The 56,953-nt window shown below is 26.1% G+C and overlaps 1 long non-coding RNA gene across 3 annotated transcripts; it reads left to right on the forward strand.

The window, feature by feature from the left end:
* Positions 1 to 24,574: 24,574 nt before the first annotated feature.
* On the forward strand, positions 24,575 to 49,721 carry LOC129960165 (uncharacterized). 3 transcript variants are annotated; one of them, XR_008783541.1, is made up of 11 exons: positions 24,575 to 24,710; positions 27,069 to 27,086; positions 27,620 to 27,652; positions 29,674 to 29,694; positions 31,570 to 31,956; positions 36,397 to 36,518; positions 45,358 to 45,375; positions 45,954 to 45,986; positions 47,099 to 47,110; positions 47,735 to 47,755; positions 49,591 to 49,721. It is a non-coding gene; the product is annotated as an uncharacterized LOC129960165 (long non-coding RNA). The 3 variants fall into 3 exon arrangements; XR_008783540.1 differs by lacking the exon at positions 47,099 to 47,110; XR_008783542.1 differs by lacking the exons at positions 24,575 to 24,710; positions 27,069 to 27,086; positions 27,620 to 27,652; positions 47,099 to 47,110 and adding an exon at positions 29,016 to 29,028 and having other exon boundaries at positions 29,544 to 29,694.
* Positions 49,722 to 56,953: the final 7,232 nt, after the last annotated feature.

The following is a 56,953-nucleotide window of genomic DNA, read 5'->3' on the forward strand; positions in this document are numbered from 1 at the left end:
AGCTTTATTCTATCGAAAAGCATATAAAGCATGAAAATGGAAGAGAAGAAGCGTCTCCGGTATATTCACATATGCTTAATATATGAATAGCAAAATGACAAATGGATATTCTATTTTATTAGAAAATAAAACCTGAATTCAAGACAAAAATGCATATCACATAAGAATATATATAGTAAACCAGTGCATCACAACACCAAATATAGATGTTTGTCCAAAGTAAATGAATATTCTAAACTTTATAAATTTTGTACTTAAAAAAAATTTGGTTCCAATTACTATTTAAAATACGGTTAATACCAAAAGAAAATAAATATGTTTGTAAACATGATTCTTAAAACTTTAATATTTTGCAATTTGACACATTTTTTAAATAAATTTAGAACCATAGTGGCAACTTTTTGCTCACATGAAATTTGGATTTCCAACTGAAGTATTTCGTGATATTGAGCATGATCTGTGTGTCATATCAAAATTACGTACTATTCATTTACATCTGAATTGGATTCTATGAATATAGACTATAAAGTGACTGTTTATTAGATAAAAAAAATTATCATTGCTAATTTGAAGAATCAATTTTCTCATTGTAACTTTAATGAAGAATAAATGGATTATTAAGTAGACTGTGTTTTGTTTCATCCTTAGTTTGATTGTTCAGGTATTGATGGTTATTTCATTTATTAAATGATTATTTCATTTCCTTCGCAATTAGAATAGAATATAATTTATCTTTTTTTATTTTTTTTTATTTATTTATTTTGGATATGTTAAATGAACATTTCTCACCGAGACATTGATACTTTTCGAACTGGAACTTGGTGGGAAACTAGCTTTAACAGAAATAGTAAATAAAAATACTTCAATTAAATGACAATTATATAGAATAGTTTAGATTTGAGTGCAATAATTTGCTATCAAAATCAGTTTTTCTTACAATGTAATTAAAAGGCTTCTGGCGCGTCACTCGAATGTCGGTGTTGAGATTTTGTTTAATTGGTGTTAGAATGAAGCTGAAATAGAAGATGTGTGGTGACCTTACTGTGCCTGTACAAATTGAAAATGTAATATTGCGATGATAGGTGTTTTTTCCTCGACATATTTACGACGCAAAATATGACAAATAAGATAAACGATATTATAAAAGTTCATATTTCATAATACAGTTGTATTTTTTTATTGATTTTCTTCTTTTTTATTTTCTTTCTTGAAAAGATTATAGACTTTATATATGAATTATATCAGTTTAAGTAGAATCTATATGCATGTACTTTTTATATCTGCATTCCAAACAGAAAGTTTGAATGGCAATTTCAGATGAAATATCCATATTTACATGAAATACACATGTGTATAGTCGTCCAAAAAATGGAACACCTCTGTATAACTTAAAAATAACTAAGTTAATTATCTATCTTATTTATAATGGTATCATTACGAATTTAGTGTAGATGGAAATGACTCAAAAGTACAGTTTTGTTGAGATAGACAAACTGATTTGCCGAATGAATCAATTAACTATAATCTCAAACTTTTCCCATTACTGGAAAAGGTTACAAATGGTTTACGGTTACAAACTTTTTGTACTGAGTCGATAAGTCGTAATAAAATTAAATTCCCGATCAAATTTTATAAAATTCTGATGATAATTTCGAAAGTTACAAGGTTTGAGCTTCCACTGTAAAATGAATTTTAAAAACTTTCTGCGATATCTCATACACTATTATATATTTCCCAAAAATAATTCAATAATTAACTAAAGAGAACCATTAGTATTCGTAAAGTCAGAAAATAAATGCATTAATAACACAAATTCAATATATTTTTATGATTTTTTTAAAATGCATGTTTGAAAAAAGACAATCGAAACATTGTAAAATTTTTGCATAAAAGCAAAGCTGACACGCGTAAAGGCCAATACGCAAAACAATTTGAAATTACTCCAAAAAATGTTCGTAACATTACTAAAAGAATGGAAAAATTTCAGCAAACAATTTGGAGGGATAGTGTATAAAATTAATTTATATTTGTGTATCTAATTTTCATGAAGAAAGAGCTTTAATGGTATTTATAATATCATAATTAGTTGAATGCTAACTTAATTTTAGATCAGACAATTTTAATTGACAAATTTTGCTTTCTTTTAAAAAAATGAATGATTTTTTTGGGGGTTTTTTTTGGTTTTTTGTTTTGCTTTTTTACTTAAACTACAAGAAATTAGAATGCAGAACATATTGATTGTTGGAAGGTTTAATTATTTTTTCTCTTTCCCAATAGTTTTCGTTTGCAAGTAAATGAATTAAGAGACCCAATGAATCCGTTCAATTTCTTATCATACATCGAACTAATTAACGCTAAAATAAGTAAATTAATTAGACCTATTACGTGTATGCACAATGGCTTAATGTTGAGCACTCACACATAAATTTCTTTAATCATGTGGAGAATACTTAAATGATTCGTTCTGATTTAAGAAGTAATTTCCTTCTTGCATTTACGTTTATGGAAAAAACATTGTTTTTTCAATTCTTCTAGTCCGAGATAATGTAGCATGCTAATATACTTACATCAATTCGTTTGTATTTGTTTTTATTACAACACGCTTTGCATAAAAAATAAAAATAATGATCGTCAATGTGTCTTATTTACAATAGCTTATCCTATTAACAGTGAACTTAATAAATCTTCTATCCGATTCACAAATGTTTCCGCCTTGAAATATAATTCAATCTTTTTGATAAATACTAATAATTACATTGGCTTAAAATTCATTAACATCTTCCTTACCCGCTACTAAAGAAAAAAATAGGTTAAATCCATAAATTTAAAAATTATGTTAATTTCTGATTACGAGATCAAATAAAAAAGACAAAAAAAAAGAATTAAATGATTTAAAAGCAATGGAAATGCTTCAATATTTAAATAAAAAGAAAAATCATTTAGATTTTGAAACATTTTACTCATATTAAGGATAAATCTGAGTCGTGCTTTTGGAATAAATGAACCAACAAATTATTTTTCTGCCATCGGCAAGCTAGATTTGCTTAATGTACAATCCCCGAAGGGTTGGTTCACTTCGAGAGGAATTTTCAGCAAACAAAATTCAGAGTATCTAACAAACTCACTGTGAATTTTGGAATGAAACTTGATGCGCAAACGTGAAAAGATATACTGGATCGAATTGTTAAAAAAATCGAGATTTCGAGAATGAAGTTAATTACCTTGGTTAATCATTCGGATAATATATATATTAACTGTAGAAATATAAATAAATATAGAAACCTCCAAATAATCTAGGGTTAATTGTACATCATATATATATATATATATATATATATATATATATATATATATATATATATATATATATATATATATATATATATATATATGTGTGAAGGAAAAATTTGAAAAAAGCAAGATTCTTATCAAAGAAACATTATATAGATCTGCCAAATATTATGTTGTTTTTCTATTCGGTGAAGTAATATCAACAGTCAAATAGATTACATTAAGGTTGCTTGAAAGCTATTTGCTGTTGTTTCAAAGCTATAATTTAATATTTTTTCAATAATATTTTTCTTTCATTTCATTTGATGTTAAATGCATCATTTATAATCCTTATTTTTTAGGAAAACTATGCATAATTTCATTTAAAGTTACTTACATATTATACACAGAATAGATTGTAATATATAAACATAATATATACAAAGATGGAAATAAGAGAATTTATACATAGTATAAATTATACATAGAATTATACATAAAATAAATTATAATGTATAAACATAATACATACAAAGATGGAAATAAAAGAATTTTTATTATATATTAATGTTTTTAACAAAGCGAAGAAGTCTTTTGAAGATTGCAAAGAGCTCTGGGACAATTACGTTTTTGAGGATTAATATTATTCAGATTTCAAAATGGCTTCACCAACCATTGGTAAATTGAATTTTTCTTTGTCATATATGAATAAGCCTTTTAATCATTAAAAAAATTCAAAATTGAAAACTTGGAAGTATCTCAAGATTTTAGAGATTCATAATTTCGAAAATTATGTTTTGGGATTTTGTCTGTGTGTGAAAAGGTAACTTATAACTACTCTCAGTCAGACAGATGAAACTTACTGCATGATTTTCCCACCAAATATATAGATATCTGTCAAATCTTCAACGCAATCGGTTCAAAGGAAATCTTCATTTCCGAATATAATTTAATATTTAAAAAGGGAAGAAACTAAACTTTTAACTAAATTTGATTTATAATGTAACAATTATTAAATTTTAACCAAGCCCGTTAAGAGATGCACCGACTTTTCGGTTTTTTTTTGTTTTTTTTTTATTTCGCTGCCATATAAATGGGATATTTCAAAAATGCAATGATTTAAATATGTCAATTGAAATATGAAGTGTCATGGATATGATTTTAATAATTTATCAAAATATGGTTTTAACCTATTTGGTAATGCGTCAGAAATACATTCAGACGTCGATTTTTTAGTGCTTCTGTATTATTGACATCCGAAGAGTCAATAGCCAAACATAGCTTAGACTCTTTGATACCAATTGTTAACCCATACTATGCATTTAATAATATAAGAAGGGGAGTCAAAAAGTAAAAGAACATTTGAGCGAAGGTGCATTTATTTAAATGATAGAAAACTGAAACAAATTAACAAGTTGAAAAATTTGGAAATTTCAGGGTTAAGAATGTTAAAAGAGATACGAATAGGGCGATGGCGTTTTTAACAGCACTTTGAGGTCATCACATTGGTCATCTTCATGTAGGCATTGAACAACATGTAAAATTTAGTATTCTTTTAATTGATATAAAATTGTTTCAATTAACACGGTTTTAATATCAATCAATTTAAAATCATCATGGGCAGAAAAATTACATCGATGTAATTTAAAAATTATATACATATTAGGCGGATTGTTATTAATATAGTATGCATTTTTCAATATAATCCATGGTTATGAATTTTATTTAAAAATGTTTGGTGATTATAATGAAGCTTACGTTTCAGAAACAAGCGATATTGAAAAATTAGAATTGTGTCCTTTTTAAACCCTGTTGCCCTTTACTGTGACATAATGGGACTTACACACAAAGATATAAGAAATTTTTAAAAAAATGTATAAAACATTGAAAAAAAAGACTAAGTCAAAAATAGTATGATGTAATAATAATATGATATGTATATCAACATTTCATGTTTAAAATAGTTTCGGAAGAGTCCATTGAATTTAGCACTGAAATAAACCTACATAGATTATTTAATTGTAGGTTTTAACATGTTTTGATATTGTTGAATGTTTTATATATTATCGGTGACTAGACTTAAACGTTAATATATTTTAAAAAGAACAATTAAGACTTATATACGCTTCTAAATAAATGTTAGCAATAAAAATCAATACAAATAATAACAATACCTATACAATATTATCTTTTTAAAGACATATTTGCTTTATACATTAAGAATGATCAAAATCCATAGACTTATATTTTTCTGAAATATCGGAAAGAAATTGTTATTTACTTGCTTATTAGTCTCTTATGAACATTTTGTTTTGTAAACGGTTAAATGATAATAACATTAAAAATTAATAAATAGTTGTTCAAATAGGAAACACTTTGAAAGAATCAAGAATGTATCTAAATGTTATCTAATAGCAAAATGTTATCCAAGAAATAACACATTCTTTAATTATTCTTGGTATAGCGATTGGTTGCAGTTTGTATCTTGAATGAAATATATAAAAAAATATGCAATTTTCTAAAAAACTGTAATGTATTATATAATAATCTTTTTTCATGATAAATTTTTTAAATACTATTTATAAAATATTTTATTAAATAATTAGTGAATTAATGGTCCATCGTAAATCAATGAAAATGAGTCCTTTTTTGAAATTTGATATTAACCAGCAAAACAAAGCTACATACTCCATCCACGCCTTAGTACAGACGAAAATATTTTATAAATAATTTTTATTGTCACATTTAATCTGTCAATTTGAAATTTATTGTACTTTCGAAATAAATGCAATGCATATTAAAAATTGCATTCCTTGTGATATTAATATTGGCTTTTTAGTGTTTAAATTTATTGCTATTGAGTAAACTACAGCTGCATTTACTTGTCTCAGAATTACTTAGCAATCAGATTCTGTAATTCCAGACAACACTATTTAAATGAAAAATTTCGTCAATACTTTTGATTTCAATACTTTGAAGCTTTACGATGAAAGCAATATTCGCTCTTCTCGTGATCGTCGCCATTATTCAAATGGGTAAGAAACATTCCTGAAATTTTCTTGATACAAATATTCTTAATATTTTACAACAAGAAATTTGGAAAATTAAAAATGTAAAATGTTAATTAGAAGAAAATAAGCAACATAAACTTTAAAGTCATTATAAGAATTGCAGCTTATCTTACGAATAAATTTTCAGATTTAAAAGTAAATTTTAGAATTACAGGAAAGAAGAAACTCAATAATTTCTTATTAATTATATGAATTATTCAATATGCGTTTTTGCAATTAATGAATAAAATCAATACATATTCTATCCATAACATTCTATGATATCCCTTAAAATTATTCCATTTTAATACTCTTAATTTACATTTTATAAAAATTATTATAGCATTTATGCCTCTCAGATTTTCATTCAATGGACTTTTTCAATCTTCTAAAATGTTTCATTTTATGCGTATATTAAGTAGAATTAGAAGTTTAGTTTAAACAAAGTGCAAAATATAATTTTTTTTCTATTCGTTATGGTCATGTGATCTGTTTAAAGTTAAAACGCATCTTAGAATATTGTGTTTATAATGATGTAATTGAAATAAACTAACTTCTTTCCGACGTGCTTTAATGAAGCAATAAAAATAATAAGGAAACATGATTAATACTTTATTCTACTCTATTATTACATCAACATTATATAATATCTATTATATATGACGGAACATTTAAGAAAGTGGCATCTAAGTCAAAAAATGAATATAAAAAGAAGAAACAATAAATAAAGCCCATAATTAATACTGGTTAAACGTATTTCGCTTTTTTCCGTTAAAAAATTTTAAATAATCAGAATGATGAAATTTCTTATCAGTTGAAATGCAAACCTCTGTGTAGCTATTAGTTCTATTTTCATCAAAACAGTAAGCCGCTATTCCCATTATTTATTCAAAATATTAGTTACAACGATACAGACCGAAATCTTACTAGCTGCTTATTCACAAGAAAATGTATCAACTTAGACAAAAATAACTTCTGTGAAAACAACATAGAGATTAAAAATTGAATCAAAGTAATAGTTTTGTTTCTTATTTCGATGTTCATTATTTAAGGAGGATATTTTTCTATTATTTTTGCAGATTTTCCATAGTGTATTTAGCCTAATTAGCCATTTCCACTTTTATACTGTTTTATTTAGAATAAAAGATCCATCGAAATTATTGCCGATTAAATCATTGTTATATTGTTATTTGTTTTTATTTCCACGGAGCGCCATTGTCACATTTATCCATAATTCAGAAACCCTTCCTGTGATTATATTTTCTATGGCTTATTCAATTCCTCACAGATGAGTTTTTGTAATCCTTCCAAAGCCTACTTTTCTCGTTATTTCTCGCATCTTTTCCCTAATCCTGAACCCAAATTGAAGTAACTGCTTGCATGAGGACAACTTCATTAGAATACCTGTTATTACGCATCATTAGGAATAAAATTGAAAGAAAAAAGCAATAAATGAAAACAGCATACGCAATGTTTTATAATTAATTTCAGAATAAATTTCCATCAAATATTTTTGCCATTAGACAGGATTTTCTGAATAACAGTCTTAAAATATATGAAATATTTATAATTTATTTTAATCCAATCATGTTTGGAATAATTGATATTTAGAATAACCAATAATATTTTCATTTTTTAAGAAGATGTTAAAAGAGCTTTATAATTATTTAGGTGATTACTAATTTCTTAATTGCCCGACTTTAACTCAATGGCAATAAGTAGAAACATATACGATTGTGATAAAAAAATATCCAATAGATGTATCCATCTATCAAGCAGTAATATATCGGGATATTACAAGATTACCGTCAAATTTCAAGATGAATAACTATCATCTCTTTATTTTCTTTTCTTTTTCATTCTAAGTAAAAAGCTAATTAGATATTTTTTACTTTCGATGAATTATTAGAATTAGCAAACTGTTTAAATTTACAAGAAACAAAACTATATATGCTTTTAAAATATCCGCCAAAAATTAAATATAATGTTTCCATAAGTTGTATATGCATGCTAATTTACTATTAGATAGTAAGTGAAGTAGTTATCGTGTGTCTTTTAATTATAAAGTATATAAAAGTGTTAAGATTTATAAAAAAGAATTATCTACGATAATAGCAAAAAAATTTAAGTGAAATTTTGGAAACCTTTGTAAATTCATTCAACAGAAGATGTTTATTCATTTCTGTGAACACAAAGATGTGATCCATAAAATGCATATATCAAGCTAACAATGAGATATTTGAAACATAATCTTCCACTCATTTACTGAGAATTGATTTTGGCAAATTCTTACCATATGAACCGATGTATTTAAAAGTAACAAAATAAAAATATTTATTGAGATTTAAAATCACATATTTTCTTTTTTCCTGCTATAGTATCAAGAAAAAAAAATTTTAGTATCAACCAAATATTTACACATTCAAAAAAGATTATGATACTTTTGTTGCAAGTGTTTTCGTTAAATAAAACAGACTTTCCCTTAATTTCCATTTTCACATCTAAAATTAATATCTGAAGAAACTTAACAGTATTTACAATGAAAAAGCAATTCTTGTAGTATTACCGCAAATTTTTAAAGCAGAGAAATTGCTTCATAATAACGTTTGTTGAGCATATTATCTTTTACGAAGAAATATAAAGTGAAAGTTAATAAAGAAATTAATATTGTTTCTTAGAATAGACATTTAGTTTTCGTAAAATGTTAAATCTTTCTCAAGATTGTCTACAATTGCACCTTTGCCACTATGATTAAAAAGGTATTATATATTTTGATAGCAAAACAATAAGAAATCAAAACTTCTGCGATTGTAAATAACGTAAAAGAAATTCTTTAAGAATATGTTTATGCATATTTAAATTTATTTTGATATAACTGATATTATATCTGTGATTTTGTTTTTCAGTAATGGTTGGAACTAATGGTTTCGTAATCGTTTCTGGTCGTAAGTTTGATGTTTTCATTAATCTTATTGGTTTTTTTCATAATTTTTTATTCATATTTTTGTTTTATTTCTATAAAAATAGGTCCTTTTACAACAATTACATGTTTACGTTGGTAAAAAGTTTAAACTCGGAAAGCATAATTCAAGAAAGTTACAACACTTTATAAAATCAAAAACATTTACATAAAAAAGTACATTTCGAAATGCTTTTTTCTAAATAAACCTTGAATTCTTTTTAAAACTGTAATTCCTGCCTTCAATAAATTTTAGAATTTATATCAAGATTTGATTTGCACGATTTAGTTAAATGATGAAATAGGAAAATAGATTTAACTGTTAATATTTAAAATTCAAAAATCTTATTTGGAAGAAATCTCGGCATTGAATATTGTTTTATATACCATAAATAACAGAACATAAGTAATCTAAAATTTATTAAAATATTCATGAGAAGTTTATATTTGTCTACTACATGTTTTAAAAGAAAAAATATTAATTTTATTATGAGTTTACTCTGATAATAATTGGTGAATATTTTTATCAAACAAGTGAACAAACAATGAATAAAGAACTATAGTTTTCGCGCATTTTGAAGTTTTAAATATAAAAATTACTTAATTCAAAATGTATAAAATGATACGGTTGACAGTTCAGATATTTTAGACTATATCCAATTAAAATGTACTATTAATAATTATTGTTTCTTTAATTCTTTAGTTTTGGAACGTGAGTACATTCATTATTATAATTCTCTTTATTTCAATTGAATATTTTTTGAAATAATATAAAATATTGAATATATATATTTTAAATAATATGATAAATAATTATTTTGCAGATTTGAAACCTGTAATTCGTCCAGTTGAAGGAATTGGTAAAATTTTTAAGAACATTTGAAGAATCTAAAAAAATTTACTAATTTAGCTAATAAACTGTATTTCGAAATACATAGTTTAATTTTAATATTTCGTTTTTAAAATATATATTCAGAATATATATATGTGAAATAAGATTCAATATATTATGGTACGAATTTTTAAAGAAATTTAACAGGAAAATAAATTTACTTAAATGAAAAAATAAATTTCTTGCAAAATAAGATTAAATTCATTGAAAGAATCAGATTTTAATTACATTAAATAATTGGATTAACTGCATACTGTAGTAAAAGGCATACACAGAAAAATTAATTATAAAATTTATACAAAATGTAATATCTTAAAATATTTGGCCTTCTCCCTTTAATTAAAAAATAAAATATTAACTACATGCTTTCAGCAATAAAATTATTCTGTATTTATATTGTATAAACATTTTTGAAATAATTTAAAATATTGAATAGTTCATATTGAAATAATTTAATATTTATGTTTTTAAAAAAACTAGAAAAACTAAATTCGGGAAAGTTAGGACAATTCATAAAATACAAAACATTTATATTAGAGTGTAGAATTCGAAATACTTTTTTCAAAGAAACCTTGATTTCTTTTTTTAACAATAATTTATATCTTAAATAAATTTTAGAGCCTCTATAAATAATTGATTTGCAAAATTTCGTTAAAGGATATAATAGGGAATTAGTCTTTACTGTTAATATATAAAATTCAATAATCCTACAATTGAAGATATGTAGTCATTGAATATTGTTTTTATATACCATGACTAACCGAACATATGTAATTGAGAATTTATTAAAATATTCATGAGAAATTTATATTTGTCTACTACTTATTTTGAAGGAAAAGAATTAGTTTCTCATGAATTTATTCTAATAATAACTGCTGAATATTTTTATCAAGCAAGTACACGAACAATGAATAAAAAACTATTGTTTTCGTGCATTTTGAAATTATAAATATGAAATTTGTTTTAATTGAAATTGTATAAAACGACACAATTTAAATTTCAGATATTTTATAATTTTTCCAATTAAAATTTATTAATAATTTTTAATATTTCTTTGAATTAGCTGTCGTCAGTTTCAATGTTGTGTGCATTCAATATTCTGATATAATTCTCTTTAATTCAATTGAATAATGTTTTTTAGAAATAATTTAAAATATTGAATACTTAAATTGAAAATAATATGATTAATAACGATTTTGGTGCTATCAAATTTCAAGATTCTCCACATGATCCTGGTAAAAAAATTTAAAGCATTTAAAGAATTTTGAAAAGTACTAATTTAGTTAATAATCTATATTTCGAAATATAGAGTTTAATTTCAATATTGTGTATTCAAAATATATATTCACAACTCACATATGTAAAATCAAATTGAATATATTATGATACGAATTATTAATGAAGTTTAAAATGCAAATAAGTCTACTTAAATGAAAAAGTTATTTCTAGCGAAATAAAATTAAATCTATTGATAGGTTCAGACTTTAATTACATTAACTGCATAATTTAGTAGAAGACATGCACAAAAATTTAATTATAAAATTTAGGCAAAAACACCATATTGTTACTCTGGTCTTTCCAACTTAAGTAAAAATTAAAATATTAATAACATACTTTCAGCAAAATAATTAATATTAATAATTATTGTAACCAAATAACAATAAATAATTATTATAACCAAATAATAATAAATAATTGTTATAACCAAAATAATTTTATAAACATATTAGAAAGAAATTGAAACAGAACTTTTACTTACAGAACGTACAAAAATTATCTATATTAACTGTGGGAAACAACTACAAGCGGGATTTGAGAGTGAAAATGCCACATTATACAAAAAAAAAAAACACCACTAAATCATAAATCGGAAAACCTTAAAATTATGGAACATAATTTTAAAATTCATGAAATTGCTTCATAAAATTAGAAAAATCTAAATATTTGTTAGACGAATTTAGAAATATTAGAATTTTAATAAATTTTCAAAATCAATAAGAACTTATTTTTCATGATTTAATAAAACTCTGATTTTTAAAAAATATGCAGCGAAATATAAAATGTCATTTAGTTGTCAAATGTTTCATTTGGCTAATATTTGAATTTTAAAATTATATTTTATTAATTTCATTTTTTATTGAAATTTTCAAGTTTATGATAAATAAAGATTATTGAATTAGTTTTTATTTGTATAAATTTTATTTTCATGAGTTCTAATATTGTCATTTTGAATTTATATTGTATTTTTCGCTATATTTATTACTTTTAACATTTCAGTCTCTGAAATAATAGATGAATAACAGCCTAAAAGTATGAACTTTGTATACTATCTTTTTTAATATTTTAAGTAGACTCTTGCATAATATTTACTTACTGAGTTAGAAATATAAGTAAATAATTCAGGTTACCATTATTCTAATAATAATATATTCCATATTGTTTTTTTGTTTGTTTGTTTTAATTTCTCATTATTTTTATCTCATTTGTACTTGTCGTACTAATGAGTTGAACAGGATTATGATGTTACTCATTTCAAGGCACATTATGTGAAGTTATAATTAAAAAATTATAAAATTATATAATTACTTAACTTAAAGAAGAAAAATACAGAATAAAATATTCAGAATCTTTAAATGATATTTTGAATATCCAGACGGAAAGAAAATTGTTATATACAAAATGTTAATTCTAAAATTAACTAACTGGAATTTTTAATTTTATATATCCACACCGATTTTTATTGCTAACAATGCACATAGTAATAGTAATTATGAGATTTCTTCAAAAATAATTTATGAAATTCTATCACTCGAAACAAGTATATTTAGTTCCAAGACATGTAGGAAGAAAAATTTTACTAAACAATGCAAAGTCCATAAATAGAGATTAGTGAAGTAGTGAACCGGAGATAAATTCAAAGTTTTACATCATTTTCGAAATAATTAAACCCATTAAACAAACATATTGTTTCCATTTATTACGTAAATATGTACACGATATTTTTTTCCTCTAACTAGTTTAAAATTATTAATTGAAAATGTAATAGGGATTTTGGATATTGCGAGTAAGCTATTTAAATTTGAAAACTGGAGAAACAAGACTGCATGCTTCAGTTACGTTTCATTTCATAATTATAAAAAATAATTAAAGAATATAAATGCAAATATTTTCCGTTATATTCCTTAATTGTAAAATACTGAATATAATTATTATAGAGTAATTTATCATATAAACATGCAGAAAGTTCTATGTTATATGTATTGCCCAGTGTATTGTTGTTAGGTATTATTAGAAATAATGTTTTATTTCTTTTCGATTCGTTCCACAAAAAAATTTCGGAAATTTTTCTCAAGGAAAAGAAAATAATCTTTTATACTTTTAGCTCCTCTTTAGAAAAGATATTTAAATATTTTTTTATTAAATTCATCACATTATTAGATTGTCGAATAATCTATAAAACTTGAATACTAAGAGTGCACTAGAAGAGATAACTTTGGCTGTATTTCTTTCTTGTATCTTTTATTTTTTAAGTATATTTGATGTTGTTACAAAAACTTTAAATGATTACTTAGTTTAAAGAAGAAAAAAATTTGAAACTACATGAGCGCAATGCTGTATAGCTATTTGAACATTTTAAAACCGTAACTTAATATTCAGCATCTTTTATTAATTTCTTAAATTAAGGAAATAAATGATAAAATATACTGCAAATTACCCGCAATATACTGCAATTTACATGCAATTACAAGTTTATTGAAAAATAGATTATAAATTATAGCAACCAATAAATTAATAATACTTTTAACTGTGTATAATTTCCTTGAAAACCCAATTATTTAATAATAATATTAATTAACATTTCTGGGTTAGGAACAAAATAAAAATACTTCAGAAAACTTAAATATCTTCACTATTTTCTACGTAATCTTAATCTTAATCTTAATCTTCGTAATCGTAAAATTTATAATGAAAAAAAAAGGTTTTTTTAAAAAAATACTTCAAAACGTTTTGATAGATCAATTGAATGATCTAATTGGAGCAAGATATCTACAAAAGTCATAACGAAATATATATTTTCAAGTAATATATTTTTTGTTTATTAAACAATTGCAAAAAATAAGTACTTTAAATTAATATATGTCATCCTATTATCTTTCTAACAAATGATAATGAGAAATATATAAGGCATATCATCAAACTTTAAAATTTAAGAAAAAAACATTTATAACATTTTTGAAACTATTTTTTTAAATTCCTTCAAAAAAATTTTTTATATTCATGTTTTTTATAGAATTTTTTTATTCATAACACAAATCATAAAAGGAATATTATGTTCTCATCTTTTAAATTTTTTTTTTCTTCTACAGGTGTACTTCGGGAATTTCTAAAGAAATCCGGTTCCATAAATGAATAATGTAAAAGGATTCTTGAAAGATGTACAATTTAAATTTTCCTAATTTGAAATAAAATATATAACTACATTTGAAATATCGAAATTTATTTAAAATTTTTCACAATTTATAAAATATTTGGAAAAAGATATTTGGTTTTCCAATATCATTTAATAGAACATAAAATATAATGTTAGTTGGAAGAATTTTTCCTTATAAATTCTAATACACGTTTGAGATAAATAGTTACCTTATAATTATAAACCTTTCATTTTTGCAAATGGTACCTATGGAAAAACGAATATGAGGATTAATAAATAAAAAGCTATTACTTTGATTTGCAAACTCAATAGCGTGACATAAAAAACACTTAATAGCTTTGGAATTATTATCAGAATTAACGATCCCTTAAATATTTGACGACTTATGGAACGTCTTTTAATTTTTTTTCTCGCAGGCGAAGTGTGCAAAAAGAAAATATTTTTATCATCAAAAAATTCGAATTCAAAATTTGTAAGAATCCCTACATTTTCATATTTCGTGAGTTCGAAGTTTGTAAAGAAGATAACTCGAAAAGACTTTGAACTAGGAAAAATCTTTTAACTCTAAATTTGTAGATAAATACTAAAAAATGATTAAAATACCTTTAGAGGAAATTTGTGTGCAGATGCAAGTAAACTGTATATCTACAAAAAAAAAATGATGTTCTAGCTAGAAAATATTTTGTAGCCAAGCATCATTTCTAAAATAAAGATTCTAATGAAACTTTGAACCAAATTTGTCATATGGTTGGCTGTGTGTTCAATCCATGCATGCACGTTTATATAACAGAGAAAATTCGAAAGCCCAAAGAATCGAATAAATGAAAGATGATACGTGATCTTTTGTCTACAGTCATAGTTTTATGTAAAATTTTTGTTCTCATCTGTTGGGAAAATGGCAACCAACTATATTTTCTGGTATTTGGTATACTACATTTTCTGGTATGCAATACAGAATTACAGTTTTCTTTTCTACACTACTTTCATGTAAAATATACAAATTTCTACACACTTGCGTCGCTCATTGACTTGCAAAGGTTCACAATTTTACTTGGTGAAGGGGGTGACATACTTCTTAAAGAGTATACAAAAAAATTATTATCGGGAATATTATTCTCGCTAATTAGTTTAGTTACTAGACGTGTCTTCGATCCGACTTATACATCATAATAATTCAATTATTAGAATATCTGAATTAGAATCTTTTATCTGAAAGTTAAATCCACTAATATAGCATATAACTGAAGCATTATTTAAATAGCGCATATTTAATCGAAACACACACACACACATATATATATATATATATATATATATATATATATATATATATATATATATGTGTGTGTGTGTGTGTGTGTGTGTGTGTGTGTGTGTGTGTGTGTGTGTGTGTGTGTGTGTGTGTGTGTGTGTGTGTGTGTGTGTGTGTGTGTGTGCGTGTGTGTGTGTGTGTGTTACGGCCAAAGCCCGAAATCGGCCAGTTCGCGATCTGGCCAACGTTGCTGTAAATTTACCGGCCAATGTCCGATCTTTTCTTGTTTTCGGGCTTTGGTCGGCCAATTCACGAAATGGCTTGAGACGATCGGCCAAAGTAGGAAGAAAGGAATCAAAAGCAAATTGTTTTACAGCCTGTTAAAAATGAAGTATTTCAAAATGAGTACTTCTGTGTGTTATTTTTTTAAGTACAATTGTTTCAGAAACGAGTTCAAATATAAGTAACACCTCTGAATTAAAAATAAGCTTATAATATATAAAAATATGATCTCGTGTTATTCTGTTCTCATATTAAAGCCATAATAGAAATTATTCAGTGAACGTATATACTGTAACAATGTGATAGCGTGAAGATTAGATTTTTGCCCTTCAAAATGAACGAATTATATCTTGAGCAAAGGCGTTGCGTATCGTGTATGAATACAAAGGCAAATTGAGTATTCAGCTTTCAATTATCTTTAAGGGTGATCCTTAGTCTTTTTGTGCTCCATGGACCTAATGTTAACGATCCCACATCACATTGTCTCCCGAAATATCGATTCAAAAAATATGAAATTTTTTGCAAAGGCAAATAGCAAAAATAAGGGCAAATTAAAACAAATATGAAGGACAAATAGTTTTGTTATTAATATCAGAATGTCATTATATTTATTTACCACTAGTCGTCTTTGGCGACCAACCTGTTCACCAGTATTAATAATCGCTAAAATTTTCAATTAATGTAACTTGTTCTGTTAGTAGCTTTTTCTGCAAAATATTTTTGAGCTTCATATTTAGGTAGTTATATGATTCAGTCGTACTTTTATGTAGGCCTTAAACAGTTCTGTTTCATTGTACTACTTTCCCTAATGTTTTGTCAGTATCCATAAAATTTCTACTTTAAATTAAAGTGAAAATGTTAAACTGCAGTCAATATAAAAGCTTTTTATATTTAAGCTAACCATGTCTTTTTTTAAATTTGAAAGTTGAAATCAGAGTCGTTCGAGAGTGAAATTCGAGAGTGAATGTGCACTGCAAAATAATTTATATAATATTTTAAAGATTTATTCAACAAAAATTTCTCTGATTCATCGTAAAATTGATTTTTTACTTTCAAAAGAACGATGCAAATAAAAATATTTTATTTTATTTCGGTCAATAAATTACGAATTTTAAATTTTACACAATCCTTTGGTCCCAAGGAATCATATTCTGCGAAACACTCTTGACACCAACTTTTAAATAAATAAATAAACGTCCTTAACTTCTGCGATGAATCTGACCGATTTATGAAGTTTTTATGCACCAGTTTTAAAACAATCAACATTTTTATAATCACAGGCCAATCTCTGTCGAGAAACTCTGCAGAGGATTAGCGTATCTTCATTGGGACAGTCGGTGAAAAAGTCTAAAATCGACAGTTTTTATAGAAGAGTGATATTGAAATTTTATAAATCAGTCAGTTTTAGTGATTGATTTAGTTGGTAGATTTTTATTAAAAATATTGGTGTCTCAAGAATATTTTGTTAAATATGATTCAAAGTGCAGAGGGCCTATGTAAAAATTTAAAATTCCTGATTCATCGGAGCATTTACTGACTAAAGTTATATTAAATATAATTATTTAGTTCCTTTAGACCATTTTGTTAGCAAATGTATGCCCCAAATTAGCTGATGGTCGCTGATAGGAATGATTATCCTAAGTATATTAAACTATGTTTGCCTTAAATTAAATTGTTTTATTGAATTAATAATATAGGTATTGTCAAAGCTCATAGAAAACGTTCCCTCCTTTTACTTTTCAGAAAATATCTTATTTTATTAATTTTTTTCATTTTATACAGACACCTGCCGAAAATTACAATTTTGTTTATTAAATTTGCAATAATAATTTATTTATTTTTTAATTTAAACTTCTATCAATGTGATGGCAACACGTTGATAAAAGTCATTTTTTTTTAACTTGACGTGCTCGTGCAGATTAAATTTTAGCATAATTTATAAATTAAATTTTAAGCTTTCATTAAAAAAAGCTTTAATTTGATTCAAAAATCGATTTTGTGCTGTAATATTTTCTGGTTATAGCGACAAAACGCCGAAATTACGCTTAATTTTTAATTAAAATTCTAATTAAAAAATTTTAAAAATTGCTCCATGGTGCACATTCCCGACCTCCAAGATATATATGCGAAATTTTATAACTGTATGTCAAACGGTTTGGACTGTAGAGCGCCAATGTATATACATTGAGCTTTATTTATATGTATAGATTATCACATCGGACTTTGGCCAAGGATTCCCGGCCACTTCGCGAAATGGCCAGCCAAAGTAGAAAATATAATATTAATTGCATTTCGGACTTTGGCCAAACCTCTTGGCCAGTTCGTGAATTGGCCAACCTATTCGCGAACTGGCCGTACTTTGGGCTTTGGCCGTAACATATATATTAAACATGTATAAATATTCCAATTGTGTATCTACATGAAATGCAGTAATCATTTTCAAGCTGAAATTGCATTATTCTTGATGGATTTTTTCGCAAGTTAGAGTACATATAATTCAGTTTCCCATAAATCACCTTCTTATTAGAGTAGACATAAACTTTTTAATAAATAACAAAAAAATTACGAATGATTTATTGATATCCTTCTATTTCAACTTTTCGAAATTAAAATTCTGTCGTATTATATATTTGAGAGTGAAAAAAAAAGGGGGGGGTGAATAATTTATATACATATAACAAATTTACTGAATGCCGTAAAATTCGCTTCTGACTACTTTAGTTTAATTTATTCTGCAAAATGCAGATACAAACATCTTCTCCTTTCATCCTTCCTATCACCCTTATCTTGGCGAATTAAACCCATCCTAACGCATGTGCAAAAGCACGGAGGCAAATGTTTTGAACTTTGTTCTAAAATTTTGGATTTCAGTTTCAATTTTATTGAATTAAATTAATCAAAAAAAGAACAATTGTTTTTGCTTGAAACAGCTTATTGAAAATATTAATTTTGTGCAATATTGCAAACCATGCAATTAAAATAAATGTATTTACTTTTATTGAATGTGATAGACTTTTAGCTTTAGCGTTTTCATAGTTATTTGTATCAATAAATTCTTTTAGGACATTTCAGGTTTGTTTAAACTATGTATACACTGTTTTAATCAAATATATTTTGGTTTCCTAACAAGTATCGCATAATAGTTGAATGTTTTTGTACAATTTACCATCTTTTTATAGATGAAGAATATAAGAAATATACAAGTTCCAATATACAAATTTGTTTTTACAATATATACTGTTGGAAGCGGCATCACAAATAAATAAATTAAAAGAGTATGAGAAGATCGCCTTTAATTTTGTTAAGGACTGCATTTCCTAACGCAGAAATAATGTGTTCTTGTATTGTAAGTGCTAAATGATGGACAATTATATTTTTCGATTTTCTTTTTAGAAAATGATTATATGATCTATTAGCACAGAGTCGAATTTACTTAACAATTCGATTAAAGGTAAAAATATTCCCATTATTAGGCGTTCCTATTATTTCAAGAGTTTTTCGTAGTGGATGATTATTACTTGCTATAATTAGAATCACATCTACAGTTCTTTGAAATAGTTGTTTAAGTCGTTACATTTTCTTATTTACAGCTAACTTGATTTGTTTTATAAATAACTGAATGTAAATTTAGTCGTTTAGTATTTCTTTCCAAGCAATAAGCAAATTAAAGTAATCAATAAAACGCATATTGTCTTGAATTAAAATTGATATATTTCCCGTGTTGTTATAGACACCTATAAATCGTGTATATTTTCCATTTCTTACTCATTTGGAAAAAAGTATATAACAACAACACCGCGTCTTGAGTTTTTGAATAAATTAACACGCTACTAAGCTGGGTTTCATCATTTGTCCTTTTTTTAAAGTTGTATAATTACCTTCAGCATTCTTAGCAAAAATTCCTTTGCATTATAGAATTTTTTTCTATTTTAACGCAAAACATTCTAAACTTATCAGTTACATCACTAAACCATTCACCTGGATTATTTTCCGATTCGATGATATCTGTTCCTGTACACCTATGTTTCATCAACGGATTTCTCAGTTTCTACAATTTTATTGTAAGATTGAGCAGTTTGTGTGTAACTTTTTGATCCAGTTGAAGCTTGAATTGTAAATTCTGAAGTCGAATCAATTTCATTGACAGAATTACTACGTAACCAAGAAAACATATCTACTTATGACTTCTTGAAATTAAGCTTTTCTTTTCTTTCCTTGCTATTTTTTTTTTTTTTATATCCGAAGCGATAATATTCTTATATGGACATGAATATATCTAACTATACTAAATATGTTATAGTATTAATTTTCAAAACACAACATGCAATCTAACTTAGTAGGTGTGATAAAGGACCGTAAATTTTATAATATGTGGCACACTTGCACTGAAGTTTATTATCTATAAATATGTCTGTAAACTTCATATATTTCCAAACCCGTCGATTTTTCCAGCTAACTTCCTTCCTCTTCTTTCCATCCAAGTATAATCGATCAGAGCATTATTTTAGTTCTTGATCATGTTACCCCCCCCCTCAATTGCGTTGACCGGTGCCTAGTATCCTGCGCACCCCCCCCCCCCCGTCCCCAAGATGGTCGTTCCTTTTCATATATTTAGGTAGAGATGTAAGAATACCTAGGCTGTAAAGATAAGGTTTTGCTTTTGTAAATACTACTTATGTCTTCGTAAATTTGAATTAGTGAGTTCATCTATAAATTATTTAAACTTCACATTCCAGATGCCTCAATCAAACTACAAAGCTCTTAATTAATTAAAACTTAACTCGGGAGGACGCGCGCTGTGAAACGTAACACGAGGACGCGCATGGGGTCACACCCCAGCCATAATAAATGGCATAAGACGAAAGAAATCAATGGAATTCTATAAATTAATGAATTTTATAGTAATTATATCCTTTTTTTTAAAAAAAAGAATAACTGAAAAGAATTTTCATGTAAAAAAATATTAAATACACTCACCTGGTTTTTTTTCTTGTTGAAGGGACTTTTAATGATATCGGCGTAAAGATTTTTTTTCTTTTTTGCTTATAATTTTCACTATAATCGAAACTTACGCATTATTGTGAATAAATAGAGTGATATTTATTAAATTTTCAAACTTATTAGGGTGTTCATGGATCAGAAACATTAGATTGTTTGCAGTTTGTACATACCGCTTCAATTACTGAATGTTCTCGACATATATTTTTTTCACACTTCAAACAAGTAGTTTTTGATTTCTTGTCCTTTTCTCCTGGACACAAGTAGCATCTGCGGTAGCTTAATTTTTGATTGTGGTTCATCCAGAAACTCTTGTAGTTTTTGCCTTGATTTCATATGAGGTTCTAAAAGTGAAAACGCTAAATACTTCAAGAAATTCCTCCTGTTTCTGAATTTTTCAGGTGGGGTTTTGGTCGATAACAGCAAGATCCTTGAGTTTATTCCAGTAATTTTTAGAAGTGAAAAGAATATCACCATATTCCAACGGTTAGATATTCTTACAACAGAGTAAGATCCTCCCATTTCATCGACAACATCTACTGTTCCTTTCGTCATGTTATAGAATGTTATTACCTCCATTTTTTTAAAATCTCCTGTACTTTCGTCAATGTGATTATCATTATGCATGGTTGAAAGATTTACATAATTGTTCTTTTTCGTCATGTAAGAAAAAAAATCATTATATTCTTTTGAAACCCGAAGAGAGTTGTATGTGCTTCTCTATTTTTAAGCGAGGCAAATTCAGGTGCGATAACTTTTCTATTCTTACGTATTGTTCCAACAATAGAAATTTTTTGTTTTTGTAAAAATTCGGCTAATTCATAACTGGTATACCAATTATCTGTGGTGACATTTCTTCCAGAATAGTATAATGGAGCTAGCAAGCGTTTAGCTATTTCACAGGAACTGTTATCTCTCTTGTAAGGGCCATCTGGCTGCTGACCTGCATATATTTCCATGTTTTACGTGTAAAATGTCCTAGAATCGAGGAAAGCAAATATCTTCAAACCATATCTTGCTGGTTTCTTTGGCATATACTATCTAAAGGAACATCTGCCTCGAAATGACTCTAGTTTTTCATCTAATGTTACGTATTCACCTACATGATATGACTTCTAACAGTTTCTGATAAAATGTTCAAACAAGTTTCTTACTGGAGCGAATTTATCAACCCTTCGTCTGTCATTCCGAGTTTTGAAATCATCAAATCGCAACAAATCAAATCGTTTTACTGAAAATATCTAATCATGTGCCATCTGTCGTCCATAAGTCTCTAATATTCATTCACATGAGAATATTTTTGCAATCCAGCTATATATATTCACAATCATTTCTATTATTGAATCATCAAATATTAGTCTCCAAGTATCGATTGGCGAAGTAACATGTTTAGAAAATTGCGTATTGCCAGGCAGTTGTTTGATTATATTTTGTACATGTATGCGTGTTTGATTTCTGAAAGGTTCTTTCTGCCACTTTGTAGCTTTATCTTCTCCGACAAAAAAGCTAGTTTGTTCACAAACTTCATCATCTGAAGATCTGCCTACTTCTTCTGATTCAGAATGGTATTCGCTGAAAACGGCTTCATTATCTGAATCCTCTGTTTCTTCTTCAATGGTTTCTTCATCTGAGGAAACCTCTTCTAATAACTTCCGAATTTCTTCATCATAAGTAAAACGAGGAAAAGACCGATTTGAACGACTGCAGGAAATCATGCTAATTCTAATACGACCGCGCGCACGGGGTGTCAGCACACTCGATCTAACAGTCTAAAAATAGTTCCCAATTTGCTGTTTACTTAAACTATCTGTGGAATGTGACCTCAGAAACAGGTACTGATAGATCCAACCACTTCGGTTCATGGGGACGGAAGGTAGAAAATATTTTGAGCGTGGGGTGTCAAAGCACCCCTCGCGCGTCCTGCCGGGTTAACCTCTAATTCAATCAAGAATAAAAAATATATATTATATTCTATATTCTTCTACTGAAACTCAAAACTAATTTAAAAAGATTCTTTTTAAAACTAATAATAAAAGGTAATGAATTTATGGGGGGTTATATCAAAATAAAAATTAAAAATATCTTTGAGAAATCATGATGAGCTATTACAAAAAAATTAGAATAATTGAATCAAAAACAGGAGTGTGATTTTAATTTGCTTGAATTATAAATACTATTAAGTTTTAGTTATCCCCAGAGTGAAATTTAGATGAAACATTGAAATTTTTCCCATGAAGAAAACCCCACATTGATTAATTGTATAGGAATCAAGCGTCATGATACCAATTTTTCGAGACACAGAGAAGGGATTGATTTATAAATTCATGAAAACTGCAGAAGATTTTTGAAAGTGATGCTATTTCCGTAGTGAAACACAACTTACACCTTCAGATTATAATTTATATATGTATAAAATCTATTTAATTCGTAATAGTTATAATCAGTGATAATAAATTAAATCATTTTTTGTTTAAGAGGCATAGAACGTCTATGCATGTGAAACAAAAATGAATTTGAGAGAAATATGGTACATTTTTTTCAACAAAATGGAATGTGCATCATAATTAAAATTCATTTATTGTTTCAAAATTAGTTCCATATTTCAAGCGGAAAAAACCCTATCTCGTCCCTCACGATGAAAGTGTTAAGAATCGAGTAAATGTTTTTTTTTTTTTTTTTGAAAAAAATTACACAAATAAAAATACATAAATTGCTAAAAATTTGTATCCATTTTTAATAGCACATTTGAACACAAACGCATATAAATTTTATCTCGAATTATGGAAATATATTGTGCTTTTATTTCCTTTCCAAAATAAGAATAGTAAAACTTTCTAAACTGAAAATTTGCTTTAAAATGTTCAAAAGGAATTATCATTTAATCGTTTTTAATTTGTTATGGTTTTCATTAAAATTCTTATCAATAATTTATAAGTGCCTTCACAAAAATTGATTTAATAATTATATTGGAAATTAGAGCATTGAAATCTAGAAAAACATATTTTTGAAAGTATGTTTAACATATCAAGTAATATCTCTCATAGCAAAATAATGTATCAGAGTTAGCATTTTCTACAAATTTACTTAGATTAGAAACAAACTGCATCTTGTTTGCGACTCTTTATAATTCCTTCTATCAAATATATATCAAATAAAATATAATAATGCTTGCAAAATAAATTAGGAATATAAATAAAATTATTCAATGTTAGGTTTTAGGAGAAAGAAAAGAAGATTTATTTTATGGTACAAAATATTATTCTGAAATCAATTTATTTGAATTGATATCGATAAAATATTTTCATTGCTTTATCATAAAACATTGAAAATCAATTTAATAAGAATTTTCCTATTTTGATATCATATTTTCTTATATTATCTTATATTGATTTTGATATAATATAATTTAAGAATTTTCCATTAAATAAAGTTTAACTGCCTTTTTCTTTGTACGTCAAAGAACTGTATATAAGCTTTGTAAAATCCTTCAATGGTATCTTGGTTCAGTTAAAGTCTCAGTTCTACAATGAAAGCAATATTCGCTCTGTTTGTGATTGTCGCCATCATTGGAATGGGTAAGAAACATTTTACAACTTTCATTTAATTGGTGTAAAGATCTTTAAAGATATTTTGTTATATTATGTTAGAGTTACGTTTTTGCTAATTTTTTTTTAAATAAAATGGAAATCACTTAAAGCAAAAGCTTGTACATTTTATTCGACAGCAAATTTTACATACGTAAGAACATATATTATGAATAATTTTTAAGATTCAGAAGTAAATATCGGAAGTTCATGGAGGAAGGAGATAAGTTCTGCAATTTTTTTAAAAAAAAGTTCTTATATATTAAAATTTCTCAATATGTGGAATTGGATATTTTTGCAATTAGCGTAAAAAGAGCATTATATATTGAACTTGACATTTTAATGATATATATCAAAACTTTAGTTATTTAGAAACCTTCTACTTTCCTTATTACAATAATTGCATAATTAGGGCATGTTCATTTGTCATAGATTTCCTTAGTAATAGTCTAAATTATTGTCTTTCTTTCTGCTAAAATGCTTGAATTTGCATGCGGCAAAGTTAGGAATTATATGCTATTTAATGTTAAGGATTTCTATGATCCTTTAAAATTGTTGCCTGAATTTTATTCATTGAAAGTAAGTTGCAATTTAATTATTCTCCAATGACATGGTTGCAATAGATATGCATTTATTTGTCTGCTTAAACTTTTTATAAATATACAATCATTTCTTTGTTAAATGCATAATAAATGTTTCCTCTGAAATTCAGTGAAAATTTTAGTGCAAAACTATAAACAAATGGCCTCTTCCTTAAATTGAATTAGTTCTCTTTTATATACCTGGAATTGATTAGCATCATTAGGAAATCTATTCATACATTTAAATCTTGAATTACATACATTTCCGAATTCACTCCAATTTCACCAAATTTGAAAATACAGTTTGCCTTGAAACAATCACTTGGTAGAAAGGCAGCCTTTGGATAAAACCGATAATTGACAGTTAGCTCATTTATACTTAGGTCTTTTGAAATACCTTATACAGAACCATATCACCCAGAAGATTCACATCGAGCCATTCAATTACCAAAGAATCCTAAACTCCTACCGTAGTTTAGTCAAACCTACCCGTACGTATCAGGGTACAAATAAATTTAAGAATGGATTTATATAAAATACAAGCTATGAGAAATTATTTAAAGAAATAAAATTGATTCCAACGTCTAAGTAAAAAGAAATAAATTAGGAGAAAAGCAAGAGTAAAAAATAGAAAAATTTATTTCAATAATTATTGAGGTTGAATATTGTAAATTAGTCTTCAGTGTTTTACTATCAAGTTCACAAAGTCCCTAATAAATTTGAACCCGAATAAGATTTTCAGTGCTAATTCAATAACCCACTTTTCAGGTTGAATATTCCGGAACCCACACTCTTATATAATTCCTTGAATTGTACTTACTGCTTTTTCATATGAATATTACCATTTTTGTAAAAACAAAATTTAACCTGTTGAACCTTAAAAGTATATATATATATATATATATATATATATATATATATATATATATATATATATTGGTGTTAATTAAAATTCTTCTTTTTTTCTGACAGTATTTTCCATTAAGCTATCGAAATGATACCAATGTAAATAATATGGTTGTAAATTAAGTAACTTTAAACAATGCGTTCTAAATTATAAATATGTATTTTTTTACATCTTTAGTTGTTCACATTTATTTTAGATTTTTAAGGGCAGTACCTATAAATTTAGTTCATTTTTATGTTTGTATAAAATAAATTTTATTGTGTAAATCATAAAAGAAGAAAAAATAAATTAGAAGAACCCCATCTTCACCCAAATAAAATATCCGGGGTAATTAAAATTATTTTGTTACGAGAGAGAAATATGTAAAATTTAATTTGCATCTCAAACTCTATCAACGGAAGGATAAACCGAAGAAGTTTCATTCCATCATCGAAATGATTATGACTTGATCTCACAACATTACCAAGAATCAGATTCATACCATTAATCCAACATCTTTTCATTTTTGTGTTCATGGTACTTTCAGAGTAAATAAAGGTACAAAACATAATATGTGCAGAAAAATTATCTTTCATGCCAAAAGAAAAAAAAATTGAATACAAAATCTTTAAAATAAATTGCAATATTTCAAATTCCACAGTTATAACTAATTAATTTGTTGGGCTTCGTTCTAAATTTTTAATGGCTGTAAAGTATTGGACAATCTCAGAAATGTTAATAGATCCTTTGTAAAATAACTGAATTTCGTAAGTACATTTCATTTTGTATAACGTATAATATAATAATAAGAATTTGCTTTTCTATGTACAAACTTGTTTATTTTTGATGAAACTTATCTTGTATTTATCTCTTTATTCGCAGCAATGGCTGGAGTTCACCGTAAGTTGTATTTGGATTTTATTTCAACCCTACAGTATTTTATTATCTATGTAAACTATAGATAGCTTATAGATAAAGTATTTTATTATCTATGTAAACTATAAACAGCTTATAGATAAAGATGTCTTACTTAGAATAATAAATTTGAAATATTTTCTTAACCCCTCTTCTTTAAAAAACTTATTGCAATGATTTTTCTGTCTTTAATAAATTTTAGAGAATCATAAATTAAATCTGATTTTCAAATATTTGTATTAGTTATTGGATTTTAACGCAAGAGTTATATATATATATATATGGTATTTATTAATTATTTTTATATAATATATGGAAAAAGAATTTGAATCTTACAAATTCTTTATAAAATAAGAATTTGAATTTTATCTAAGCATTGTAGTAGGATGTCAAATTTTAAAATGGTAAACAGAATATATTATCATTAAAACTTCCTCTTATGTATTAAAAATAAACAATTCCATATTTAATAAAATTTTTACATAAAAATAAATATTTGTCTATCATTTATTTCGCAGATTACAAAGTTAATGGCAATGGAGGAGGTCATGGTAAGGCTTTAAATGCATTTATATATTTTTTTAAAATAGATTAAAATTCCAAATGTTATTAATTAAAATTCTGAATAATGACTTTAATATAATATTATTATTTGAAAATAAGTTTTCCTTATTTATATTAGTAAAGTAGTGTTGTATGAATTGGTTATGATTTCAATATAATTAAACATATTTAAAAGTACGCAGAACTCTTCTTAAATGAAATAATTCTCTCTGATGGTACATGGCTAAAACAATGTTTAAACTAAGACCATTACGGCAATTATTTCTATGATTAACTGCGTATTTTCTTGAATCTCATGCTGCAAAGAAAATATTAAAGTTCCATTCAGATTTTAAAATATTAATGAGAAATGACTTGAAATTTGGATGAATCTATATATTACTCTTTAACTTTACTGATTAACTAATTAAATTAATAACTTTTATTCTATTCGCACATCCCTTTAAGTATTAATAAAGAAAAGAAAAAATATCGTAAACTTTTAGCTTAACAAAATTACTATTAATATTAAAATAAATAAAGAAACAATTTAATACTAAAATTAAGTGCCATATTTTTGTAGAAAAGTTATTATATTAATAAACATAAAATCTGTATTAAATATTTTTAATTAAAAAATTAACTTGAAATTTAATGATATACTTCATTAATGAGAGGGATAGGATATTAATAATAAATTTTGAAGTTTCAAAGGTTTTATATTGATATTACTTAAAAAAACCAAATAAAATATAAATGAAAGGAAAAATTTAAATTCATATTCGAGTATGCAGTGAAACACGAAGGAAGCAAAATAACTTCTGATCATGTGAAGTATATTAAATTTCTGATTTAAAATTATTGCTGGTAAAAAAGTCCCTGACAAAATGGCTTGTAAATTAGTGAATATTAATCTGCGCAACCAGAAGCCTCAAAGATTAGAAAGTAGAGGAGAAGTTTGGATAAAAGTTTAAACATTTCTTTGTTACTAAAATATTTGTCTTAGAATGTGTATGAATTTATAAACATTCAAAAAACATTTTCTAATTTTAATTTTATTGGAAATATAACGTCAAAATGGTTGGTAGCCTTAAAATTAACAAAAATGCTTTTTTCAATTTTTATCAAAAAATATTTTATTACCAGTTTATCATAAAAAAATGTTATTGGATTTTTTTTTCTGAAACGACTGAATGTGCAATGCATTCAAAATGCACTCATTTAAGATTTTTAAATGTTCATAATTTTGAATTTTATATATACAAAATGAAAAAAAATTTACAATATTTATTTTATTAAATCGGTTTTCCCAATACAAATATTTTAAGCTGACCAAATGATTGATTAATTGACATCTTTTCTTTTTCTTAAGTGCATGATGTTGGTAAGTGCAAAAAATATTCTAATAAATTTATCTTTATTCGAACTAAATAATTTTTCAATTTTTAAAATTACTAAAAGTTTAGATTTGAAATAAAATGCCAATTAGTAACAAATTTGTTTAATTTATAACGAATATACCATTCATTAGAAAATTAAACAATATCTAAAAAAATATCCTTTTATTCAACCAATTCAGAATTTCAAATGAATTTAAAATAATATAAAAAATATAATCTTTTCCAGAGAAATTATTTAATCATCCACAATTTCTTTCTAGAAAATAAAAGCATTTTCAAGTCTTTGTGTGTAAAACAAATTTAACTTGCCAAAATCTTAAAATCCAGAAGAAAATTTTAAATGTTTCATAAGAGTATTAGACTGTGAATTTGAAGGTACTAATCATCGAAATGTTAAAGTTAATAAAAATTTATTTTACTATTTTGTATATTGTTATAATAAAAATATTTAATTTGTGATATAATTATTTTTAATTCCCACTTTTTTGGAAAATTTCAGTTGCTGGTAATTAATGATTATCAAATTATTTTATTTGTATAATATGTTTTACACTATTTTGTTCTAAAATAATTTTTTAAGAATTGTATTTTTACATTCTTTTAAATATTCCATTCTTTTCAATATTTAGACTCAGCCCATCATGGAGGAAGTAAGAACTATTTATATTTTTTTAAAGAATGATCTTTCAACAATTTTAAATTTTTGCTTTAAAAGATACCAAAAGAAAGCATCAAAATTCTCTTTCAAATTTTCAGTATTTCTGATTAATGTTCTTGTCCGTGTATTTTTAAATAATCCACTTAGAGGGAATAAAAAAGTTAATTTATTTTAATACAATTTTCCGAAGTTATAAATGTTTTATAAACATTGCTGAATTCTGAAAAAATTAGTTTTTACTCAAATTAACTATCTATAGATTATATTACTTCATTATTTTCAAAATAATCAAAACAGAATATCAACATTTTGAAGTTATTACTAACTGACGTGAATGGAAACGCAGTTTAGGATCTTTTATAGAATATATATGGATTTCGAATAAATATACTTGGTTTCAAAACACAAATAATAAATCATTTATGTCTACATTAAAAGAATTATATAGTTGGAAATAAAGAAGAAAGTAAACAGGCGAAATCAATCTATTTTTTAAAAGCCTTTATTTAAAAAAGACATTTAATCAATGTTATTTAATGTATTAAAGAAATTTATTTTTAATTTAATATATTTTACTTTCTTAAACAATAAATAGTTCCATGTTAATCTCATATATAGAAGTTTTATGTTTTAAAATTGCTTCTAAATATTACATACAAACCAATTTACCTTTAATAAAAATTTAATTTCCATTTATACTAAATTTTAATTCAATCAAAATATCTTTTTTTTAATATTATATATTATATTATAAAAATAATTTTAAACGGATCGATATCACTTCCTATTTTCTTCATATCTGCACTTAAGGAAGAATTACCTGAATAAATAGTTGCAAGTTTATTTAGATTAAATTTTTCATTTAATATCTATATTTATTATTATCAGAGATTGCAATATTTAAAATGAAAGCAAGAATTTTAAAAGTAACAATACTCAAGAGTATGAGTAATAATTCATCGTCAGCTTAAAAACTAAAAAAAAGTAAAAACATCAAAAGAATGTGAAATTAAAAAATGTGTTTATAAAATAGCTGCAAATTCGAATGACTTGATTTCGATTACAGTATACTGAGGCGACTTATGAACAATGTGAAGAAATATCGTTTCCAAATGAAGCTTACTTAATGAATCTTTCTCTCTAGTTTCTGTTCCTCAAAATAATGTGAAACAATGTTTCATTTACAAAATTTCTAAACAAATAATAAAGAATAAAGATTTATCCAAAAAATTTATAAACACATAGAATTTCCAAATGATATCGTGATCAAAATAAACTAACTGCATTTTTTACATAATGTTTTTCAATTTTTTACTGCAGTACACAAAATTATTAATTAAGCATATAATGAACATTTTGAATATTATAAATTTTCTAATTTCAACAACAAAGTGTATAAAGTAGAACAAAAGAAAAATAAAGATTTCTTCAGTTATGTTTCTTTGATTAATAATTAGCAGTTCTCAAAATTAAAAATGTAATATAATGAATTCTAGATTATAAGGAACTTTTTACCATACAATCATATTTAAAGGTATTTTCATGCATCTAATGTCCATAAATTTATTGTTAAGGGCAATTAGAAAGGGATTTGGTGCAGCTTTTAAGTGGTGCAAATGAAGTGTAAATATATTTAAAGGGTGGGTTCGAAATATATTTTACGGGGTGAAGAAAATAACTCTAACTAACTAAATTATAAATTCTTTAAACGTATCCCTTTTGGGAAGTTAAGTTTTTGATGTTACTGTTAAATTTTATGTTTTTTATAACTCATAAAGTTCATATTCTACTTTATTTGAAATGCAGAAAATGTTATACAATAGAAAATGCCATTATTTTTTTCACATATTTAATAATTTTATTTCAGGTATCTTTGATGCTGTTGCTAGTGGCATTAATGGAATTTTCGGTTAAAGAAATACATTATATAAGATGAAGACTGTAAAAAAGATGTATGATATTTCATATTTTGAAATAAAATTTATTACTGCATTTACAGTTTTGTTTATTGCTTAAATTCTTCAAGCTATTTATAATATATTCGTGAAATGAGACTTGATCTTCCAGTAATAAATAGAAATAGAAATTTATTCTTGCTCAATTCTCCTTTTGGAAAATCACCTCTGCCTTTGTAGAAAAGCCTTAGTTCGTAGAATCTTTGCTTACGGATACCAGTTCAATTATTCCTTTGAAAAAAGCCATCTAATAAGATCTAATACTTTGTCTATTAAAAAAATAACAAAACAAATAATAGGTAAGAATTTTTTGCCCTTATTTCAAAACATCAACTAAAAATGCCCCTAATGTTTCACTTAATGTAAAAATGCAATCATAAGACTGAAGACATTTTTTTTTAAAAATTATGTACATTAATTCTCTTAAATTATGTTCATTGATTTTTTAAACAATTATAGAATTAAGGAGTGCTTTTGTTTTAATATTTTCATTGTCTATATACTAACCAATCTTTATGGAATCATAAAGAAAATTCTAAAAGATATAATGTTTTTGAAAGATGGTATGCGACAATTAAGGCAATGATTGCTAAAAAGTTCTAATTTAGTTAATAATCTATATTTAGAAATATAGAGTTTAATTTCAATATTGACTATTCAAAATATATATTCTCAACTCACATATGTAAAATCAAATTGAATATATTATGATACTAATTATTAATGAAGTTTAAAGTGCAATTAAGTCTACTTAAATGAAAAAAATTATTTCTAGCAAAATAAGATTAAATCTATTGATAGGTTCAGACTTTAATTACATTAAATAATTGGATTAACTGCATACTTAAGTAGAAGACATGCATAAAAAACTAATTATAAAATTTATGCAAGAACCATATAGTTATTCTGGTCTTTCCAACATAAGTAAAAATTAAAATATTAACCACTTAGTTTCAGCAAAATAAATATTATTGATAATTATTATAACCAAATAATAATAAATAATTATTATAACCAAAATAATTGCATAAACGTATTAGAAAGAAATTGAAACATAACTTTTACTTAGAGAATATATAAAAAATATCTATATTAACTATGGGAAACACCTACAAGCGGGATTTGAGAGTGAAAATGCCACATTATACAAAAAAAAAGCACCACTAAATCATAAATCGGAAAACCTTAAAATTATGGAACATAATTTTAAAATTCATGAAATTGCTTCATAAAATTAGAAAAATCTAAATATTTGTTAGACGAATTTAGAAATATTAGAATTTTAATAAATGTTCAAAATCAATAAGAACTTATTTTTTATGATTTAATAAAACTCTGATTTTTTAAAAATATACAGCGAAACATAAAATTTCATTTAGTAGTCAAATGTTTCATTTGGCTAAAATTTGAATTTTAAAATTATATTTTATTTAATTTCATTTTTTATTAAAATTTTCAAGTTTATGATAAATAAAGATTATTGAATTAGTTTTTATTTGTATAAATTTTATTTTCTTGAGTTCTAATATTGTCATTTTGAATTTATATTGTATTTTTCGCTATATTTATTACTTTTAACATTTCAGTCTTTGAAATAATAGATGAATAACAGCCTAAAAGTATGAACTTTGTATACTATCTTTTTTAATATTTTAAGTAGACTCTTGCGTAATATTTACTTACTCATATAGAAATATAAGTAAATAATTCAGGTTACCATGGTTACCATAATAATAATAATATATCCCATCTTGTTTATATATATATATATATATATATATATATATATATATATATATATATATATATATATATATATATATATATATATATATTGTTCTTGTAATGTATGTGCTAAATGATGCACAATTATAATTTTCGATTTTTAAAAAAAAATGTTTACATGATCTATTAGCACAGAATCGAATTTACTTAACAATTCGAATAAAGGTAAAAAAAATGCCATTATTAAGCGTTCCTATTATTTCAAGGGTTTTTCGAAGTGGATGATTATTACTTGCTAAAATTAGAATCACATCTACGGTTCTTTGAAATAGTTGTTTAAGTCGTTACATTTTCTCATTTACAGGTAACTTAATTTATTTTAAAAGTAATGGAATGTAAATTTAGTCTTTTAATGTGCCTTTCCAAGGAATAAACAAATTAAAGTGATCAATAAAACACTTATTGTCTTGAATTAAAATTGATATATTTCTCATACTGTCATAGCCACCTATAAATCGTGCATATTTTCAATTTCTTACTCATTTGGACAAAAGTATATAACAACAACACCGTGTCTTGATTTTTTGAATAAATTAACAAACTACTAAGCTGTGTTGCTTTATTTGCCCTTTTTTTAAAAGTTGTATAATTACCTTCAGCATTCTTAGCAAAAATTCCTTTGCATTATAGAATTTTTTCTCTTTTAGCGGAAAACATTCTAAACTTATCAGTTATAATACTTAACCATTTACCTGGATTATTTTCCGATTCGATGGTATCTGTTCCTATACACCTATGGTTCATCAACGGATTTCTCAGTTTCTACAATTATATTGTAAGATTGAGTAGTTTGTGTAGTTGTTTGTAGTAGCTTTTTCTTTCCTTGCTTTTTTTTTTTTTTTTTTTTTTTTTTTTGACATCCGAAGCGAAGACTTTCTTATATGGACATGATTATATCTAACAGTACTAAATATGTTATAGTATTAATTTTCAAAATACAACATGCATCTAACCTAGGAGGTGTGGTAAAGGACCGTAAATTTGCATACAAGTTTATAATATATGGCACACTTGCACTGAACTTTATTATCTATAAATCTGTCTGTAAACCTCATATATTTCCAAACCCGTCGATTTTTCCAGCTAACTTGCTTCCTCTTCTTTCCATCCAAGTATAATCGGTCAGAACATTATTTTAGTTCTTGATCATGTCCCCCCCCCCTCAATCGCGGGAACCGGTGCCTAGTATCATGCGCACCTCCCCCCGTCCCCAAGATGGTCGTCCCTTTTCATATATTTAGGTAGAGATGTAAGAATACCTAGGCTGTAGAGATAACGTTCAGCTTTTGTAAACACTACTTATGTCTTCGAAAATCTGAATTAGTGAGTTCATCTATAAATTATTTAAACTTCACATTCCAGATGCCTCAATCAAACTACAAAGCTGTTAATTAATTAAAACTTAACCTCTAATTCAATCAAGAACAAAAAAATATATATTATATTATCTCCCACTCAAACTCAAAACTAATTTAAAAAGATTCGTTTGAAAACTAATAATAAAAGGTAATGAATTTATGGGGGGAGGGGTTATATCAAAATAAAAATTTAAAAAAATCTTTGATAAATCATGATGAGCTATTACAAACAAATTCGAATAATTGAATCAAAAACAGAAGTGTGATTTTAATTTGATTGAATTATAAATTCTACTAAGTTTTAGTTATCCGCAGAGTGCAATTTAGATGAAACATTGAAATTTTTCCCATGAAAAAATATATCACACATTGATTAATTGTTTAGGAATCAAGCTTCATGATACCAATTTTTCAAGACACAGAGAAGGGATAGATTTAGAAATTCATGAAAACTGCCGAATATTTTTAAAAGTGATGCTTTTTCCATAGTGAAACACAACTTACACCTTCAGATTATAATTTATATATGTATAAAATCTATTTAATTTATAATAGTTATAATCAGTGGTAGTAAATTAAATCATTTTTTTGTTGAAGAGGCATCGAACGTCTATGCATGTGAAACAAAAATGAATTTGAGAGAAAGATGGTACATTTTTTTTCAACAAAATGGAATGTGTATCATAATTAAAATTCATTTATTGTTTCAAAATTAGTTCCATATTTGAAGCGAAAAAATTCCCATCTCGTCAATCGCGATGAAAGTGTTAAGAGTCGAGTAAATGTTTTTTTTTTTTTTTTTTTTTTTTGAAAAAATTACACAAATAAAAATACATAAAAAATACATAAATTGCTAAAAATGGGTATCCATTTTTAATAGCATATTTGAAAACATACGCAAATAAATTTTATCTGGAATTATGGAAATATATTGTGCATTTATTTCCTTTCCAAAATAAGAATAGTAAAACTTTCTGAACTGAAAATTTTCTCTAAATTGTACAAAAGGAATTATTATTTAACCGTTTTTAATTTGTTTTGGTTTTCATTAAACTTCTAATCAATAATTTGTAACAGCCTGCACAAAAATTGATTTAATAATTATATTGGAAATTAGAGCATTAAAATCTAGAAAAACATATTTTTAAAAGTATCTTTAACATATCAAGTAATATCTCTCATAGCAAAATAATGTATCAGAGTTAGCATTTTCTTCAAATTTACTTAGATTAGAAGCAAACTGCATCTTGTTTGCGACTCTTTATAATTTCTTCTATCAAATATATATCAAATAAAATATAATAATGCTTGTAAAATAAACTAGGAATATAAATAAAATAAAATTATTCAATGTTAGGTTTTAGGAGAAAGAAAAGAAGATTTATTTTATGGTACAAAATATTATTCTGAAATCAATTTATTTGAATTGATATCGATAAAATATTTTCACTTCTTTATCATAAAACATTGAAAATCAATTTAATAAGAATTTTATTATTTTGATATCATATTTTCTTATATTACCTTATATTGATTTTTATATAAAAAATTTTAGAATTTTCCATTAAATAAAGTTTGCTGCCTTTTTCTTTGTAGGTCAAAGAACTGTATATAAGCTTTGTAAAATCCTTCAATGGTGACTTGGTTCAGTTAAAGTCTCAGTTCTACAATGAAAGCAATATTCGCTCTTTTTGTGATTGTCGCCATCATTGGAATGGGTAAGAAACATTTTACAACTTTCATTTAATTGGTGTAAAGATCTTTAAAGATATTTTGTTATATTATGTTAGAGTTACGTTTTTGCTAATTTTTTTAAATAAAATGGAAATCACTTAAAGCAAAGGCTTGCACATTTTATGCGACAAGAAATTTTACATACCTATAGAACATATATTATAAATAATTTTTAAGATTCAGAAGTAAATATCGGAAGTTCATGGGGGCAGGAAATAAGTTCTGCAATTTTTTTTAATAAAGCAGTTATATATTAAAATTTCTCAATATGTGGAATGTATTTTTTTTCAATTAGCGTAAAAAGAGCATTATATATATTGCACTTGACATTCTAATGATATATATCAAAACTTTAGTTATTTAGAAACCTTCTACTTTCCTTATTACAATAATTGCATGATTAGGGCATTTTCTTGTTCATTTGTCATAGATTTCCTTAGTAATAGTCTAATTTATTGTCTTTCTTTCTGCTGAAATGCCTAAATTTGCATACTGCAAAGTTAGGAATTATTTGACTGAATTTTATTCATTGAAAGTAAGTTGCAATTTAATTATTCTCCAGCGACTTCGTTGCAGTAGATATGCATTTATTTGTCTGATTAAACTTTTTTATAAATATACAATTATTCCTTTTTTAAATGCATAATAAATGTTTCCTCTGAAATTCAGTGAAAATTTTAGTGCAAAACTATAAGCAAATGGCCACCTCCTTAAATTAAATAAGTTATTTCTTATATACATTGAATTGTTTTGCATCATTAGGAAATCTATTCATACATTTAAATATTAAATTACATACATTTTCGAATTCCGTCCAATTTCACGAAATTTGAAAATAAAGTTTGCCTGTAAACAATCACTTGGTAGAAAGGCCGCTTTTAGAAAAAACCGAGAATTGACAGTTAGCTCATTTATACTTAGTTCTTTTGGAATACCTTATACAGAACCATATCACACAGAAGATTCACTTCGAGCCATTCAATTACCAACGAATCCTAAACTCCTATATTAGTTTAGTCAAACCTATCCGTACGTATCAGTGAGCAAATAAATTTAAGGAATGAATTTATATAAAATACAAGCCATGAGAAAACATTGAAAGAAATAAAATTGATTATAACGTCTAAGTAAAAAGAAATAAATTAGGAGAAAAGAAAAATAGAAAAATTTATTTCTATAATTATTGAGGTTGAATATTGTAAATTAGTCTTCAGTGTTTTACTATCAAGTTCATAAAGTCCCTAATAAATTTGAATCCGAATAAGATTTTCAGTGCTAATTCAATAAGCCACTTTTCAGGTTGAATATTCCGGAACTCACACTCTTATATAAGTACTAGAAATGTACTTACTACATTCTTATATGAATATTACCATTCTTGTAAAAGCAAAATTTAACCTGTTGAACCTTAAAAGCACCTAGATCAGTTGAGTGCTAATTTTTGTAAAACGTAGATAACTTTGGAATTGTTGACATTTTCAAATAAATAGTTCTTCTGTCTGCAATATTTGAATTCCAGCCATCTATTTTGCCTTGAATTTATTTTTATCAGCTTGGCTTCATTTATGATTTCAATTAAAAATTTTCATATTAATCACACAATTTTAAAGGTTGTAATTTTGTATGTTTTTATACTATGTCTTCCTTTTCACTTCCAACAAATCCCATATGTTTATTCTATATTATATTCCAAAAATCTTAAAATTCATTTTCATATCATTATATTTTAATCTTTCTTTCAGCTTTAGCTTCATTAATACATTTTAATTATCAGAAATGATCTCGAAAGACATAACTAGACATAACACTAATTTGAAATATGAAGAATATTGATCTCCTGTAACATTTTTTTCTATAATGTATTCAGTCTCCTTCATAATTACAATTTTCTCCACCAAATGCAGTACAACAGTGAACTATTCTAAATAATTTTAAAAAACTTTTTGGCTTGTTTTGATGAAGGATAAAGTCTCAGACAAATCTTTCAGATTATCTTGATTCATACATACATTACGATCCATTCTCATTCTCAAGATGAAAAAAGAAAGTTAGAAAGTAAGAAAAGAATAAAAGGCTCCTTATTATTATTGATATACATTATAATTTCTCAATTCAAAAAAAAAATCAAAACTTTTTAGAATTTTTTAACTGTTTTTTTTAAATACATTATCTATTTGAAGTCTCAAATCAATTTCTAAAACATTTGACATGCATTTACTTAAGACTACTGTAACTTCACTTGAAATAACATTATATGATTTTTTTTATTTGCATTAAGGTAGCCAAAATTAGTTTCCATAATATTAATTTAATAATTAGCAGTAAAGTATAGTATCTAAGGATTTTTGAAGCTATGCAATTATCTCGTTGAATATGGAGTATCTAACAATATAATGGCTAATTAACTAAGTAATTCAATAAGCTGATGGAAAAATACGTCTTATAAATCAAGTGAAAGTACATTGAAACGAGATTTTTTACATTTATACGGCTCTACGAGAACTAAGTATTGCCATATTTGTATAAACAATCAACTGTGATATTTAAAATAAGAGATGTGGATCATTGAAATACACAATTGTTGTTAATAATAAAAAATTGTTAAAATTTGATATAGGTATAGGAAACAGCATACTTGATCGAATTATTGAAAAAACTTGATTCATGTAATAAGAAAATTCCTTGTTAATTAATCCATGTTAATTAACAAGGTTAATCAGTTTTTATATTTAAATATATCTATCCTTTCGAGCAATTTCAATCTGAGTCAATTTTGAAAAAAATGCGATAGTAAACAGATAAGTTACAGAGGCGATTCTTTATTTTTGTTAGCGACTATATTATCCATTTTTGGCTTTATAATGCGCCAGGGAAATTAATTAATTTTGACTTTAATTATATCTCTCATAATTATCTATGATCATTTTGTCATGAAAAAATATCAAAATTCGATTTAATTTAAAAATTGAATTGTAATTAATTAAAAATTTGATTCTAAACAAAGATAAATAAAATTAAAAAAAAAAAAGTTCCGAGGCCTTTCTCTAAAATAAATATGTACTAGACTTGGGCTGTTAAACGACCTGGTCTGTAGAGCGTCAACAACATACACGTACATACAATTATATTTATCACTAGTAGAGAAGCTGTTAAATAGCAAAGATCGTTATTGCTCGGGGATTAATTACCATCTATTTATCAAATTTAAATCAAATATTTTTTTTAATAATTTGTGATGCTACTTCTTTTACATCTGAAATTCGTAGAAAGTTCATAAGATTTGGCTAAATAGATAAATTTCGATAATTTTTATCCATTCTTGTAAAATTCTACTAATTTTCTGACAGTAGTTTCCATCAAGCCGTCGAGATGATCCCAATGTAAATAATATGCAGGTAAATTACGTAACTTTAAATAATGTGTTTTAAATTATAAATCCCCCATAGCATCCCCAATCGAAATCCTCCATAGCCATCGGGTACCAGAACTTGCACATCTTGTCACCAAGGCTTTTGGAGGACTCTAATTTTTTGCACTAGCACTGTAAGCGTAGATACGACAACAACAACAACAATTATAAATATGTAAGATTTTTTTTTTTACTTTTTTAGTTGTTCACATTGGTCTGGCTTAAAATCCAGATTCCATTTGATAAAATAACGATGGACCAGTGTTGCCTTTTTCTAAATTATTTATTGACATCACACAAGACAACACAAAACATTAATATAAATGACAGTAAATTTTGTTATTGTGGGTTTCGATTCATACTTTAGCACAGTGATTACCCACGTCCGTTATTGCCGAAATCCTGTCGGCGTCTCCCCGGGCTTCCCCTTGTTTACACTCATGATCACATGACCGGTTGGGAGCACGCATGCGCCAACATCCCGCCCGGCCATGCTATGTTCACATGCAAGAACTTACAATTTTTCACACATTTAACACAAATAAATAAAACACTACATAAATATATAATACATATATACAATTATTTTGCGCGGAAATTATACATTTCTAAAATATTTTTCAGTTAATATTCGAAGCTAGTTAAATATGAGAGCAAATAACATAATAAGAAAGCACATCAATCACAATGATGAAATTGCAAATAAATGCAATTTGAATGTAATAAGTAATACAAGCTAAATATACTGAACAATGTAATAATTTTATAAAATATTTAATTTTCAATAGGCAATACACTCAATTTGTTTATGGATCTTTTGTAAATACCCTTACTAGTTTTAATATCAACCCCTCTCACTTTATTATCCTTTCCAGGAAAAAGCGATATTACACGTCCCATTAACCATTTACAGGGAGGGAGATTTTCTTCCCTGATTAAGACCATGTCTCCTATATTTAGATTTTCTTTATTAACTGCCCATTTTTTTCTTTGCTGTAAACTATTTAAGTATGAAAGACTCCATCTCTTCCAAATTGTTTGGACTGACTTAGTTATTCTTTGCCAAACATTAAGGCGATTTGACTCAAGATCTGTTAGAGATGGTTCAACTATCGCTGTTATTGGTCTCCCTATTAAGAAATGTGCTGGAGTTAGCACTTCTAAATCATCAACATCAGTTGAAAGTGGCGTAATAGGGCGGGAATTTAGAATCGCCTCTATTTGGGTAGTCATCGTTAGCAGTTCTTCGTAAGTAAATTTTGAATTTCCTGCTACGCGCTTGAAATGGTACTTAAAGGCTTTAATATTTGCCTCCCACAGTCCTCCCCAATTTGGACTTCTAGGAGGAATAAAGGACCACTCAATATCTTCTTCTGCAAAAAAGGCATATAAAGACTCATTTTTTGTCTTTAACTAATTTATATAAAGATCTTAATGCTCTGTTAGCCCCTACCATGTTAAACCCATTATCAGAAAAAATCTTACGACATTTACCCCTTCTGGAAATAAATCTTTTCAACGTAGCTATTAGAGCTTCAGATGTTAAATCACTGATTATCTCAAGGTGCATAGCCTTTGTCACTAAACAAATAAATATACAAACATACACTTTAATTTCAGGACCCTTCCTTTGATATTTATTTTTGATAAAAAACGGACCACACAAATCTATTCCCGTTGAATTAAAGACTTTATCTGGAGTTATTCTTTCCTTTGGCAAATTGCCCATTTTTTGGGAATACTCTTTAGGATTATTTTTAAAGCAAATAACACAATTATGCACAATTTTTCTACATACATTTCTCCCATGAATAGGCCAGTATTTTTGTCTTACCTGAAAAAGTAAATGCTGGGGTCCTAGATGAAAATACTTTTCATGATAATATCTTAGAATAATTTCAGTTAATCTACCCTTTGAGGGTAATATTATGGGATGTTTCCCTGAATATGGCAATTGGGAATTTTCCAATCTTCCTCTTACCCTCAATATACCTTTATCATCTAGAAAGGGAGATAAATTTAAAATCTTACTCTTATTGGGAATTTCATTATGAGACATTAATGATATCACTTCTGCAGAGAATTCTTCTAACTGACACTGTTTCAATAAGTAATTTTCTGCTTCTGACAGTTCCTCTGTTGTCAGTGGACCCTTTTTCTTCTCTTGTTTTCTGCAATTTGACATAAATCTGAAAAGATAACTTAATATGCGAACTATAGTTAGAAATCTATTGCTACGGTTTATAAGATAATCAAAAAAGGTTTTGTTAGAATTTAAAGTCAAAACAATATTAGAGTTCTCAGATTTAAGTTCAGGTAAGTAATCTTTTTCATCTGGTTCTGGACACTCACAAATAGTTTCAGGAAGTTCATCAGATAGTAGAAATGATGGACCATTCCACCACTTATTTTCACATACGAGAGATTTAGCACTGAGTCCTCTAGACAAGAAGTCTGAAGGGTTGTCTTTTCTTGGACAGTGAAACCAAGTATTAGGATTTGTCAACCCTGGGATTTCCTGAACTCTATTCTTTACAAATAGTTTTAATGTGTCTTCTTTAGAATTTTCATTGAGAAGAAAACACGATCCTAAGACATCGTTAGTTTTCGCCTCTTCTAGTCGTCCACTCGCAATCCAACCAAATTCTGTTTCTCGAAATAATAACTCCTCATTCACCCTGTAAACATTATCTTTCATTATTCTGAAGAAAACATCCGCATTCAATAAAGTGTGAATCTCCTTTGCCTCAAAAAACTGAGGATCAGATAATTCCATAAATTTAGGAATTTTCATTTTTGAAATATCTAAAGTAACGTTAGGAGTAAGTCCTGTTATTTTTTCTGTTACAAGAAATTCGACATTTTCCATAAAATTTCCATTTTTATTTGAAATTAGAGTATTCAGCCTTCCTTTTAAATTTTGTTTCGTTGAATTAAGCCCCGAAACTGAAGTTTGGATTTTTTCTAGTTTAATTCCAAGAATTTCGCTCATTTTCTTACTCAAAATATTAATATTTGACGCGGAATCAAAAATGCAGGTACATTTTATTAATGTACCCTCTTTATTTTGCAAGAAAACTACAGAGCGCCGAAGGAATTTTGTTCTCCCCCGGGAGTTCTGTTTCTTTATTTTTTATTTCAGACTCACCCCAAGAAGGGGTGGGGTTGTTTACACTCAACAGACAAGCGAGAGACGAAACATATGGCTTTCGTCTCTCGCTTGTCTGTCGGAAACAGATCGTTTTAGAATGCTTCAGACCGCAGGTGCATAGATATTTCAAATTGCATTCATATTTCTTATGGTTTTTACGGAGACATAGTTCACACAGTTTATGCATTCTTACTAAATTAAATCTTTTATCTGGGGTTAATTCTAGGAATTTAGGGCATCGATATATTGGATGTGGATATTTTTCACAACAAATTATGCAGCTTTTATTTTCAATATTTTGTTTAACAAGTAGAGTTTTAGTTTTAGTCGAAAAATTGAGAGATTTTTTGATGAATGGTTTTGTTTCAACAGCACAATTTCTAATTACAGATAAAAGTACGGCTTCTCTTTTTTATAAAATGCAATGAATTGTTCAAATGTAGGAATATTTTTATGATCTTGGCTTAGTTCGAAATTCTTTCGAGTTTCTCTATCTAATTTTTTCAGCATTATGTTAATTAAAAAAATATCAAATAAATCATTTTGTTCATATTTTAGCAATTTTAACGCTCGAAGATTTTTTTGAATACAATCGATCATTTCGCGTATTTCTTTTGGATTCTCATGCTCTATCTTCTTAAAATCTAATATTGACTGTACATGAATGTCAATTATTAATCTTTTATTGTCATATCGAGATTCTAGGGCTTTATACAAAGAGGTAAAAGTGTCAAATGAAAATGCAAATTCTTTAACTTTATTAGAGAGACAAGAATTCAAATAGTACAGTTTCTGCGTCTGCGTTAGTTGTTCATTTGACGTAATTAAATCATCGAATTGATTTCTAAAATTACTGAACTGTTTATAATTTCCCGAAAATGTGGGAAGTATTATCGGTGGGATCTTTGTCGGTATATTAAAAGTTTCAGTTTCGTTTTTGGAATTTGAAGTCACAGAAGGAGGTTTACAAGAATTAATTAAGGTTTTAATTCTTACCTCCAAATCCTCGAGGCGGACATCACATTGTTCCAATTCTTCTTCAAGATCTGTTAATTCAGTTGCATCCGCATCATCCAGTTCAAATGAATTTCTTCTTATACTGATGACATTTTGCTGCAGCTGGTCGATTTTTTTCAGTTTCACTTCTAAGTCCATTAAACTTGTGTCTTCTGACACTTTATCCGCAAAGTTTTCAATTCTTGAAATACTTCCTTTTAGGGAAGTTTTTGCTTTGTTTAATTTAGTTATAGTATCCATGGTTCGTCTCACGATCGACAGGACCAGAAAATGGTCTGGCTTAAAATCCAGATTCCATTTGATAAAATAACGACGGACCAGTGTTGCCTTTTTCTAAATTATTTATTGACATCACACAAGACAACACAAAACATTAATATAAATGACAGTAAATTTTGTTATTGTGGGTTTCGATTCATACTTTAGCACAGTGATTACCCAAGTCCGTTATTGCCGAAATCCTGTCGCCGTCTCCCCGGGCTTCCCCTTGTTTACACTCATGATCACATGACCGGTTGGGAGCACGCATGCGCCAACACACATTTCTTTTAGATATTTAAGGACAGGACCTATAAATTTAGTTATTTTTTTATGTTTGTATAAAATATATTTTATTGTGAAAATCACAAAAAAAAAAAAAAAAAAAAAAAGGAAGAAAGAAAATAAGAAAAACAGCATCTTTGCCGTAATGAAATATTCGGGGAAATTAAAAGCTTCTTGTTACGACAGAGAAAGATGGAAAATTTAATTTGCTTCTCAAATGCTATCAACGAAAGGGAAAACCGCAGAAGTTTCATTCCGTCATCGAAATGGCGATCGCTCAACAATACCAAGAACCAGATTCATACCACTAATCCAACATCTTCTCATTTTTGTGTTCATGGTACTTTAAGAGGAATTAGTAATAAATTAAAGGTACAAAATATAATATGTGTACAAAAATTATCTTTCATGCCAAAGGAAAAAAAAATTGAATCCAAAATCTGTAAAATAAATTGCAATATTTCAAATTGCACAGTAATAACTAATTAATTTGTTGGGCTTCGTTCTAAATTTTTTAATGGCTGTAAAGTACTGGCCGATCTCAGATGTGTTAATAGATCCTTTGTAAAATAACTGAATTTCGTAAGTGCATTTCATTTTATATTACGTATACGTATAATATAATAATAAATATTTCCTTTTGTATGTACATACTTGTTTACTTTTGATGAAACTTATCTTGTATTTATCTATTTATTCGCAGCAATGGCTGGAGTTCACCGTAAGTTGTATTTGGATTTTATTTCCAACCTGCAGTATTTTATGAAGAATCATTCTTTATTTTATTATGAATGTAATGTATACAAAATGCTTACCTCGAGACAGTTAAAAGAGCTATTAAAGTAAAGGAAGTTAAGAAGCTTATAAAGAAAGATGTCTTACTTAGAATAAAAAAATTTGAAACATTTTCATAATCCCTCTTCTTTTAGAAATTTTTTGCAGTTATTTTTCTGTTTTTAATAAATTTTAGAGAATGATAAAATAAATCTGAGTTTCAAATATTTGTATTAGTTATTGGCTTTTACAGCAAGAGTTATATATATATGTTATTTTTTTAATTATTTTTATATTTTAATATAATATATGGAAAAAGAATTTAAATCTTACAAATTCTTTATAAAATAAGAATTTGAAATTTATCTGAGTATTGTAGTAGGAAGTCGAATTTTAAAATGTTAAACTGAATATATACTCATTAAATCTATCGAAAACTTTCTTTTATGTATGAAAAATAAATGATTGTGTATTTAATAAAATTTTTACATATAAATAAATATTTGTGTATCATTTATTTCGCAGATTACAAAGTTAATGGTAATGGAGGAGGTCATGGTAAGGATTTAAATGCATTTGTATGTTTTTTTTAAAAATAGATTAAAACACCAAATTTTATTAATTAAAATTCTAAATGATGACTTCAATCACAATATCATTATTTGAAAATAAGTTTTCCTTATTTATATTAGTAAAGTAATGTTGCATGAATGGGTTGTGATATCAATATGTTTAAACAAATTTAAAAATACGCATAGCTATCCTTAAATGAAATAATTCTCTCTGATGAAATATGGCTAAAACAATGTTATAACTAAGACCGTTACGGCAATAATTTCTAGGATTAATTGTTTATGGAATATATTTTTATTAACATATTTTTATATGGAAAAGTTATTATAAAAATAAACATAAAATGTGTATTAAATATTTTTAATTCAAAAATTAACTTGAAATTTAATGGTAAATTTCATTATTGATTCGTATATGATATTAATAATAAATCTTGAAGTATGAAATATTGATTTTACTTAAAAAAACCAAATAAACTAAAAATGAAATGAAAAATTTAAATTCATATTCGAGTATGCAGTGAAACATGAATGAAGCAAAATAACTTCTGATCATGTGCCATGTATTAAATTTCTGATTTAAAATTATTGTTGGTAAAAAAGTCCGAGACAAAATGGTTTGTAAATTAACGAATATTAATCTGTTCAACAAGAAGCCTCAAAGATTAGAAAATAGAGCATAAGTTTGGATAAAAGTTTTAACAATTCTATGTTGTTAAAATATTTGTCTTAGAATGTGTATGAATTTATAAACATTCAAAGAAAGTTTCTAATTTTAAGTTTTATTGAAAATACAATACCAAAATGCTTGAAAGCCCTAAAATTAACAAAAATACTTTCTTCAATTTGCATCAAAAAATTATGTTATTACCAGTTTATCATAAGAAAATGTTATTTAATTTTTTTCTTAAACTAGTGAATATGCATTGCATTCAAAATGGATTCATTTATGAGTTTTAAATATTCATAATTTTGAATATAAAATATACAAAATAAAAAAAAACTTATAATGTTTATTTTATTAAATCATTCTTCCCAATACAAATTTTCTAAGCTAACCAAATTATTAATTAATTGGCATCTTTTCTTTTTCTTAAGTGCATGGAACTGGTAAGTGCAAAAAAATATTCTAATAAATTTATCTTTATTCCAACTAAATATTTTTTCCATTTTAAAAATTACTAAAGGTTTAGATTTGAAATAAAATGCCAATTAGTAACGAATTAGTTTAATTTCTAACGAATATACCATTCGTTAGAAAATCAAACAATATCTAAAAAAATTATCATTTTAAAAAATTATCCTATAGAAAATATAATCTCTTTTGCAGAGAAATTATTTAATCATTCACAATTTCTTTCTAGAAAAATAAAAGCATTTTCAAATCTTTGTGTGTAAAACAAATTTAACTTTCCAAAATCTTAAAATCCAGAAGAAAAACATTAAATGTTTCAGAAAAGTATTAGACTTTGAATTTAAGAGACTAATCATTGAAATATTAAAGTTAATAAAAATATATTTTACTATATTGTATATTTTTGTAAAAATGTATTTAATTTGTGATATAATTCTTTTTCAATTCAAACTTTTTTGGAAACTTTCAGTTCCTGGTACATAATGATTATCGAATTATTTTATTTTTATAATATATTTTACACTATTTTGTTCTAAAATATTTTTTTTTAAATTTTATTTTTACATTCTTTTAAATATTCCATTCTTTCCAATATTTAGACTCAGCCCATCATGGAGGAAGTAAGAACTATTTATATTTTTTCAAAGAATGATCTTTCAACAACTTTAAGTTTTCGCTTGAAAAGATACCTAAAGAAAGCAACGAAATTCGCTATCAAATTTTCAGTATTTCTGATTAATGTTCTTGTCCTTGTATGTTTAGATAATCCGCTGAGAGGAAATAAAAAAAATTCATTTTAATACAAATTTTCCAAAATTATAAAATTTTTAAAAGCATTGCTTAATTCTGAGAAAATTAGTATTCACTCAAAATAGCTGTTATCTAAACATTATTTTCAAAATAATCAAAAGAGAATATCAACATTTTCAAGTGATAACTAACAGGCGCGAAAGGAAACGCAGTTTACGATCTTTTATAGGACATGCATAGATTTCGATTAAATATACTTGGTTTCAAAACACAAATAATAAATCATTTATGTCTACATTAAAAGAATTATATAATTGGAAATAAAGAAGAAAGTAAACAGGCGAAATCAATCTATTTTTTAAAAGCCATTATTTAAAAAAGACATACAATCAATGTTATTTAATGTATTAAAAAAATTCATTTTTAATTTAATATGTTTTACTTTCTTAAACAATAAATAATTCCAAGTTAATCCCATTCATAGAAAGGTTATGTTTTAAAATTGCTTCTAAATATTACATACAAACAATTTATTTTTAAGAAAAACTTAACTTCTATTTATACTATATTTTAATTCAATCAAATTTTGTTTTATATATTATATTATAAAAATAATTTTAAAATGATCAATCTCACGTTCTATTTTCTTCATATATGCACTTAAGGAAGAATTGCCTGAATAAATAGTTGCAAGTTTATTTAGATTAAATTTTTCATTTAATATCCATATTTATTATTATCAGAGATTGCAATATTTAAAATTAAAGCAAGAATTTTAAAAGTAACAATACTCAAGAGTATGAGAATAATTCAGCTTAATAACTAAAATAAAATAAAAACATCAAAAGAATGTGAAATTAATAAATGTGTTTATAAAATAACTGCAAATTCGAATGACTCATTTCGATTACAGTATACTGAGGCGACTTTTGAACATTGTCAAGTAATATCGTTCTCAAATGCAGCTTACTTAATGAATCTTTCTCTCTAGTTTCTATTTCTCAAAATAATTTGAAACAATGTTTCATTTCCAACAATTCTAAGCAAATAATAAAGATGAAAAATTTATCTAAAAATTTAGAAACACATAGAATTTCCAAATGATATCGTGATCAAAATAAACTAACTGCATTTTTTGCATAATATTTGTCAATTTTTCGCTGCTGTACAGAAAATTATTAATTAAGCATATAATAAACATTTTGAATATTGTAAATTTTCTAATTTCGACAAAAAATGGTATAAAGTGGAACAAAAGAAAAATAAAGATTTCTTCAGTTATGTTTCTTTGATTAATAACTAGCCATTTCTCAAAATTAAAAATGTAATATTTTTTTAATTATAACATTTATAATAAAAATGAATTCTAGATTATAAGGAATTTTTAACATAAAATCATATTTAAAGATATTTCTAATGTCCATAAATTTGTTGTTAAGTGCAATTAGAAAAGGATATGGTGCAGTTTTTAAGTGGTTCAAATAGAGTTCGAAATATATTTAAAGGGTGAAGAAAAGAACTCTAACCAACTAACTAATAAATTCTTTAAACGTAGATCCCTTTTGATAAGTAAAGTTTTTTGTTTTTAAAGTTTAAGTTTTTTATAACTCATAAAGTTCATATTCTGCTTTATTTGAAATGCAGTAAATGTTATACAATACACAATGCCATTATTTTGTTCACATTTTAAATAATTGTATTTCAGGTATCTTTGATAGAGTTGCTAGTGACATTAATGGTATTTTCGGTTAAAGAAATAAATTGTATAAGATGAAGACGATACTGTAAAAAAAGATGTATGATATTTCATATTTTAAAATAAAATTTATTCCTGCATTTACAGTTTTATTTATTAATTAAATTGTTCAAGCTATTTATAATATATTCATGAAATGACACTTGATCTTACAATAATAAATAGAAATAGAAATTTACCCTTACTCATTTCTCCTTTTGGAAAATAACCGCTGCCATTGGAGAATAGCCTTTGTTGGTGGAATCTCTGCTTACGGATACAAGTTCAATTATTCCTTTGAAAAAAGCCATCTAATAAGATATATTACTTTGTCTATTAGAAAAATAACAAAACAAATAATAGGTAAGAACCCTTTGCCCTGATTTCATTACATAAACTAAAAAAATGCTCCTAATGTTTCACTTAATGTAAAAATACAATCATGAGACAATATTTTTAAAATTATGTGCATTGATTTTTTGAAACAATTATAGAATTAAGAAGTTCTTTTGTTTTAATATTTTCATTGTCTATATACTAACCAATCCTTTTGGAATCAATAAAAATTCTAAAATAAATGTACATGTTTTTGAAAGATGGAATGCGACAATTAAGGCAATAATTGCTAAAAAGAAAGAAAAATATTTTTAAATTATTAATTATCAATTCTATGCGTTGAACAAAAAAATAATTTATTTGTATTTGAATAATTTATTTTGATTGAACATTGAACATTAAAATCAATTTTTCTTCTCAGTTTTTTTTTTTTTTTTTTTTTTTTTACTTAACTGTGAAACGACGTATTTTAAAATTAATATATTGTCAATGAAGGTGATTAAAAATTTTATCTGGTGATATCTCATTCAAAACTGAAGTCTTTTTAATTTCAGAATAAAAAAGGATATTGATAACAATAATAATATATATATGTTTAAAATTGGTCTGATTAATCTGAATTATCATGATTCAATTATAAAAAATAAGATATCAATTAATGTAGTTAATTTTTTCCTGAAGAAATCAATGGTACAAAATTTGCACCTAATGCAAGAAATAGATTATTTTTAATACGACAGGAGCAATTATTATGAAACTGGATCAACATAAATTTCGTTTTTCATTTAATAACAGTAATGATAAAGGAGACTATATCATTCGTATGTTTGAAAATCAAATTTCATAAATAAACATGGATGCAGAATATTTTTATAGAAGATTTTCCACACTTGAAAATTACCCCTAACATATTTAATTACGTATGAGAAAAATAATATCTGACATAATAAAATCCATTATGTTTTCATTTTTTTTTTAATTTTTATATTTTTTAGAATTTGAATAAGAATCTGGAAACAAAATAAAATTGCAGAAAATTGTGTTTAAACTTTTTTTTTTCGTTTTTTATTCTCCGAAAAGAAAATAACAGGTTAGATGTTTTGATATTCAGGTATTATATTTATAAAAGAAAATATTTAAATAGTTTAAAAATTACTGGCTAAATGCATTTTATTTTACTTTCGATGGAAGCCTCAGTGGTGAAAATGACGAGTTTGGGAGTATTAAAATTCATTTTTCATTTACGAATTCCATCATCAGTGGCAATTTCGTATAAATGATCATAATATCTTTAGTTTGCACTATTTGTACAAAATAATATAGCATGGTGGCCAATAAATTGTTATCATTGAATGCCATAGTCTGGACTAACGATTTAATTTCCTTTTAAAGTGCTTTCATATGCGTTGATATGATGAAGCGATCAGTAAAGGTTTCAAAAAGATGTCTTTGTAAAAACTTGAAAAAACACATTCAAAACTGAAAAGATAAAAATTAAAACAGAAAGATATATTTTATAAAAGAATTAATATTACATATATTTATTAGTAATCTGGGAATAATGAAAACATATGCAAAATCATATACGAGGTATTTAATTTATATTTAGTAATCTGCATTCTGGTATCAGTATTTCGTTTATCCTCCAAACATGCAATTTATACAAAAATATGCAAATTTTTTAAAGATGCACATTAACATGCATTAAACAGGCTCCTCCAAGATTTGTTTTAGAAAATATATCATTTAAAAATTGTCCTAATTGGTTTTTCATAATACCTGAACATAAGATTTACATAAAAGAAACTCCATTTCATTGCTAAAAATTTTAGATAACGTTAGCAAATATTTTCAATGAACAATTTTTATTTTATTTCAGATGTAACACAGTACTACGAGTTATAAATATGACCTATGACTTCTTAATTACATACTTTCAGCAATAAAATTATTTTTTATTTATTTTGTATATACATTTTTGAAGTAATTTAAAATATTGAATAGTTCATATTGAAATAATTTAAAATTTATGTTTTTAAAAAACTAGAAAAACAAAATTCGGGAAAGTTAGGACAATTCATAAAATACAAAACATTTATATTAGAGTGTAGAATTCGAAATACTTTTTTCAAAGAAACCTTGATTTCTTTTTTTTAACAATAATTTATATCTTAAATAAATTTTAGAGCCTCTATAAATAACTGATTTGCGAAATTTCGTTAAAGGATATAATAGGGAATTAGTCTTTACTGTTAATATATAAAATTGAATAATCTTACAATTGAAGATATGTAGTCATTGAATATTGTTTTTATATACAATGACTAACCGAACATATGTAATTGAGAATTTATTAAAATATTCATGAGAAATTTATATTTGTCTACTACTTATTTTGAAGGAAAAGAATTAGTTTCTCATGAATTTATTCTAATAATAACTGGTGAATATTTTTATCAAGCAAGTGCACGAACAATGAATAAAAAACTATTGTTTTCGGGCATTTTGAAATTATAAATATGAAATTTGTTTTAATTGAAATTTTATAAAACGACACAATTTAAATTTCAGATATTTTATAATTTTTCCAATTAAAATTTATTAATAATTATTAATATTTCTTTGAATTAGCTGTCGTCAGTTTCAATGTTGAGTGCATTCAATATTCTGATATAATTCTCTTTAATTCAATTGAATAATGTTTTTTAGAAATAATTTAAAATATTGAATACTTAAATTTAAAATAATATGATTAATAACGATTTTGGTGCTATCAAATTTCAAGATTCTCCACATGATCCTGGTAAAAAATTTTAAAGCATTTAAAGAATTTTGAAAAGTACTAATTTAGTTAATAATCTATATTTCGAAATATAGAGTTTAATTTCAATATTGTGTATTCAAAATATATATTCACAACTCACATATATAAAATCAAATTGAATATATTATGATACGAATTATTAAGGAAGTTTGAAATGCAAATAAGTCTACTTAAATGAAAAAGTTATTTCTAGTGAAATAAAATTAAATCTATTGATAGGTTCAGACTTTAATTACATTAAATAATTAGATTAACTGCATAATTTAGTAGAAGACATGCGCAAAAATTTAATTATAAAATTTAGGCAAAAACACCATATTCTTACTCTGGTCTTTCCAACATAAGTAAAAATTAAAATATTAACTACGTACTTTCAGCAATATAATTATTATTGATAATTATTATAACCAAATAATAATAAATAACTATTATAACAAAAATAATTGCATAATCTTATTAGAAAGAAATTGAAACATAACTTTTATTTAGAGAATGTACAAAGAATATCTATATTAACTATGGGAAACACCTACTAGCGAGATTTGAGAGTAAAAATGCCACATTATAAAAAAATGCAACACTAAATCATAAATCTGAAAATTTTAAAATTATGGAATATAATTTTAAAATTCATGAAATTGCTTCATAAAATTAGAAAAATCTAAATATTTGTTAGACGAAGGATTATTTTATTCATAACACAAACATAAAAGTGATATTATGTTCTCATCTTTTTAAAAAAATATTTTCTTCTATAAGTGTAATTCGTGAATTTCTAAAGAAATCCTGTTTCACAAATGATTAATGTAAAAGGATTGTTGAAAGATGTACAATTTAAATTTTCCTAATAAGAAATAAAATATGTACCTACATTTGAAATATCGAAATTTATTTAAAATTTTTCACAATTTATAAAATATTTGGAAAAAGATATTTGGTTCTTCAATATCATTTAATAAAACATAAAATATAATGTTAGTTGGAAGAATTTTTCCTTATAAATTCTAATACATGTTTAAGATAAAGAAACATAGTTACCTTATAATTATAAACCTTTCATTATTGCTACTGTTACCTATGGAAAAACGTAAATGAGAATTAATAAATAAGAAGCTATTACTTTCATTTGAAAACTCAATAGCATGACATAAAAAAACACTTAATACCTTTGGAATTGTTATCAGAATTAACGATCCCTTAAATATTTGAATATTTATGGAATGCATTTAAATTTTTTTTTCTCTCAGGCGAGGCGAAGTGTGCAAAAAGAAAATATTTTTATCATCAAAAAATTTGAATTCAAAATTTGTAAGAATCCCCACATTTTCAGATTTCGTGAGTTAGAAGTTTGTGAAGAAGATAACTCGAAAAGATTTTGAGCTAGGAGAAATCTTTGAAGCCTAAATTTGCAGATAAATACAAAAAAAATGATTAAAATACTTTTAGATGAAATTAGTGTCCAAATGCAAGTGAACTCTATATCTACAAAAAAAATATCTAGCTAGAAGTTATTTTGTAGCCAATTATCATTTCTAAAATAAAGATTCTAATGAAACTCTGGACGAAATTTGTCATATGGTAGTCTGTGTGTTCCATCCGTGCATTCACGTTTATATAACAGAGAAAATTCGAAAGCGCATTGAATCGAATAAATAAAAGTTGATACGTGATTATTTGTCTACAGTTATAGTTTTATGTAAAATTTTGATTTTAATCTGTTGGGAAAAGGGCGACCAACTACATTTTCTGGTATTTCGTATAATACATTTTCTGGTATGAAATACAGAATAACAGTGCAGCGGCCAAGCAAGCGATAAATGACTGTTGTTGTTTGGACAAATGCTCTCCGAGACAGGCTAGACAATTAGATTTTATATCTCAGTTTACCACCGATATTCACCACATAAAAGGCTCTGAGAATATATTAGCAGATGCACTTTCGAGAATATACGCAATAAACATGCCAAATCCCATAGATTATAACGAAACTGCACAAGCGCAACAAATTGATTCTGAATTAAAAAATTTAATCGATAATTCTGAAACATTACAATTTAAAAGAATTGCTTTTCCAAATAGCGAAACTCCCATTTATTGTGATGTATCAACAGGTACAGCTCGACCTTATATTACTGAATCATTTCGTCAACAAATTTTTGCATCACTTCGTAATTTATCTCATCCTAGCATTCGCAGCACTACAAAATTAATTCGATCGCGTTTTATTTGGCCTTCCATTCGAAAAGACTGCAACAATTGGGCTAAGCATTGCATCCCGTGTCAAAAATCGAAAGTAATTCGCCATACTAAAACCCCAGTAGGAAAATTTGTAGACCAATCACAGAGATTCGAACATATGCACCTGGACCTTGTAGGCCCTCTACCTCCTTCTCAAGGAAACTATTATTGTTTAACAATGATAGATAGGTTCACGAGATGGCCAGAAGCCGTACCAATTCCAGACATGACAGCACAGACAGTAGCACAAAATGTTTTTAAGCACTGGATAGCCAGATTTGGTTGTCCTGTAAGAATCACTACTGACCAAGGCAGACAGTTTGAGAGTGATCTGTTCCGTGCTCTCTCTCAGTTACTAGGAATTAAAAGGATAAGATCTTCTCCTTATCATCCTCAGGCCAATGGCATGATCGAAGAGTTCCACCGCCCATTAAATGCAGCTTTGAAAGCCTACAACACAGATCAGTGGTCTGCAGCACTGCCCACCTTGTTACTCGGATTTCGGTCCGTCTTCAAAGAGGATCTGCAAGCGACGACAGCTGAGCTGGTATATGGCAAGTCTCTGCGACTACCAGGAGAATTTTTTGATCCAACACCTGGAGACGCATCACCCAAGCAGCTCGTGTAGGACTTAAAACGCCATTTTACAACGATGAGACCAGTTCCAACGTCCTGTCATGGCCAAAGAACAATCTTTGTACATCCTCACCTCAACGTGTGCTCACATGTATTTGTGAGACGCGACGGTGTACGCAGACCCCTACAAGCACTATATGATGGACCATACAAAGTTCTTGTCAGGCGACAAAAAACGTTTGATCTCGAGATTAAGGGAACTTCCCATACCATTTCTATAGACCGTCTGAAACCTGCTTTTATAATTCCTACTGAGTGTTCCAGTATACCACCAGCCAAGCAAGAAGCAAGTTCCACTACTAAGTGTACTAAAACACTTCCAGCAAAGGCATCCATCACCGTTCCAGCAAGACAAACAACTCGCACAGGGCGACAAGTTCGACCCCCACGTCGTTATGTCCATTTCCAATGAGACTGCGGAGGGAGTGTGCAGCGGCCAAACAGGCGATAAATGACTGTTTGTTTCGCCAACTGGCGATAAGCATCAATCATACCTATGGAGATGAACTTTACTCTCCAACGAATCCGAGTGACTCACTTCCTGCCTTCGCCGGCTTGCTCCGAACTTGTGCCTCGTACTGGTCGATGGAATTACGGCCAATGTATCATGATCTATATTTGTTAATTTAATTTGTAATTAAAGTTTATTTTGTTATCTACATGGCTGGCAGTTTTCATTAATTAGAAATGTTTTAATACTTTAATTTAAAGTAAATTTGGAATACGTGTTAAACCACGCACCAAAACAATTTTCTTTTCTACACTACTCACATGTAAAATATACAAATTTCTACACTCTTGCGGAGCTCATTGACTTGCAAAGGTACATAATTTTACTTGGTGAAAGGGATGACATACTTCTTAAAGAGTATAAAAAAAATGTCAGGAATAATATTCTCGCTGATTCGTTTAGTTACTAGACGTGTCTTCGATCCGACTTATACATCATAATAATTCAAGTATTAAAAAATAGCTGAAATTAAAAACTTACGATTCTTAATGTCCTATTTCATGCAACTGAATTCATTTTATGAAATTACAAAAAGAAATTCTTAAATAAAAAATATATATTTATTAAATATTAAAGCGACATAATTTATACCAATTGGTATTAGTAATTTTTATGTCTCTTCATTGGCTGCAAATCATAAATAATAAACTAGAATTTTACAGAAAAACGAAAGAATTCATATTGTCTTTCCGAATTTTAAAACATTAATTTCAATTTTCTGCTCCATTATTTGAATTTTTAAAGAATGTGGCATCTTATATTTGAAATTTAAATCCACTAATATATCT

This window comes from Argiope bruennichi, chromosome 2, assembly GCF_947563725.1.
Source record: "Argiope bruennichi chromosome 2, qqArgBrue1.1, whole genome shotgun sequence".
NCBI lineage: Eukaryota > Metazoa > Arthropoda > Arachnida > Araneae > Araneidae > Argiope > Argiope bruennichi.